The sequence below is a fragment of the Choloepus didactylus genome, chromosome 20 (assembly GCF_015220235.1).
Source record: "Choloepus didactylus isolate mChoDid1 chromosome 20, mChoDid1.pri, whole genome shotgun sequence".
Taxonomy (NCBI): Eukaryota; Metazoa; Chordata; class Mammalia; order Pilosa; family Megalonychidae; genus Choloepus; species Choloepus didactylus.
The window spans coordinates 37,158,413-37,230,501 of record NC_051326.1 but is presented as its reverse complement, the minus strand read 5'-3'; the positions used below and the strand labels follow the sequence as shown (position 1 = coordinate 37,230,501).

At 37.6% G+C, this 72,089-nt stretch overlaps 1 protein-coding gene and 2 pseudogenes across 1 annotated transcript; 1 reads left to right on the top strand and 2 right to left on the bottom strand.

Annotated features, from left to right (window-relative positions):
* Positions 1 to 1,663: 1,663 nt before the first annotated feature.
* LOC119516462 lies at positions 1,664 to 2,327 on the bottom strand (annotated as a pseudogene).
* A 30,736-nt stretch (positions 2,328 to 33,063) lies between these two features.
* On the bottom strand, positions 33,064 to 35,364 carry LOC119516881 (annotated as a pseudogene).
* Positions 35,365 to 42,839: 7,475 nt separating this feature from the next.
* DEFB134 (defensin beta 134) lies at positions 42,840 to 44,959 on the top strand. Its single transcript, XM_037812839.1, has 2 exons — positions 42,840 to 42,897; positions 44,817 to 44,959. Exons 1-2 carry the CDS (start codon positions 42,840 to 42,842, stop codon positions 44,957 to 44,959), a joined length of 201 nt encoding a protein of 66 aa, XP_037668767.1.
* The last annotated feature ends 27,130 nt before the right edge of the window (positions 44,960 to 72,089 follow it).

Genomic DNA, 72,089 nt, shown 5'->3' with positions numbered 1-72,089 from the left:
GGAAAATGACTCCTGGAGATGAGCCTGGACCCAGCACTGTGGGATTAAGAGGATCCTCTTGACCAAAAGGGGGAAGAGAGATGAAGCAAAGTAGGGTTGCAGTGGCTGAGAGATTTCAAATGGAGTCAACATGTCACTCTGGAGGGTATTTCTTTGCACTATATAGATATCACCTTTTAGTCTTTAGTATGTTAGAATGGCTACAGGGAAATACCTGAAGCTGTCAAACTGCAACCCAGTGACCTTGATTCTTGAAGATGATTGTATAACTATATAGATTGCATAGTGTGACTGTGTGACTGGGAAAACCTTGAGGCTTGCACTCCCTTTATCCACTATATGGACAGATGAGTGGAAAAATGGGGACAAAAATTAGACTAAGAATAGGATGGGATGGAGGGAATGGAAAGATTTAAGTGGGTTTTTTTTCTTTTATTTTTAATTTGGAGTAAGGAAAAGTTTCAAAAATTGATTCTGGTGAACGCCCAACTGTATGATGGTGCTGTGAATAATTGATTGCACACTGTGGATGACTGTAGGGTGTGTAAAAATCTCAATTAAACTGTATTAAAAAAAGTAAATGAACAATGGAAGGAGGAGGGGACTAGGATGTTTTGGGTATTCTTTTTTATTTTAATTTTCATTTTATTTTTTAGGGTAATGAAAATGTTCCAAGTTTGAGTGTGGTGATGAAAGTACAACTATATGACAATACTGTGAACAACTTATTGTACACTTTGAATGATTGTATGTTATGTGATCGTATCTCAATAAAATTGCATTAAAAAACCCAAACAACTAATGTGTAGGATTTCTGCCAGCAAAGTTTTGAGCCTGAATTAGAGAAAGCATGAGTATCGCCCAAAGATCCTGATCTGAGAAGACAGGTGGATAAAGAATAAAGGACATTTGCAGTTCTAGGAAGATTAATTAGATTTTTATTAGGAAGAGGCTCTTTTGGAATTATACATATGGGCAGCAAAGGAATAGGCTGTAGGGAATACATATTGCATTATATACCCAATATTCCTTTTTCTCAGGGGAGTGGGGTGGTGGTGGTGGTGGTGGTATGCGGTGGCTAGCTTCCAATGAATTATGCCTCCAGTATTCATGCTTTTGTGTTGTCTCCTCTCACACTGAATCTTGGCTCTATGTTACCAACAGTATGTAGTAAAAGTGATGCTTAATGTCTTCCGAGGCTAGGTCATGAGAAGCTTTGCAAGCTTTCACCTTGCTCTCTGGTAATGGTTGCTCTAGGGAAATCCAGTCAGGTAAGAAGTCTGAGTACCTAGTGATTACCATGTTGTGGGGGAGCCTAGCCTAGCCATGGGGAGAAACTTCATGGAGAAAGAGAGATGCCTAGCCACCCCCAGCTGTGTGCTATGTGAATAAAGAAATCATCATGGACCTTCAGTTCCAGCCAAAAGCCAGAACCAAAGCCTTAGACACATGGCCCCATTTGAACCATCCCAGCATCTCTAATGTTTGAGCCATCCTGCATGAGGCCCCCATCCTCTAGAAGAAGAGACAAGTCATCTCCACTGTGTTTATAACCTATGAAATCATAGCACAATTAAATAGTTGATTTTTTAAAAAAAAAGAATCAGCCAATTATTTGATCTAAAAACTCTAAAAAGTTAATGTCTAGTTATTATGAGAAACGTCATCTAGGAGTGGATACTAAGTCAGCATCTTGAATTTCTATAAAAGCAGAATCTTCTGTCTCAGAAGAAGGGATATCAATAAGAAGGCCAGAATCCTCTATTTCCAAGTAGAGTAGTTTCCCTGTTCATAACTCAGGTTTGAATTGTTTTTCATTTGAATCTCTTGCTCTTCCAACTCCAAAGGTTTATCTGGGGTCAGAGCTACAGCTTCTTCATCTTCATTTTCATGTAGAAAGCTACAAATCATGCTGGATCTACAGGAGAAATCACTATACTTCATTTGTAGCCACTCTGTGCCACCTATTTTTTCTTCATCCTTCTTTTCTGTCAGAGTTATCAGAGCTGTTTCATTGCATGAGACTTGTATTTTTGCATTGTTTTATTCAATGTCTTCTGCATCCACAGGTTCCACATTTTCTTCAAATATAACCCATGTTCCAAGAGTGCCTGCAAATATCCTTGATACTTCCCAGCAAAGACATGACTGTAAATTTGAAGAATGGGTCTCTCGGCGTCAATTCCCCAAATCTTGCATTTATTTACATATTTTGAGGAAATATTTCCTGAGTAAATAATTCCTGACTATTCCACCAATTGCTCCGCCGGCCCCCTCTCCTCCTCCTCCTCTCCACCCTCCTGAGGCTGCTCCTCAGCTGCCGCCATGATCTCGCACCTCTTGGCGGCTTCCCAGAGTCTCTCCACGCCAGGGGCCGCTATTTGGGTCCACACAGCCGAGCCCGGTAGCTCGCGCCTCCTCTCCTCGCGGTCAAATCTACCTTCCGGCGAACGGTTAACATTTTACACCGCCCAGTTTTGGTGTGGTTTGGTAAGTAGCAACAGATAATTAAAATATGGCTTTCCTTCATCTTTATCCATATAGTGGCAGTGGAAGAGTTGTGTTCATACAATGTAACCCTCATCCATTAGTTTACTTGATTACGTCAGGATGGGCACCTGAGCCAAATTTGGCACCTGAGCTCCTTTCCAAGGAACTTGCACAGTTGCTTGAAGGTAATTTACAGCTTTTGGATTGTGAAACCATTTGTAGTAAGAAAGAAGAATGAAGCAGGTATATAGGTGAAGCACAGGTGAGAGAGAAGGAGGGAGAGAGAGAAACTAGTACAGATGAGGAAGAGTTGAGAGGCAAGGGAGTGAGAGAGCAATTGGAATCGCAAGAGATCCTGAGAAGGAACAAACCTTTTCTCATTTCATCCTGCATTGCATCCCTCCTTCTCATCTACTCGTGAGGCCCTACTGTCTCACTGCCCTGGATAGCAGGAGATTCCCAGTATCATTCCAATAAATACCTGTCTTACTTAAGTAGCACAAGTTTTATTATTAGTTTTAACCAAAGAATTATAATTTGTACAGGCAGACACCCCAGTTTTCCCTCAGTACATATAATGGTGAAAAAATATATAGACTTGGTCTAGGTGAAGTGAGACTGTTTTCTAATATATCATTTCTTATTTGTACCTCTGGGAATAATAAAAAAAAAAAAAAAAGAAGGAAAAATTATGCAGGATAATGGGCATCCATAAGTTGAAATAAGAAAAGAGGAATAAAACAGGTTACTGGAAAAGCAGGGTGTAGAAAAAAGGTAAAATTGCAGCCCAAGTGAGAAGAAAATAGATACAGAGTAACATGGAGAAAACACACACACAGGAAGGGAAAGCATTTGGGTGGATTTTAAACAGGAGAAAGTTGGTTTCCAATTCTTACATCAGAGTGTTTCATGACTCTGAAAATTTCAAACTTTTCCTCCAGTCTGGATATTTTTAAGTCTCAGGACAAGTGATAGTTTACATTATTTTTAAAGGACCTGGGATAGCTAAAGAGGTAAAGTGACTTTTCCTTCTCTGATTGAGTAGGTATCCTTGTTTTGCCTTTCAATTGAGTCAGCATTAGAACAAAAGAAATGGTGATTATCATTTAGTTCAGAATTCACCACTCTGGCAATACAGAGAGATTTGACCAAATGACTTGACTCTTCCAAATTGTAGTGATTGAACATAGTGAATGAAACTTTCAACTCAGTGAAAACTCTTTAAAATATAATAATGCAGACACTTTAGTGGAGAATTCAAACAAAACTTTAAATTTAAAGGTGGAGATAAAAGTACAGTCAATTCAATTTCCTCCTATAAAACTCTCTTTTTAATTTGAATGGGCGATAAACTGAGAATACCTGAGTCTGGGCTAAGGAAATCTAAGTGTTCTCTGCCACACTGTATTCTCCTGGGTCATTTAATAAAGACACACGTTGGGTAACTGAAAAAAATAGTGGGAAAAATCAATCCCTCAGCTACAAAGGGCTGCTCTTGAAAACATGTGAATTGTTGTAGTCATTTTGCTCTTCTGGCCTCTACAGTCTCAGTCTTAACCTTGGTCTCGCTTGGAGAGAATTTTTAAACCACTCTCCCATTATCTATCATATGCCTCTTGAAAAAAAGAGAAACCCAGTTCTTTTCTTTTGCTTTCAACCTGCCATCTCATCCAAAAATCTCTTCAGGTTATTACAGCTTAAACTTGCTTAGCATAAGACCTAAAGAAAGTTCCTTATTATTTGAAAGATTGATATATGTGTCTCAGAGGAAAGAACAAAGTAAAGGAAAACCAGAAATGATTACCAGACGCCCCAGAAATGCTGCTTTCTGTAGCAAGGTGTCTAAAAGCCAACTTTTGCAAAAGTTAACCTGTCAGAGCCTAGGTTCTTGCTATATTTTATTTTGGAATTAATAAATAAATGATTATCAATGAATGATCTCTGGCTTTTCCAGTTTCCCAAAGTCCTCTTTATTTATATTTTATTATCTAACAAGAAAAATAGAATTTAAAATCACTGCTCTCTACCCCTATATTATTTAAAATCACTTATCATGGCCTCTTCCCTCTAACTGTCAATGAAATGTCTTTTGCCATTTAGAGTAAGGTGCGGAAATGCAAACTGGAGACCTTGTGAGATGTTTAAATCGTGTTGCAGTTGGACACAGTGGAAAGGTCTGGAAGGATCTGGAAATGAGGCTGGAGTCTGGCCAGAGGTGGGAGAGGAGAGAGAAGCTGAGAAAGAGAGATTGGCAGAGGGAGAAAGAGGCACTTTGTGGAGGGAAAAAGAATTAAACAAATAATTTAATAAGTTTTATTATGTGCTGTAAGATGTATGCCATTCCTGTCCCCATTTACTTCTCAATCTCTTCATTAAAACTTGCATTACTTATTAGTGCCACTGAAGTAAGATTTGCCATTTTGTTTGGATACTGAGAATGTACCCTTCGAAGCAAATTTACTTTTCAATTATCTTTGAATAATGTCACTAATAAGGAACACAAATAGTGAGGGCAGGGCAAGATGGCGGACTGGTGAGCTGTATGTTTTAGTTACTCCTCCAGGAAAGTAGGTAGAAAGCCAGGAACTGTGTGGACTGGACACCACAGAGCAATCTGACTTTGGGCATACTTCATACAACACTCATGAAAACGTGGAACTGCTGAGATCAGCGAAATCTGTAAGTTTTTGCGGCCAGGGGACCCGCGCCCCTCCCTGCCAGGCTCAGTCCCGTGGGAGGAGGGGCTGTCAGCTCCGGGAAGGAGAAGGGAGAACTGCAGTGGCAGCCCTTATCTGAAACTCATTCTACTGATCCAAACTCCAACCATAGATAGACTGAGACCACACACCAGAGAATCTGAGAGCAGCCAGCCCAGCAGAGAGGAGACAGGCATAGAAAAAAACCGCACGAAAAACTCCAAAATAAAAGCGGAGGATTTTTGGAGTTCTGGTGAACATAGAAAGGGGAAGGGCAGAGCTCAGGCCCTGAGGCGCATATGCAAATCCCGAAGAAAAGCTGATCTCTCTGCCCTGTGGACCTTTCCTTAATGGCCCTGGTTGCTTTGTCTCTTAGCATTTCAATAACCCATTAGATCTCTGAGGAGGGCCCTTTTATTTTATTTTACTTTTTTTTTTAATCCTTTTTTCTTTTTCTAAAACAATTACTCTAAGAAGCCCAATACAGAAAGCTTCAAAGACTTGCAATTTGGGCAGGTCAAGTCAAGAGCAGAACTAAGAGAGCTTTGAGACAAAAGGCAATAATCCAGTGGCTGAGAAAATTCACTAAACACCACAACTTCCCAAGAAAAGGGGGGTGTCCGCTCACAGCCATCATCCTGGTGGACAGGAAACACTACTGCCCATCGCCAGCCCCATAGCCCAGAGCTGCTCCAGACAACCCAGTGTGACGGAAGTGCTTCAAATAACAGGCACACACCATAAAACTGGCCATGAACATTAGCCTTCCCTGCAACCTCAGCTGATTGTCCCAGAGTTGGGAAGGTGGAGCAGTGTGAATTAACAAAGCCCCATTCAGCCATCATTTCAGCAGACTGGGCGCCTCCCCACACAGCCCAGCAGCCCAGAACTGACCTGGGGGGACGGCACTCACCTGTGACATAGCACAGTCATCCCCTAACAGAGGACCCGGGGTGCACAGCCTGGAAGAGGGGCCCACTTGCAAGTCTCAGGAGCCATACACCAATACCAAGAACTTGTGGGTCAGTGGCAGAGACAAACTGTGGCAGGACTGAACTGAAGGATTAGACTATTGCAGCAGCTTTAAAACTCTAGGATCACCAGGGAGATGTGATTGTTAGGGCCACCCCCCTCCCTGACTGCCCAGAAACACGCCCCATATACAGGGCAGGCAACACCAACTACACACGCAAGCTTGGTACATCAATTGGACCCCACAAGACTCACTCCCCCACTCACCAAAAAGGCTAAGCAGGGGAGAACTGGCTTGTGGAGAACAGGTGGCTCGTGGACGCCACCTGCTGGTTAGTTAGAGAAAGTGTACTCCACGAAGCTGTAGATCTGATAAATTAGAGATAAGGACTTCAATTGGTCGACAAATCCTAAAAGAACCCTATCAAGTTCAGCAAATGCCACGAGGCCAAAAACAACAGAAAATTATAAAGCATATGAAAAAACCAGACGATATGGATAACCCAAGCCCAAGCACCCAAATCAAAAGATCAGAAGAGACACAGCACCTAGAGCAGCTACTCAAAGAACTAAAGATGAACAATGAGACCATAGTACGGGAGACAAAGGAAATCAAGAAGACCCTAGAAGACCATAAAGAAGACATTGCAAGACTAAATAAAAAAATGGATGATCTTATGGAAATTAAAGAAACTGTTGACCAAATTAAAAGGATTCTGGACACTCATAGTACAAGACTAGAGGAAGGTGAACAACGAATCAGTCACCTGAAAGATGACAGAATGGAAAATGAAAGCATAAAAGAAAGAATGGGGAAAAAAATTGAAAAAATCGAAACGGACCTCAGGGATATGATAGATAATATGAAACGTCCGAATATAAGACTCATTGGTGTCCCAGAAGGGGAAGAAAAGGGTAAAGGTCTAGGAAGAGTATTCAAAGAAATTGTTGGGGAAAACTTCCCAAATCTTCTAAACAACATAAATACACAAATCATAAATGCTCAGCGAACTCCAAATAGAATAAATCCAAATAAACCCACTCCAAGACATATACTGATCACACTGTCAAACATAGAAGAGAAGGAGCAAGTTCTGAAAGCAGCAAGAGAAAAGCAATTCACCACATACAAAGGAAACAGCATAAGACTAAGTAGTGACTACTCAGCAGCCACTATGGAGGCAAGAAGGCAGTGGCACGATATATTTAAAATTCTGAGTGAGAGGAATTTCCAGCCAAGAATACTTTATCCAGCAAAGCTCTCCTTCAAATTTGAGGGAGAGCTTAAATTTTTCACAGACAAACAAATGCTGAAAGAATTTGCTAACAAGAGACCTGCCCTACTGGAGATACTAAAGGAAGCCCTACAGACAGAGAAACAAAGAAAGGACAGAGAGACTTGGAGAAAGGTTCAGTACTAAAGAGATTTGGTATGGGTACAATAAAGGATATTAATAGACAGAGGGGAAAAATATGACAAACATAAACCAAAGGATAAGATGGCTGATTCACGAAATGCCTTCACGGTTATAACGTTGAATGTAAATGGATTAAACTCCCCAATTAAAAGATATAGATTCGCAGAATGGATCAAAAAATGAACCATCAATATGTTGCATACAAGAGACTCATCTTAGACACAGGGACACAAAGAAACTGAAAGTGAAAGGATGGAAAAAAATATTTCATGCAAGCTACAGCCAAAAGAAAGCAGGTGTAGCAATATTAATCTCAGATAAAATAGACTTCAAATGCAGGGATGTTTTGAGAGACAAAGAAGGCCACTACATACTAATAAAAGGGGCAATTCAGCAAGAAGAAATAACAATCGTAAATGTCTATGCACCCAATCAAGGTGCCACAAAATACGTGAGAGAAACACTGGCAAAACTAAAGGAAGCAATTGATGTTTCCACAATAACTGTGGGAGACTTCAACACATCACTCTCTCCTATAGATAGATCAACCAGACAGAAGACCAAGAAGGAAATTGAAAACCTAAACAATCTGATAAATGAATTAGATTTAACAGATATATACAGGACATTACATCCCAAATCACCAGGATACGCATACTTTTCTAGTGCTCACGGAACTTTCTCCAGAATAGATCATATGCTGGGACATAAAACAAGCCTCAATAAATTTAAAAAGATTGAAATTATTCAAAGCACATTCTCTGACCACAATGGAATACAATTAGAAGTCAATAACCATCAGAGACTTAGAAAATTCACAAATACCTGGAGGTTAACCAACACACTCCTAAACAATCAGTGGGTTAAAGAAGAAATAGCAAGAGAAATTGCTAAATATATAAAGACGAATGAAAATGAGAACACAACATACCAAAACCTATGGGATGCAGCAAAAGCAGTGCTAAGGGGGAAATTTATAGCACTAAACGCATATATTAAAAAGGAAGAAAGAGCCAAAATCAAAGAACTAATGGATCAACTGAAGGAGCTAGAAAATGAACAGCAAACCAGTCCTAAACCAAGTACAAGAAAAGAAATAACAAGGATTAAAGCAGAAATAAATGACATAGAGAACAAAAAAACAATAGAGAGGATAAATATCACCAAAAGTTGGTTCTTTGAGAAGATCAACAAGATTGACAAGCCCCTAGCTAGACTGACAAAATCAAAAAGAGAGAAGACCCATATAAACAAAATAATGAATGAAAAAGGTGACATAACTGCAGATCCTGAAGAAATTAAAAAAATTATAAGAGGATATTATGAACAACTGTATGGCAACAAACTGGATAATGTAGAAGAAATGGACAATTTCCTGAAAACATATGAACAACCTAGACTGACCAGAGAAGAAATAGAAGACCTCAACCAACCCATCACAAGCAAAGAGATCCAATCAGTCATCAGAAATCTTCCCACAAACAAATGCCCAAGGCCAGATGGCTTCACAGGGGAATTCTACCAAACTTTCCAGAAAGAACTGACACCAATCTTACTCAAACTCTTTCAAAACATTGAAGAAAATGGAACACTACCTAACTCATTTTATGAAGCTAACATCAATCTAATACCAAAACCAGGCAAAGATGCTACAAAAAAGGAAAACTACCGGCCAATCCCCCTAATGAATATAGATGCAAAAATCCTCAGCAAAATACTTGCAAATCGAATCCAAAGACACATTAAAAAAATCATACACCATGACCAAGTGGGGTTCATTCCAGGCATGCAAGGATGGTTCAACATAAGAAAATCAATCAATGTATTACAACACATTAACAAGTCAAAAGGGAAAAATCAATTGATCATCTCAATAGATGCTGAAAAAGCATTTGACAAAATCCAACATCCCTTTTTGATAAAAACACTTCAAAAGGTAGGAATTGAAGGAAACTTCCTCAACATGATAAAGAGCATATATGAAAAACCCACAGCCAGCATAGTACTCAATGGTGAGAGACTAAAAGCCTTCCCTCTAAGATCAGGAACAAGACAAGGATGCCCGCTGTCACCACTGTTATTCAACATTGTGCTGGAAGTGCTAGCCAGGGTAATCCAGCAAGACAAAGAAATAAAAGGCATCCAAATTGGAAAAGAAGAAGCAAAACTGTCATTGTTCGCAGATGATATGATCTTATATCTAGAAAACCCTGAGAAATCGACGATACAGCTACTAGAGCTAATAAACAAATTTAGCAAAGTAGCGGGATACAAGGTTAATGCACATAAGTCAGTAATGTTTCTATATGCTAGAAATGAACAAACTGAAGAGACACTCAAGAAAAAGATACCATTTTCAATAGCAACTAAAAACATCAAGTACCTAGGAATAAACTTAACCAAAGATGTAAAAGACCTATACAAAGAAAACTACATAACTCTACTATAAGAAATAGAAGGGGACCTTAAAAGATGGAAAAATATTCCATGTTCATGGATAGGAAGGCTAAATGTCATTAAGATGTCAATTCTACCCAAACTCATCTACAGATTCAATGCAATGCCAATCAAAATTCCAACAACCTACTTTGCAGACTTGGAAAAGCTAGTTATCAAATTTATTTGGAAAGGGAAGAGGCCTCGAATTGCTAAAGACACTCTAAAAAAGAAAAACGAAGTGGGAGGACTTACACTCCCTGACTTTGAAGCTTATTATAAAGCCACAGTTGCCAAAACAGCATGGTACTGGCACAAAGATAGACATATAGATCAATGGAATTGAATTGAGAATTCAGAGATAGACCCTCAGATCTATGGCCAACTGATCTTTGATAAGGCCCCCAAAGTCACTGAACTGAGTCATAATGGTCTTTTCAACAAATGGGGCTGGGAGAGTTGGATATCCATATCCAAAAGAATGAAAGAGGACCCCTACCTCACCCCCTACACAAAAATTAACTCAAAATGGACCAAAGATCTCAATATAAAAGAAAGTACCATAAAACTTCTAGAAGATAATGTAGGAAAACATCTTCAAGACCTTGTATTAGGCGGCCACTTCCTAGACTTTACACCCAAAGCACAAGCAACAAAAGAGAAAATAGATAAATGGGAACTCCTCAAGCTTAGAAGTTTCTGCACCTCAAAGGAATTTCTCAAAAAGGTAAAGAGGCAGCCAACTCAATGGGAAAAAAATTTTGGAAACCATGTATCTGACAAAAGACTGATATCTTGCATATATAAAGAAATCCTACAACTCAATGACAATAGTACAGACAGCCCAATTATAAAATGGGCAAAAGACATGAAAAGACAGTTCTCTGAAGAGGAAATACAAATGGCCAAGAAACACATGAAAAAATGTTCAGCTTCACTAGCTATTAGAGAGATGCAAATTAAGACCACAATGAGATACCATCTAACACCGGTTAGAATGGCTGCCATTAAACAAACAGGAAACTACAAATGAGATACCATCTAACACCGGTTAGAATGGCTGCCATTAAACAAACAGGAAACTACAAATGCTGGAGGGGATGTGGAGAAATTGGAACTCTTATTCATTGTTGGTGGGACTGTATAATGGTTCAGCCACTCTGGAAGTCAGTCTGGCAGTTCCTTAGAAAACTAGATATAGAGTTACCATTCAGTCCAGCGATTGCACTTCTCGGTATATACCCGGAAGATCGGAAAGCAGTGACACGAACAGATATCTGCACGCCAATGTTCATAGCAGCATTATTCACAATTGCCAAGAGATGGAAACAACCCAAATGTCCTTCAACAGATGAGTGGATAAATAAAATGTGGTATATACACACGATGGAATACTACGCGGCAGTAAGAAGGAACGATCTCGTGAAACATATGACAACATGGATGAACCTTGAAGACATAATGCTGAGCGAAATAAGCCAGGCACAAAAAGAGAAATATTATATGCTACCACTAATGTGAACTTTGAAAAACGTAAAACAAATGGTTTATAATGCAGAATGTAGGGGAACTAGCAGTAGAGAGCAATTAAGGAAGAGGGAACAATAATCCAAGAACAGATAAGCTATTTAACGTTCTGGGGATGCCCAGGAATGCTATGGTCTGTTAATTTCTGATGGATATAGTAGGAACAAGTTCACAGAAATGTTGCTATATTATGTAACTTTCTTGGGGTAAAGTAGGAACATGTTGGAAGTTAAGCAGTTGTCTTAGGTTAGTTGTCTTTTTCTTACTCCCTTGTTATGGTCTCTTTGAAATGTTCTTTTATTGTATGTTTGTTTTCTTTTTAACTTTTTTTTCATACAGTTGATTTAAAAAAGAAGGGAAAGTTAAAAAAAAAAAAGAAAAACAAGGAAAAAAAAAGATGTAGTGCCCCCTTGAGGAGCCTGTGGAGAATGCAGGGGTATTCGCCTACCCCACCTCCATGGTTGCTAACATGACCACAGACATAGGGGACTGGTGGTTTGATGGGTTGAGCCCTCTACCATCGGTTTTACCCTTGGGAAGACGGTTGCTGCAAAGGAGAGGCTAGGCCTCCCTATGGTTGTGCCTAAGAGCCTCCTCCTGAATGCCTCTTTGTTGCTCAGATGTGGCCCTCTCTCTCTGGCTAAGCCAACTTGAAAGGTGAAATCACTGCCCTCCCCACTACGTGGGATCGGACACCCAGGGGAGTGAATCTCCCTGGCAACGTGAAATATGACTCCCGGGGAGGAATGTAGACCCGGCATCGTGGGATGGAGAACATCTTCTTGACCAAAAGGGGGATGTGAAAGGAAATGAAATAAGCTTCAGTGGCAGAGAGATTCCAAAAGGAGCCGAGAGGTCACTCTGGTGGGCACTCTTACGCACACTTTAGACAACCCTTTTTAGGTTCTAAAGAATTGGGGTAGCTGGTGGTGGATACCTGAAACTATCAAACTACAACCCAGAACCCATGAATCTTGAAGACAGTTGTATAAAAATGTAGCTTATGAGGGGTGACATTGGGATTGGGAAAGCCATAAGGACCACACTCCACTTTGTCTAGTTTATGGATGGATGAGTAGAAAAATAGGGGAAGGAAACAAACAGACAAAGGTACCCAGTGTTCTTTTTTACTTCAATTGCTCTTTTTCACTCTAATTATTATTCTTGTTATTTTTGTGTGTGTGCTAATGAAAGTGTCAGGGATTGATTTAGGTGATGAATGTACAACTATGTAATGGTACTGTAAACAATCGAAAGTACGATTTGTTTTGTATGACTGCGTGGTATGTGAATATATCTCAATAAAATGATGATTAAAAAAAAAACGGACAAATGGGGTGGGATGGGGGGGATGATTTGGGTGTTCTTTTTTCACTTTCATTTTTTTATTCTTGCTCTGGTTCTTTCTGATGTAAGGAAAATGTTCAGAGACAGATTGTGGTGATGAATGCATAACTATGTTATCATACTGTGGACAGTGGATTGTATACCATGGATGACTGTATGGTGTGTGAATGCATTTCAATAAAACTGAATTTAATTAAAAATAAAAATAAATAAATAAAAAATAAAAAAAAAAAAGAGTTTGGGGGGAAAGGATTTTTTCCTGATTACAAGAGCAAAACCACTTCACTGTATAGTATCACAATAATTGTAGCCATATATCATAACATGTCGTAAGTCCAGGACAAAGCTCAGCCGCCTTTGTAACAGCAGCCAAGAATGCGAGAAAAAGGGAATGAATGAGGTAATAGATTTCTTTTTCCTTATTCCACTAGAGAGCAGTGTTCTTTTGTACAAATCAGGTAGGTTTTTTTCTGTAAAAAAAATGGTGAGGAAAATCTTCTATGAAGAGAGGTTTTATTAGCAAGAGAAATGTTTCTCCGTTGCTGTAAAGAGATACATTCCAAATAAAAGGTGAAGACCGTATTTTCCAGCAAAAGTCGCTCTTACTGAAGTAGGTACACTTCTGATGCGATCATCTTTTCATATTTAAAAGCACTGGCTACTTAAAGATATAGCATGTTTTACCATAGCTAAACTTTTTCAGATGGCAACCTCCTGTCAAAACAGATCTGTCAGTAATCAACCATTAGTTACTTTTATAACTAAAGGAAGGATATTAGTGAAAAAAAACCTATCTAATACAATTCAGGAGACAATAAGCAATAGTGTGAGGTATAGGAGTAAAGACAGATAAACGAGTTTAGAGAAGGAAGATAAGTTTTATTTTCTGAAAAGGTTATCCAACTCCCTTCCTTTTTATTTTTAACTGATTATACTACCATACCTTTATTGCTATTGCTGAGACTACCAAGTTTGCATGATAGGTATTTGTCTGTTTCTCTAAGAGAAAATATTCTGCCATAGGCTGATTGGCTACAGCTCCTTGATAGATCAGTTGACATTCCAAGAAATCCTAAGCCAAGCTAACAACTGCTGAAGGTTACCTCCTCATTTCATATGTGTCAATATATTTTTAGCCCTACAGTTTCAAGCACATGGAAACAGGCATAGCAAACCCAGGGAATTCATGTGTACATATGCATGTAACTGACTGCTTTTCTTATTCAATAAGAATTAAATTACTGGGTAATTTTGATTTCTTCTAGAAGGAAATGAATATGCCCTTGAGTGTTTAAAATCACTAGAGAGCTTTTCAGGCAGTTCTGGACACAAATCCATGTCACCTGAAGTGTGGTTTCCTTATGAATTCAGCCCCATTTTTCTCCATTTGTTCTACTTATTTTTCTGATACATCACATCACTTTGCTATTTCCTTTTCCTAAACACACTGAACAATATAGTTGTAGACAAAAATATCTTGGGAGAAAATAAATGGGGAAAAATCGGACATCTGACAAATAACAATAGGAAAGGGTCTTCAGGGTATTTACCTTGTTAATTTAGAGACACTGAGCATACAGTGTCAAGTTTGACATAATAGATTCTTGGATTTATTTGGACCTGCTCATCTCTGCTGCACTCACACAGTAGATATAGGGAATTCACTATTTCTTGACCAAAATAAACCTGAGCTTCCTGAACTACAAATCCAGGATGTATTGAAGATGTTGAAGAACAGCATTTCCCATATGATCTGACACATAAGCAATGCTGAATAAAAAGGGGTGAATACATGAATGACTGAATGGAGGAAAGAAGGAGTAAATACCTGCATTCCAATTTGTTTTAATGCCAAATGCTTAGGATTCAATACAATAAGAAGTTTACTTATATCACAAAAATCCACGAACTGAATAAACAGACATCAAGAATAATTTAGAGCATTTCATGGACACTGTTCAAATAGACAGTCCTGGATTTGAATCTTAGTTCTACTATATATTTTATGGATCACATCAGGCAGGGCTTTCTGAACTTCAACTACAGCATTTAAACATACAGCAGGGTAATAATGCTCACTTTTCAAAATTGTGAGGACAATTGATAACTACCTGCTTTGCTCATAACAGACACTTGAAAATGGAAGAAAATACTTCTAAATTAATGAGGTCACCCATCCAGAAGCATAAGTTATCAGTTTTAAATGAAATCCTTTGATTAGGTCAACTTCTCTAAATAATCTAGGAACATACTACAATACGGTAATTTCTTGGCCACAAACACCTGTCTAAACATGTCAGATAAATAAATAATTAAGTCAACTAGCTGATTTGAAACCTCTTAAAGATCTCAGCTCTCCAGTAGAGGAGAACCAAGAGTTTCAGAAGTGTTTTGAACTTGAAATCAATGCTTTAAAAGATAATTTGGATGGCGGCACAGAGAGCAGTGGAAGCTAGTTAGTCCCTCTGGAACAACTAATAAAAAACCAGGAACAACTAGTAAATAATAATCTGGAATAATGTGGGGGGAAAAACGTGACTGTCCACTCATCATACATCAACCTGAATTGGGAGGAATGCCCGAGAGCACAGCATAAAATCTGTAAGTAAAAACTGCAGATCCAAGCCAGGAGACTCCTCCCCCCATAGCCCAAGCTTTAAAGCCTCGTGGTGCTAGAAAGAAGCTCTCTCCCAGAAAGTGAATATAGCTCAGCTGAGCTCCAAGTGGCATTTTAATTACTGAGTGTGAACTGCTCACTACAAGCTACAAATCCCCAACAAGCAGACAGAGGCTTTGGGTGACTACTGACCTTGGAGAGCCAGAGGGTGGCCGCAGACTAGCCCTGAAGGGGACCTTGTGTCCCTGTTTCAGCTCACTGGAGAAAGGCTCAGCCATTTTCAGTTCCCAGTGCTCTGACCCAGATAAGGGTGGAGATAGCACAGGCAGAGAGAGACCACTGAAATGCTAATGACCTCTCCCCAGGGGGTCTATCTTCTCTAAGAGGAAAGGGGTGGGGTCAAGCTCTACTACCAGCCTTCCATTTGGAACCAGACCCCAGAGCCTGGGGAAGATGGCCACAGGCCACACCTCCTTATACCAGTCTGGAATTACAGGCTGACAGGTGCCACCTGATGGGCAGAAAAGCACAGTGACCTGAGGTGTCACAGGTCACTAATTTTCTAAGACATACACACCCTCAGGGAAACAAGATACTGAATATTTCTTCCTTCTGGGACCTGAGCCCATTCTGATCTGGGAAAACCTGATTGGGGTAACCAAGGAAACTAAGCCTAGACAAGAAAACTACAACCTACACTAAGAAAACTGAAGTTATGGCCCAAAGGAACAAACTTACACTTCAACTGAGATACAGGAATTGAAACAACTAATAATAAGTCAATTCAAAAAATTTAGGGAAGATATGGCTAAAGAGCTGAACTGTATAATGAAAACACTGGGTGTACATAAGGTAGAAATTAAAAGTTCGAAAAACCAACTGGCAGAAAATATGGAAATGAATGGCACAACACAAGAGATGAAAGACACAATGGAAACATACAACAGCAGATTTCAAGAGGCAGAAGAAAACACTCAGGAACTGGAGAAGAAGGCATCTGAAAGCCTACACACAAAAGAACAGATAGAGAGAAGAATGGAAAAATAAGAGCAGGGTCTCTGGAAACTTAGGGACAAAAGGAAAAGCAAGAATGTACATGTCATTGGTGTCCCAGAAGGAGAAGAGGAGGAAAAAGGGGCAGAAGCAATAATAGAGGAAATAATCAATGAAAATTTCCCATCTCTTATGAAAGACATAAAATTACAGATCCAAGAAGTGCAGCATACCCCAAACAGAATAGATCTGAACAGATTTATGCCAAGACTCTTAATAATCAGATTATCAAACGTCAAAGATAAAAAGAGAATCCTGAAAGCAGCAAGAGAAAAGCGATCCGTCACACACAAAGGAAGCTTGATAAGAATATATGCGGATTTCTCAATAGAAACTATGGAGGTAAGAAGGAAGAGGTGTGATATATTTAAGATACTGAAAGAGAAAAACCACCAACCAAGAATCCTATGTCCGGCAAAAATATCCTTCAAATATGAGGGAGAGCTTAAAATATTCTCTGACAGACAATGAGCGAGTTTATGATCTAGATACCTGCTCTACAGGAAACACTAAAGGGTGCACTACAGACAGAAAGTAAAAAACAGCAGTGGAGGTTTGGAAAACAATTTTGGGAGATAGTAGCACAGCAATGTAAGTATACTGAACAAAGATGACTGTGAATATGGTTGAAAGAGGAAGGCTGGGACCATGTGGGACACCAGAACAAAAGACGAACGATAAAGACTGGGACTGTGTAACTCAGGGAAACCCAGGGTGCTCAATGATTGCAATAAAAGGTACAAATATGTTTTTACATGAGGTAGAACAAATGAATGTCAACATTGCAAGGTGTTAAAAATTGGGTAGGATTGGGTGGAAAATCCAATCAATGCAAACTAGAGGCTAGAATTAACAGAAACATTGTACCATGCTTCCTTTAATATAACAAAGGCAATACACCAAAGCTAAATGCATATGGGTGGTGGGGAATAGGGGAAGGGATGGGACTCCTGGCATTGGTGATGTTGTCTGACTCTTTATTCTACTTTAGGTTAATGCTATCTTTCCTTTTGTCGCTTTCTAGCTATCAAGTTTTGTTTCTCTTTGTTTTTTTTCCCTCTTTCTCTTTTCTTTTTCTTTTGCTCTGCCTTTGACTCTTCCTCTGTCTTTGTGGAAGAAATGGAGATGTCCTTATGTAGACATTGGCAATGGTGCTCAATACATAAATACGTGACTATACAGGGAACCAGCGACTGTGTACTTAGGACGGAATGTATGGTGTGTGAACAAAACCATCTCAAAAGAAATGGGTTGATGAAGAAATCTTGAGGGCACTATATTGAGTGAAATAAGACAGACACATAAAGCAAATATTGCAGGGTCTCAATGATATGAACTAATTATAATATGTAAACTCATAGACATGAAATATAAGTTACCAGGATATAGAATGAGGCTAAAGAATGGGGAGTGGCTGCTTATTATGAGCAGAATGTTCAACTAGTGTGAATTTAAATGTTTGGAAATGGACAGGTGTGATGGTAGCATGTTGTGAGAATAACTAACAGTGCTGAAAGGTGTGTGAAGGTGGTGGAAAGGGTAAGCTCAGAGTCATGCATGTCACCAGAAGGAAAGTTGGAGGTAAAAAGATGGGAATGTGTAGAACAGTGAACTTGTGGTGGACAATGTCCACAATTAACTATACAAATATTAGAAATCTCTCTCATGAACTAGAACAAATGTATGACGCTATAACTAGAAGTTAATAATAGAGAGGCATATAGGGAAAAAATATATACCTATTGCAAATATATACTACAGTTAGTAGTATTTTAACATTCTTTCATCAACAGTAACAAATGTACTATACCAAAACTATGAATCAATAATGGAGGGGAGTGTGGTTAAGGGTATGGGAGTATCTGAGTTTTCTTTTTTTTGTTTTTATTTATTTTCTGGAGTAATGAAAATGTTCTAAAAATTGAAAAAAAAATTGTTTTGATGGATGCACAGCTGTATGATGGTATCATGGGCAAATGATTGTACACTTTGGATCTCTGGATAGTTGTATGGTATGTAACAATCTCAATAAATAAATAAATAACAAATAAATAAATATATATAGATATATATATATATATATTTTTTTTTTTTTAAAAAGATAATTTAACAGACTGTAAATGTGTATACCCTGTTGGGAGGGCATGTTGGTAATACATCCAAAGCCTTAAAAGTATTCATAAACTTTGAGGTAGTATTTCTATTCCAAGAAATCCATTCCAGAGAAATAACAATCAGAGGTAGATAAAGATTATGTACAAGGGCATTCATAACATTTTTTATAATAATGAAAAAAATGGATACAACTTAAATATCTAACAATAGGAGATTAAACACATTATGGCATTTCTTTACAATAGTCTATTATGAAGCCATTAAAACTGTGCTTTCAAATAATGTTTAATGACATGGAAAATGCTCAAATATAAATTTTATTGTAAAAGGATATAAAACTGAATTTACATGATGCCAATTTTGTAAAGTATTTCATATAATTATTTTTATTCACTATGTTTCAAGTAGTCAATCAAAATATTGTCAAAGCATAAAAAGTTAAAACAAATGAAGTGCAAGTTTAAGAATAAAATATGCTTTCTTCTCTACTTATATCTTAAGCTCAAAATGAATAATTATGAGCATAGAATGATACAGTCTTTATTTTCATATATATATACAATCTGTATTTTCCCTTCTTCACACATTTTGGTGTTCTCCAAATGCTGACATGGGTGCCTATAACATTTATTGACAGAAAACGAAAACAATAAATGATTTAACTGCAGAAAGTACAGCTGAAGATATCACCTTTTATTTTGCACCACCACACTTCAGGAATTTGGGGAATGTTGGCAAACTTTAGGATGGGCCTCAATGAATTCAACTGGCACTGAGTCTGAGGTTTCCAAGAAGATAAAGCAAGTTGTGATTAAGTTTATATGGATATATCTAACTAGTAAAAGGACTCCATAGACGTTTACTTGCAAGGAGGATACTGATGGGCTATTGGAACACAGTAAAATTTAAGTGAAGGAGCAAGAGGCAGGTACATTTAAGCACCCTCAGAGAATAATAGTGCTTACATGTGACTTTGACTCAAATCTAGCCCTACCCAATGCTACGGAATCCTGTCTGGAGGAAAAGGAGAGAGAGAGGCACAACCAGACAGGCTACTTCATGGAAATCTGTAACACATTTGGAATTCCTTTAATAGGAAAACATAGGCATTCTTCTCCAATTCTCTGTAGATTGAAACCCTGAAGATTTATTAGCAGCTACTCATAAAGAAATTGTGGGCTTGGTTTATCAATGGAAGACACTATGCACTGGAACCAGCAGCCACAGGCAACAATATTGCTATTTCTAACAGAGCAACACTATGAAGCTCTATGCCTTCAACAGAGTGAACTTTTTCATGAAAACACATGAGGTACCCACCAGGTACTCCCAAATAAAATGTGGAGGGAAATGATTTGTATGCAGTTAGAGTTTCTGAATGATAAAGAGAGAGGGACAGAGCCAAGGTAATAAAATGTATTTTGGTCCTATTTCCCTGGAAGCTGTTTATTTTCAGATCAAAAGCTCAAGTTGTTTCCTGAATCAAGATTTTCGTACTCTCATACCTATGGGGGCAGTGAACTGGATCAAAGTCCTTAGGGCTGATCCAGAGCAAAACTGATGCTGAATTGGATTTATAAAGAAAGTTGCAATGAATAAAAGAACACCAGAGTGCCAGCCTCGATATTGTATGGAATATAGACTAAAGGACAGTTTATTTCAACATATTCACAAATATACATATTTAATACCCTCTCTGAAAAAGTTTTGTTGTATACGTATACCATCAGGGCCCAATTGAGTCAATTTTGGTTTTTTAGTTTCTTTCTTTGAACAGTTCTATGTGTAAGTACTGTCACTTTTATTCATTCTTAGGAGTCTTCAAAAAACAAAGAAAAAAATTCACATATTTTTTATTAAATTGTAATAAAGAGATCAAAATTATCATAAGGATCCACTAGACACTTTTATAGATATGATACATTATGGGATCTTAGTGATTTTATTTTTATCTGTACCTTGAAACATTTTGCATTTCCATCATCCTGGGAATTATTATATCATTACTTTTCTATTATTCCCAACTATTTTAAAAGAAAAACCAACTTAAATAATAAGAAAAAAGAAGAATGACAATATCATTTAAAATAAATACTCACTATTGCCCCATTCTTCAATATTCTTATTGCATTTCTCAAAGGATTGCATCATTTTTTTTTTGAGAAAGTATAAAAAGAGATGAGAATTCAGAATTTTTCATATTCTGCCCATAATGTCAAACAAAAAAAAACTGAGAAAGGAAGATAATTCACATTTTCATGATGAATCAGAAAGCAGATACAGATAGAAGCACTCTATACTCTAATGATGATAGTAAAATTCATTGCACATAAAATTTCATATTATGAGTATCCAGATGATACTATCTTAGTTGGATTTTCTTAAATTCAAAACTTAGCCAGTGAATAATACATTTCTAAGAATGAAAAGGAAATATGATTTTCTCATTCAGTTAGCCATTCAACATGAAAGCTATCATCACTCAATGTTTATGATAAGGAAACTACCATTCCATTTTGTTAAAAGAATGTGTGACCATATTGTTTCACCCATTATGTTTGTGCACCAAACTTTATTTTATACAGTTTGTAAGGGGTCAAATGCTGAAATTAAGTGTATACAAATAGTTACTAGAGGGAAATAGTGATATAGAAATGCAAAATAATCATTGATCATTCTAAATGGCATTTATAAATTTAAACCAAAATTGGTTTGGAATTACACAGAAAGGAAGATGGTCTTGTTTTCAACAAAATTATGAGCTATACAAATTTTTGAAAATATTTCCAAGTAGAGCATTTGATGTTGCAAATGCCATAAAAAGCAACATGTTAGAGAAGCACTTGGAATACGCAATCTATATTTACAATATGGATATGTTCCAGTTTCATACATGACTACTGATGAGCAATTAGTTGCATTCAGTGGACATTTGTCCATCGTGGGCATGTTTAATAACAATATCACAAAAATGTGGGATAAAAATTTGGGTTTACAATGTTTAAATTTTTATCAAGATTTCTAAATTGTTTTTCACTGTCCCTTTATTCTTAATTATTGTGAATTGTTTGTACAATAACTTAAACTATAAAAAATTAATAAAACTGGACCCAGGTGGTAAATGGTGATGTTTATTATTCCCTGGTAAATCAGAGTTTAAGCATGAGGACTAGAAGTAGATTCTTGAACTGGACCCAAGTGTGATGTTGAAATAGGAGTATTTCATGGCACCATTCTGAGAGTTAGTTTACAACAAGGCACATGTGGTACAAATAAGATTTGGAGCCAAAATTACAATCATATAAAAGGGGCTAATATCTTCAGATAAACATAGCAGTAAATTTCAATCTTCCCTTCTCCCTCTCCTCCCCGTTTTCTATTTCTATCTTCCAATTCATCTGCCTTCCTGCTTCTCACCCCCGTTTCTTTTGTGAGTCTGGATTAACTTAGGAATCACTGAAAGAATATCTAAATGGCTGTCCTCACATTATTCCAATTATGGATCAAGAGAAAAACTGTTGGCTATCTCTCAAGGAAAGCCAATCCACTGAATTCTTCCAGGTTTTTCCTTCAGATTCAAGGGATTTATGTGGTTTTAGAGGAAAGATTCTACATAAGGAATAATTACCTCAATCTTGACTAAAATGGTTTACAGTATGTCTTTTCCGTAATCTTGATTGCCACAAGTGAATGTTTTATTCTGTGTACATTTATTGAACAGCTACTAAATGTCAGACACTGGGAATGCAAAAATAAATACGACATGATATCTTTCCTCAAAGAAAAGTGGATTTAAATAGCAAACAATAATCTTATAGGCCAAGAAAGCAAAAGGTGCAAGGAAAGTGTGATGGCTTAGCACAGGTGTGAACTTGGCTAGGTTATGCGGTCCTGTTGTTTGGTCAAGCAAGAACTGACCTGACTGTTACTGTGAATATATTTTGTGGACTTAAATCATAAGCCAGTTAATTGCATCTATGGCTGATTACACCTATAATCAATAAAGGAAATTGCCTTTAGCATTGAGAGAAGTCTTATCCAATCAATTGAAGGCCTTAAAGGAAGAACTGATGATTTCAACAGTCAGAAGGAAGAAATTCTACCTTTACTTCAGTCAGCCAGCTTCTCTTGGGGAATTAATAAAAAAAAAAACCTTCAGCAGAGATCCCAAAATATATCCTACCCTATGGAATTTGGACTTGTCAATCCCCACAGTCATGTGAGCCAATTCCTATAATACATCTCATAATATTTACACACACAAATATATATATAAACAGAACTAGTTGGATCTGTTTACCTGGAAAACCCTGACTAATACAGATTTTGGTACAGAGAGTAGTTCTTGAGCAAAAGATCTAAAAGGTGGAATTTTTGAGTTGATTCTGGGGTTTGGGGAATTAGTTCTCTAATCTGAATAGATTAAAAGCTATTAATGACTCTATTTCCAATGACCAAGATGACACTGAATTCAAAGAATGAATTGGCAGGACAACATCAAATACCGCTACTCAAATGCTTGTAAGAGGAAAGGCTATGGGTCACAATGTATTTTATACCGTAACAGAGATTTTGGAATTAAAAAGTATAATGATGCTGGCTGGTTGTTCCTAAACACTCTGGATATAGATGTTAAAGATAGAAAGAAACTCAAGGCTTCCAATTCCAGCTCAAGTGCTGCATGAAGGATATGAAAGTTTCATGTGTGTCCTGTAAGAAACTCTTACATCTTATGGCCACAAATTTGAGATTTCTGAAAAGCAGACCCAGCATCTCATCATGAGAACAGCTGAATTACAGCATAAATTGAATTTTCAACCTTGCAGAATGTCAGCTGTTAAAGTGAGGGCATTAATTAGGAAGGAATGGGATCTTGAATATTGGAATGGGGGCAAATGTGCTGAAAATGATGACATTAGGGGACACTGAACCCCCAGATTCTGACTCTTCTTTGCAAGGTAAACTCTGTAAGAGACTACTGTGAAGAATCAGCCACTTCACTTCCAGTCCATCTTGAGAAACCAGGAATCCTGCTTGCACCTGATGAGATTAGCCCTGCTATGCCTGATAAACCTCTGTCTCCCCTGAGGAAACAGCCCTCACACCTACAACTGAAGAGATTAACCCTGTTTCTACTTTTTATCATAACTCATAGAGATAATTTATTTTTTAATCATGAATGAGTCTTGGAATTAATGGGATTGTTTCCCAGCCTTTATGGAAATTCTGGCTTCTTGTTTAAATGCTACCTCCTCATAAAGGAATCACATGACAACCTTTACCAGGAAGTTCCTCTCCTTTTCATTCTTGATCCAACTCCCGTGTTTTATTTTTATCAAGCAGGTATCCTTCTCCAAAGTTATCATGTGTATCATACCACCCTTCCTGTTAAGTGTTCCCCACCTTGAAAATGGAAATTCCATGAAGGAATTTCCTGAACTTATGACAGTGCTTGGCACATATTCAGCTTTAAAAATTACATGCTTTAGTGTATCAAATTAATTAAAATTGCTCTAGTCTTTCATTCCAGGGTAAATACTACTTGGTCAAGATCTAGTATGATTTTACTTTGAAGTTGAATTCAATTTTATAATAGTTTCTGTAGCATTTGTATCTATATTTATAAGTGACGTGGCGATTTTTATCTTTTGCTCTCTGTGGTAGGCGGCTTCTGAGATAGCCCCCAATTGCCCCTGCCTCGTGGCTCACACCCAGTCTCATCCTCGTGAGTATGGACTTGGATGTAATGAACAGAATACAGCACATGTGTTAGAATGCCAATTTTGAAAGGTTATAAAAACACCTCGGCTTTCACTTTGGCTTCTCTCTTCTACTTTCTCAGGTAGCCCAAAGGCAGCTTTGTGGAGAGGCCCATGTAGCAAGGCACCGAGGCCTGCCAACAACCAAATAAACGAGCTTGGAAAGATATCTTCCCCACCCTCTACTCCCCACCAGACTCCAGACAGAAGTCAGCCCCAGACAACAACTTGACTACAACCTTGTTAGAGACCCTGAGCTGAAAGAATCCAACTAAGCTGCACCCAGATTCCTAACTCACAGAAACTAAGATAATCAATGTTTGCTATTTTAAGTCACCATGTTTTAGAGTATTTTGTTATGCAACATTAGATAACTAACACACTGTCTTCATAGAGTTTCTATATTGTAGTCACTATGTCTCATAATGGTGTGTGTCTTGCCAGTTTATTCTGTCCTCTTAACTGTTTTATAAACCGGGAATTATCTCCCTTGAAGTTTGTGCAGAAAACAACTAGCTTTGTCTAGCACATTTTGGAATTGAGATAGTAGAACTTTGCCCACCTGCAATTTTATTTTATTGGCCCTCTTTATTGACTTATATTTCCCTAAAAGTATGCATTTCATTCAGATATTAGGTATAGTTTATAGTATTCTCTCATAAATTTAAAACTCTTCAGTATCTGTAATTTATATTCTTCTTCTTTTGTACTACTATTTTGTTCCTTCTTTTTTCCTTCATGTTTTGTTAAAAATTGTCTATTTTATTAATTTAGGAAAAAAAAGTGCTCTTATTGAACAACTCCATAGCTTTTCTTGTTTTGTTGTTTCTTGGTTCATTTATGTCTGATAATATCTTTGTTTCGTGCTTCCTTCTATTTTCTTTTAGTTCCCCACCCCTCATATCAGATGTCTAATAAGCAACTTATACTTAATATGCCCAAAATAGAATACTTGATTTATACAACCCACCCTATTAAAGTGTATACAAATTCATGGAGAGAGAGAGAAATAAAAGATTGTTGGAGATTCAGCAGAAGCCTATTCAGTAGACAATGAGGAAAGATTGGAGAAAACAGTAAATGGAAGATAAAGAATTGGAAATGGAGTCTACAGACCATTATTTTCCAAAGAGAAAATGAGGACATTTAAGATCTTACATTAAAAACAAGTAAATTAAAGATAAGGAAGGTAAATTGGCATTTTATTTTCAAAGTAGGCAGAACTTGAGAATGTTTATAGACTGAAGATAAGGAAGCAATGAATTTAGAATTGTTGCTGCAACAAGAGGAGAAAGAAATAATTGATTCAACAAGGACTCCAAAGCCTTCAATATTGCTGAGTACAAGGAAGGATGGTGAGTAATAATACTTGGTTATCAATTACTGAATATCTAGTACCTTTCTATTAGAATTATACTTGCAAAAAAAACTAAAAAATTCCTGGGTCTGATTTATTCTCTTGATGGCAAATTAACTTCCTTCTCCTGCTGTGACAATTTGTACTTTGACAGCTTAATAGTGATCTGATTTTCTTCTCTGTGTCCTTTTGAAGAAAAGCATTTATCAAAGCTCCTTCTCTTTACTAGGCCCTACACAATCAGGAGATAAGCAACCCCTACGCACTCACCTGGTGCCCACCAGCCCACTCCTAGAACGCAATGAGCCTTCCCCTGACCCTTCTTTTGATGTCCCTGATTGTCCGTGTATAACACAATGTTCTTGGGCTTCCTAGGCAGCCTTCCAATCCCACCTCCTGGCTCCAAATATATCTGGCTGGAAACAGATAATTACAGAAACTATCAAAGAACCACTGAAAATTCTGCCCTTAGTGTTCCATAAGGGAACTTAATGATATGTGCTCATAAATTGGATCATTTTGCAATTCAGACTGTACTTCCAGATCTTTTTCCTCATGAGCAAGAAGTCAAGAGCTGTCTGATACATAAGAAAAATCAGTAAATTCTAGTTTCATTATGAGAGATGCTGAAGATCTCAGGTCAGTCTGGTTTCAGAAGGCATCCTATTGTTGATGCCTTAACTTGGACACTTTTACGGCCTTAGGACTGTAACTTTGTAACCAAATAAACCCCCTTTATCAAATCCAATCCATTTCCGGTATTTTGCATAATGGCAGCATTAGCAAACCAGGACATTAAGTATCTCCAATTTAGAATTCTGATAGTTCCTGCTAAATTGATATACTTAACTTAATACTGCTTTATACCCTTAAAGCCCATTTCTGTTCTTTATTAACATAGAATGCCAGGTTCCTTTTATTTTGACCTCTCTAAATCATTTGCTTTAAGTAATTCTCTTCTAAGCAAAATACAGTTGAATTTTTCAACCAATCCGACAATCTTTTTTTTAACTAGAAAATCTGGTCCATTTGCATTTAATGTAATTAATGATTACAACTTTGGTTCAAATCTAGCATCTTTCTGTGTGATTTTCTTTATCCTTTTTCTTTTCTTCTTCTCTATACTTTTTTCTATACTTTTTCTTCTTCTCTATTTTCTTGCCATATTGTGAATAGGCAAAGTCTAATTTTCAGTCAGAAGAGGAGATGTCCGTTACCCAGAGGAGGGGGTCTCATCACAGGGAGGGTAGCTAAGGTCATGACAACACCTGCCACTAAGAACAGCAGTCCAACCCACTCAGTGATTTGCAGGTGTCAGGGTCACAAACAAAAGCACAACTCACACAGGCACTGGACGGAACAGGTTTACTCACATAGAGAAGAGACAGAGCAAGGGCAGCTTCAATAGTGGGTATCAGTCCCCCATGGCCAGCAGGTCTCAAATTGCAGCTATTCAGGGAACTGGTATACACAGATCCCTCCTGTGTTTAGTAGAAGAATGACACTCCTTCCCCACCAGGAACAAATAGAGCAGCAGGAGCCGGTAGGAGCCATAAAACTTACATACTTTAGCCATGATGTCTCCAGGGAATGTTTACATATGCCCAAGGTAAAGGGAGAAAACATGTGCCAGGAGGTCACTATCTGCTAGGGGATGTGTTTTACCTCAAGGCATTCCTGAAAAGGGAGACAGTCCATATTCATCATCCCATCCTAGGAGCCAGGATACCACACCTGGTCCCAAGCACAGGGTTTACTTGCGGGTCACAGGAAAAGGTGGCAGACTGTGCTTGGACCATCTCCTATCACACTAATTTTCCCTGAGACGTTTACTCTCCTTTCAGATAATGCATAAAACTAAGAATTGCTTAACTTCTTTATCTTCTTCTGAAATTTTATGCATTGATTGCTACATCTTTTAATTATATATATTTATCTAGAACCTCAAAAACGCTGTTTTATACAATCATATTCATTTATATTTACCTACATATTCACAATTTTTAATACGTTTATTCCTTATTGAATCCTTCTGGGATTTTATTTCTTCTGCCTAAAGAGCACATTTTAATATTTTCTTTAGTGCAAGTCTTCTGATGAAGAATTCCCTCAGTTTTCAATTTAGAATTCTAGGTCTCCAGTTACTTTCTTTAAGAACTTTGAAGACATCTGTAGTCTATCTTCTTGCTTCCATGGTTTTTAATGAGAAATAGACTGTCTCAGTGTTGCTCCTTTGAAGGCAGAATCCTTTTTCTGACACTGTTTTTTTTTTAAGGCTTATCTTCATTTTAATTTTTAGCACTTTTACTATAATATTCCTGGGTGTATATTTATTTTTATTTGTCCTGCATGGAATTTGTAGGTCTTCTATAATCTGTGGATTGATGTATTTTCTTAGTTTTGGAAAATTCTGAGCCTTTTTTTCCCAAAATACTGATTCTGCCCCATTCTTTCTCTTTCTCACCATTTTATTTTTATATTTTTTTTATTTTATTTTACTTTACACTTTACTTTACACTTTACTTTACTTTTTACTTTACTTTACTTCATTTTTTCCTTCTCTAGTGATACCCTCTTCTCCCTGCTCTTCTTCCAACCCTTCCAATTCCTGTGTTTAAACTCCCTTTGCTAAAATATTTAGGGTATCATCTGTATACGAGATTGCATTTTATTGGATATGTCTGGTGACAAAATTATATAACTATTATGGTAATAAAATATTGAAAAGAATGGAACACCTCCTAACTCATTCTATGTGGCCAGCATTACCCTAATACTGAAGCCAGATAAAGACAGTACAAGAAAAAAGTTACCTATCAATACCCCATATGAATATAGATGCAAAAATTCTCAAGAAAATACTGGCAAATTGAATCCAGCAGCACACTAAAAGGATTATATACCATGACCAAGTAGGATTTATCCCAGGAATGCAAGGGTGGTTCAACATAAGAAAATCAATCAATATATTGCATTGTATTAAAAGAATGAAGGAAAAGAGCCACTGATCATCTCAATTGACACAGAAAAGGTGCTTGACAAAATCCATACCATTTCATGGTAAAACCTTCAGTAAACTAGGAATAGAAGGGAACTTTCTCAACAAGATAAAGGAAATATATGAAAAACTCACAGTTAACATCATACTCAATGGTAAAATGTTGAATGCTTTTGCCCTAATATCGAAACAAGACAAGGATGCTCACTTTCACCACTGCTATTCAACATTGTACTGCAAGTTCTTACCAGAGAAGTTAGGTAAGAAAAAGAAAAAAGATACACAAAAATTGGAAAGGAAGAGGTAAAACTCTCTATTCTCAGATTACATGATAATACATATAGAAAATCCAACAGATTCTACAAGAAAGCTACTAGGGTGATGAACAAATTCAGCAAGTGTGAGGCACAAGATCAATGTGCAATAGCCAGTTGTATTTCTAAACAACAGTAAAGAACAATTCAAAAAGGAAATCAAGAAAACAATTCAATTTATAATAACATGTAAAGAATAAAATATCTAGGAATAAATTTACCTAAAGAAGTGAAAGACTTGCACACTGAAAACTACAAAACATTGCTGAAAGAAATTAAAAAATATCTAAATAAATGGGAAGACACCCCATTTTCATGAATTGGAAGACTTAATATTGTTAAGATATCAGTACTACCCAAAGTGATCTACAGATTCAATTAAATCCCTATCAAAATTCCAGCAGCCTTTTGGCAGAAATGGAAAATCCAATCCTCAGGTTCATATGGAACTACAAGGTACCCCAAATAGCCTAAACAATTTTGGAAAAGAAGAACAAAGCTGGAAGACTCACACTTCCAGATTTCAAAACTTACTATAAAGCTACAATAATTGAAATAGTGTGATATTGGTATAGAATGGACATCTAGACCAATGGAATAGAATTGAAAATCCAGAAATAAACCTTCATGTTTATGGCCAATTGATCTTTGACAAAGATGCCAAGTCCTTTCAATGGGGAAAGAATGGTCTCTTCAACAAACCATGCTCGGAAAACTGGATTTCCACTTGGAAAACAATGATTTTGGACCTCTACCTCACAGTGTATGCAAAAACTAACTCAAAACAGATCTATGACCTAATTATAAGAATTCAAACAGTAAAACTTAGAAGGAAACACAGGGTAAAATCTCCACAACCTTGGATCTGGCAATGAGTTCTTAGATATGACAACAAAAGCAAGAGCAACAAAAGAAAAAAGAGATAACTGAACTTTATCAAAATTGAAAACTTTTGTGCATAAAAGGACATTATCAAGAAAGTGAAAGCCTACCTACAGAATGGGAGAAAAAAGGTTCAAAACAAATATCTGATAAGGGTTTAACATCCAGAATATATAAAGGAACCCTTCAACTCAACAATAAAAATATAAACAACCTAATTTATAAATAGACAAATGACTTACATAGACATTTCTCTAAAGTAGATTCACAAATAGCCAGCATGTACATGAAAAGATGCTCAAAATCATTACCTATTAGGGAAATGCAAGTCAAAACTACAATGAGATATCACTTCACCCAAATAGACAGGATATCTATTATCAAGAAAAATGGAAACTATTAAGTGTGGTAGGTTATAGAGACATTGGAACTCAATGCATTAATGATAGTAATGTAACATGGTACAACTGCTATAGGAAAACAGGTTGGCAGTTCCTCAAAAGTTAAACATAGAGTTATCATGTGACCCGGTAAATCCATTCCTGGATACATGCCCAAAATATTGAAGACAGTGACCTAGATACTCATACACCAATGTTCACAGGAGAATTATTCACAATAGTGAAAAAGTGGAAACAACCAAAGAGTCCATCACCATATAAATGGATAAGTAAAATGTGGTATATAAACACAATGTAAATTTTAACCACTTACCATTTTTCAGCCATAAAAAGGGATGAATTTGTGATGCATACTACAACATCGATGAATTTTGGGAAATATTATGCTAAGTAAGGTAAGTCAGACACAAAAGGGCAAATATTGTATGATTCCACTTAGATAAAATATCTAGAATAAACAAATAGAAGAAAGGAGATTCAAGGTCACCAGGGGCTAGTAGGGATGGGGGAAACGGAGTGCTCTGGTTTGTTAATGCTGCCTTTATGCAAAATAACAAAAATGGATTGGCTTTTATAAAGGGGGTTTATTATGTTAAAATTTACAGTTCTGTGGCCATAAAAGTGTCCAAATTAAGACATCAACAAAAGGATACCTTCACTGAAGAAAGGCCGATGGCATCCAGAAAACCTCTGTCAGCTGGGAAAGTACATGACTGACATCTGCTGGTCCCCGGTTGTGTTTCAGCTTCCCTCTCAGCTCCTGTGCATCCTTCGCTTAGCATCTCCAAACGTCCTCTGTCTGCAACTCCAAGCATCTCTGAGCATCTCTGTCAGCTCCCAAGCATATGTCCAAAAGGTTCTCTCAGCTCCTCTGAGCTCATTCTTGCTATGAGCACTCTTATAGGACTCCAGTGATTAAGACCTACCCTGAGTGGGCAGGGTCCACATCTTCATGGAAATAATTTAATCAAAGCTCTCAAACACAGTTGATTGAGTCTCATCTCCATGGAAACACTCAATCAAAAGATTAACATCTGCCCTCACAAGACTGCATTAAAGAACATAGCTTTTGGGGGGCATAATATTCAAAACTGGCACAGGGAGTTATTGCTTAATAGATACAGAGTTTCTGTTGGGGTGATGAAAAAGTTATGGTAATTGATGGTCATGATGGTAGCATAACATTGTAAATATAATTAATGGCACTGATTTATACACTTAAAAATGGTTAAAATGGCAAATTTTACATTCTGTATATTTATTACCCCCCAAAAAATTACATATATTCAAAGAACTCTTAAAACTCAATATGACAAACAACCGAATTTTTTTTATATTTTGAACACTTTATTAGGTGTATTTAATCCAACTAGTCATTAAACTAAAACAAGCTCAGTAAACCATAAAACCATGGATTCAATTACATTGCACTTATTACAATGGTGTATGTTTCACTGTAACAGTTTTAAGCTTATATTCTCTTTGTTTTGGCAACAACATTATAACTGGGTTCTTACCAGGTAATGGAAAGTAAAACTTGAAGTCAGTGTGCAAAAGGAACAATAGTGTTTAATAGATTAGCAGAAAATTGTACACATGGTACATTTAAATTCAAATGTTGCTCTTTTGGAGCCAGAGTATGCTGAATGCTTCAGAGAATTTAAGCTGTGATCTGTGAAACTGAATCTCGGTATATATATTTTTAAAAGAATGATGTTGACAGATAATCTACTTGAATTATGTATTTATTAAGCAAAGTAAATTATTTTTTATTTATTGTTTTAAGGATTACATTGTGTCTGATTACTTGATATAAAACATCACATTTTCTATTAAAACTGAACAATCTATTAAAATTGCTATTATATAATATCATACCTATGCTTTCCAGTAATATTTTAAACAAATATGTATTGTAGATCAAGTACCAGAAACAGTAAAAATAGAAATATTTCATATTTAACCATATGTACAATAAAGTAAGAGAAAATGCCCTTAGTCCCTTTTGTTTATTCTTAATTTCCCAAAGGAGTTATATTACTGAGTGAAGGAATTTTCTGGCTGCATTTTTTGAGGATTTAAAGGTATTACCACAAATTTGGTCTTAAATGATTGCCCTTGAGAGCACAGCTTTTGAAGATAATCATGTGCAAATAAATTACATTCAAATGGAACTCTAGGATGTTTTTGTTATTTTTAACACCAAACAATTCCATAACTGATGCATTTCTGGTGGACAGAAACCAACAGATAAGGAGAAAGAAAATTTAGTGCACACACGTGTTCTCTCTCTAAAGTAATAGCATCGTTCTGAATTTTATTGATGCATTTATTTTCATGAAGTGCAGTAAACAAAATAAATAAGAAGAAAATAAATAAATTCTTATTTATTACTTATAAGATTAAAATAAGTTACTGATTATATTCTTCACAGCCTGTTAAGTCTGTGGTAGCTGTTACATACATTAAGAGCCCACTGACTCAGGTAAAGTAATGATTCAAAGCTCCCCTCCCCCAACCAGGTCAATTTAGCATTAAGGAATGTGTAATTATGCAAGATCATTCTATAACATAAGGCTAGACTACAAGAACAGTGTATGTGCTCAATCTAGCATTAAGGAACATGTAAGTATACAAGCTCATTCATACCATAAGACTACACTAGAAGAACAGTGCATATGCTACAGACTAAATCCAGGTACAGTCAAGTGCTGGGCAGGATTCCTGGCATCAAAATAGGAATGTGTCTGTTTCATCATCTGGTTGGGGTATAAACAGAATCGTTAGGTGCTGCATATTCTCCCAGTCTACATCGCCGAAGAGGTGATGATGTTTCAGATGTTTTGTTCCAGCTGTTTGTATCATTAATGGTTAAATGTGTATCAACTGCACTTTGAGCATTGTCAGATAACTTTTCTTCACCTTCTGGCCAAGGGATATCTCTTTTCAGAATATTCTGGAATATGTGATGTGGTGTTTCATCATTGAAAGGGGGAATTCCAGTTAGAAACTCAAATAAGCAAACCCCAATTGCCCACCAGTCTACCAAAGGACGATGGGCCCTGCGTAATAACTGTTCAGGTGCAAGGTGGTCTGGGGTTACTAGAACCTGTCCATTGTTCACTGGGGCTGCCCCTCTTCTCACACTTTTTGGAGTTTGGTATGGAGTTCCTGACTTGGTGTGATTTGGGGTCTACTGATAAGGCATATTAGGCTCTTCCTTTTTGGGTAAGGGTTACAGCCATGGGGTATGAGCCGCTATAAACACATGAAATTTCCATTGCATCTAAAGAAGTAATGCTCATTTTGAATGGTTCTGAGTTACTGGATGCATTAATATGACTGTTAAAAACTTTGAAAAGCTCCAGTGTTTCTTGTAGAGAGAATTAATGTTTTCAACAACTCTGAAGAAGGAGCTAACATTTTTTGGTTACTGTCTTAGACATCAGGATTCTCATCACCTTTTGGCAAAGTATTTTCTTGGCAGCTTGATGACAGAGTCAGTAGGTCTTCAATATTTAATTCTTCAAAAGAGGATTCTTTGATGCTTTTATCTGGATCTAAAGACTGTCTTTCCACTGGACTTTCCATTATAGAAATTCCAGGAAAAGATGAATCAGAGTCCATACATATACTTCTAGGAGCTCTAGCATCATCAGAACATAGAAAACTAGAACTTAAGTAGTCCTTCTTACTGTCCTTTTTATCCAGTTTTCATATAAGGTTTTTGCTATCACAGGGACAGGTGATTTTTCTGGTGTTTACTGTTTATCAATAAAACAATTGACAATGTTCTTATTATCACAGTCATTTTGCTGACTTCTGTATATTGCTAGCTTAAGGTCTTGGACTTCAGTTGTTAATCCTGTACTTTGATTTACAAAACAATCCATCATTTCATTTCTTTGATTAATCTCTATACAATTTTTTTTAATCTGTATTATTTTCTGACAAGGACTAGAATCAAATAACTCAAAATTTCTTTTTAAAGCTTTCTTTCCAAGGTGCTCTTCAGTCATATTGCCAGAATCCACAGCCAACTGACTCCCCTGAGGAAATCCAGACTGTTTTGTGTCAGTGACCATATTAGGGTTATTTACATCCTGTTCTCTTCCTTCCCAAGAAGGTTTCCCAAAGAAGCATTTTTTAGCAACTTTTACCAAAAAAAAAAAAAAAAAAAAAAAAAAGCCTCCAGTGGCAAGAATGCTACTGCTGGTATGAACGGCAGAGAGGGATAACTCAAGATCCTTTTTTTTCAACTTTTGGTAAATTTTGTACATAAAGACTTGTCAGTTGCATTCAAATTCATCATTGTTGAGACCAATGTCTCATCACTTTCCTAATAATCCTCTTCCCACCGGGACTGCTATGGCATTCTAATTCCATACTAATAAAAGTATGAGACAGGCTGCTGGCACTTGAAGTAGCCAGTCTTTTCCAAGACTGGAGTAGATTACAAGTCAGACACTTCACCAGCATACCTGGACTGGAGGCAATGGTTTCAAGACAAGAGTTTAGTAGTTTGCTAGAATATGGAGTAATGTCATTTTCATATATAGACATAGGACAAAGTAATCCTTGAGAAAGCTGTGATATTTCAGATACATGGGTTGAAAGAATATCCACAGAGTCTTGAATGTTTTCTCCAACTAGTGTGAAGATCCCAAAGAGCTGATAAGAGATAATACTTGTCCTAGAGTACTTGAATAGTCTTGGGTAGGTTTAGCCATTAAAGGTGTAGCAAAGATACCCATCATATTGATATCTCTATTCAAAGTAACTTTGGAAAGGCCAAAATCTGTCAGTTTAATATGACCCTCATTAGGAATAAGCATATTATCTGGTTTCAATTCCCTATGGATTATTTCATGTCTTTAAAGGTAATCCAGAGCCAATGCTACTTCAGAAATATATTTCACAGCCATTTCTTCATCAAAATAACCACATACATGTAGGAGAGCCTTCACATCTCCACCAATAAGATACTCCGTCACCTTCGTCCTGAAGACTGGCTGCTGATGATCCTGGACTCGTGTGTTAGACGGCAAGGTCCATGGCAGCATCTGCTGGTCTTCCCCTTGTCTTCTAGGTTTTGTTGCTTCCAGCTTCTGGCTTCAGTGACTTCCTCTTTGTTTCTATGGCTTCCTCTCTCAGCTTCTGTGTCTTTCTCTTTGTCTTCTGTGCCTTTTTCTTTTAAAACAACCCAATTTTAAAATGGGCAAAATACCTGAACAGATACCTCACCAAAGAATATAAACAGATGACAAATAAGCATATGAAAAGATGCTCATCATCATTTTTCCATAAGGAATTTCAAATTAAAACCACAATGCGATACTACTACACACATATTATAATGGCTTAAAAAAAAAAAAAAATGCCAGTGTGGATGTGCAGCAATAGGAACTCTCACTGCTGGTGGGAATGTACAATGGTACAACCACTTTGGAATACAGTGAGGCAGTTTCTTATAAAGCTAAACATAATCTTACCAAATGACCCAGCAATTGTGCTCTAAGGTATTTAACCAGAAGAGTTAAAAACTTATGTCCAAGCAAAAAACTGCACATGAATGTCTTTAGCACCTTTATTCATAATTGCCAAAAACTGGAAGCAACAAGATGTCCTTCACAGGTAAATAGATAAATAAACTGTGGTACATCCTTACAATGGAATATTACCAATGACAGAAGGAACTGAACTATTAAGCCATGAAAAGACATGGAAGAACCTTAAATGCAAATTTCTAAGTGAAAGAAGCCAGTCTGAAAAGGCTACACTCTGTATGATTCCCACTCTATGGCATTCTGGAAAAGGTAAATCTATAGAGACTGTAAAATCATGGTTACCAGGGATTTGGGGAAAGGGAGGAAGAATGAGTAGGTGTACATCAAAAGTATGATCCTTAAAAGAAGAAACTCTTAAGTTGGACTTCAAAGTTAAAGACTTCTGCTCTGTGAAAGACCTTTTAAAATGAGGGAAAGACAGACTGCGGACCAGAAGGAAATGTTTGAAAGTCACATGTCCAACAAAGGTCTTTTATCTAGAATATACAAAAAAAAAAAAAAAAAACACTCAAAAGATTATTAGAGTCATATCAAAATAATAATTGTAATAATTACAATCAACTGAAACTCACTAAGTATGTTTAAATACATGATGTTCATAATGATAAATGGAAAAACTAACTGGTCTATTTCAGAGGATAATAGGAAAATGATTCATCATCTTGTAATTAATGGAAGATTCAACATCCATCTTGCCTTTCCTATGTGAACTATACCACGTACTTATATTGAAATATTCCAACTTAATCCATTCCTATGGGTGTGAACCCTTGTAAATAGGACCTTTTGATGAGGCTTCTTTAGTTAAGGTGTGGCCCACCTGAATCAGGATGGGCCTGAATCCTATTACCAGAGGCCTTATAGAGAAGGCCTCAGGGAGAAAGCCACAAGGAGAAAGCCGCAGGGAGCAGCCAGAAGCTAGAAGTTAATGGCACCTGGAATAGAAAAGGAGAAGCCAGGAGAGGCTGCAGTGTGCATTGCCATTCTCCACTCTCATGGCAAGCCCCCATGCAGTCCAGCCCCTGCCAGCTCACTGGTGAGAGAAAGGGACATGAAAATCCTCTTCCCCAAGATCAGTAGTGATCACAGCTTTTGATTAGTGACTTTGGTTGGCTGGGGACCTAGCTCTGATAGTGGCCCTTATACTAACCAACCTGGACAAAGGTGGTTGAGAAGAGTTAAAGATACTATGCTTCCTCATGGCTGCTGGGGACAGTTGAACATGCTGCAATGGCCAGGCAGTTCAAGCAAGTGTAGCTTTGGGGAGCTGTGGAAGAAGCTCCTGAACCCCTTCCTGGTTCCCTGCCCAGGGATTTTGGAAGCAGTCTGCACCCCCTTCATGGGTCCCTACCCCTGCTTTGTCTGGGAAAGACTGACTTGGGAAACTCCTCTCTGGGGTGCCCTGCTCCCAGAATTTGCCATCCATGTGAAAGCAGCTTGAGACAATAAAAGGAGTGTAAGAAACCTATTGAAGTGGACAACCTGGGGCAAAGGCTTAACTGCTTTAAATGCCCATGAGAGGGAAGTCTTCCTCCTGGGAAATAGAGGGAGCATCCAAATTCCTGTAAACAGAGGAGTTCCAAAGCTCAACTAACAAGCACAAACTCAGGACAAGACACAGGCCCAGAAAAGACAGGGAAGATCCTGTACTTTGCGTTCATCTTGGGCAGACCTTGCTGATAGGAGGGCTGACACTCAAGAAAATACATCATATCACCAGCTGGTTACAAATCAAGAAACAGACATCTCAGGGAATAAATTTCAGAGTTAACATTTTTAAATATTAAAATGTACAGTGCAAAAAAAGAGAACAAGATTAAGAAACAGGAAATAATGGCCCATCCAAAGGAAGAGGATAAAAATCCAGAAAACAACCAAGAAGAAGACACGAATGTGGGCATACCAAAGAAAGCCTTTAAGAAAATGATCTTTAAAATGCTCAAGAAGATGAAGAAAATACAGAGAAAGAACTAAAGGGTAACAGGAAAACAATGAATGAGCAATATGAGAATCTTAGTAAAGAGACAGAAATTTTAAAAAGGAACCGAACAGAACTACTGCATCTGAAGTCCACAATAATTGAAATGAAAAATGCCCAGGAGGGTTTCAAGCTGGTAGAAGAGAGAATCAGCAAAACTCAACTGAAATGAGTCAGGCTGAGGAGCAGAAAGGAAAAATAATTTTAAAAAAGTGAAAATAGTCTTAGAGACTGCTGGGACACCATCAAGCATGCCAATATACACATCATAGGAGTTCTAGAAGAAAAGAGAGAAAGGGGCAGAAGGAATATTCAAAGAAAAATTTACAGAGGACTCTCCAAATTTAACAAAAGACATGAATATGCACATCCAAGAAACCCAGAAAATACCAAACAGGATAAACATTAAGAAAAATACACCCATCATATATTGATCACACTGTCAGATGCAAAAAACAAGGAAAGAGCCTGAAAGCTGCAAGAGAAAAGCAATGTGTTATGTACAAGGGAAATCTCAGTTAAATTCTGTGCTGATTTCTCATCAGAAACCATGTAGGAAAGAAGGGAGTGGGTTGAAATTCTTAAAGTACCAAAAGAAAACAACTGCCAACCAAAAATTTTATATCAGACACGACTTTCTTTCAAACATGAGGGAAAGATTAATAAGATTTCCCAGGTAAACAAAACTGAAGGAATTCATCACAACTAGACCTGCCCAATAAGCAATGCTAAAGGGAGTTCTTCAGACTGAAAGGAAATTATGTTAGACAGAGGTTTAAAGCAGCAATAAAAAATAAAGACCTGCAGTATAGGTAACCACTTGGATAATTGTAAAGGCTATTACATTGTATTTTTTGGTATGTAATGCCACTTATTACTTCCTACAGGTGCTAAAATGCAAATGCATAAATTGTAATGATAAATCTATGGTTTGGGCCATTCAATTTACAAAGTTATAATTGGTAACATCTACAAAAAAAGGTGGGGGGATGAAGGGGTATAGGAAAAATGTATGTGTATGCTACTGAAGTCAATTTGGTATCAAAACAAATATGAATGTTATATATTTAGGATGCTGTCAGATTCCAAAGGTGAAGCATTAGGAGTTGTCAAGGTGCATAGCATGGCAGACATAAAGTGGAGGTGAGCATCAATGGAGATGCGGGAGTCAATAAATACAGAGGATACAGTGCTAGATGATTTGCTTTGTGGCTGCTGAAGTCACTGAGATTTGTGGAAGATATGAGATGGATGGCAAGACTTTGATCCAAGCACTAAAGTCTGTAATTAATGAGGAACAATATCTGAAAGGTCCATTATTATAGCAACTGGGAGTGGAGTTGGGGAGGGGAGTGGTTTAACCAAGTGGTGTAAATCCCCAAGGAATGGAATTTTAAAGTCCAGAGGTTGAATATCAGGGGACTTCGTTAATCATGAAATGAGATTTCTGAAAAATTGTAGGAGTGAAATTGAGCTATGACAGAGGAATGCATACATTAATACCGAGATGAAAAAACTGACTTTTCAGGAAGTCAGACCTCTTATGGACTGGGAAACTTGGGTCTCTCTTGAAGGAGTCAGCTACAGGCTGAATTTGTTAAAGAAAGCATAATGGAGAAGCTCAAATTCAAGGATGCTCACATTCACCTCCAAAACAGGGTTATAGGCCTCTTCTCAGATATGAAGTTAGCATGGATGTGCTCTGTGAGTGAAAAATCTGAACTCTGAGCAGCCTGGCAGTGCACTACCCAGGAATATGCAATAAAGTCAAGAGCTGGGTTGATAAATAAATTTATGAATCAATCAATCAAATGGGTGGATGAATGGATTCCCTGCTCTGGGAGCTGATCATGAAAAGGATTAGCAGCTTTAACTCTGTCCCAGGAAGTTTGCAGTCACCTAACTGATGGCAGTGTACTAGATGGCCAACTTTGCTTTATAATTACTTGTTAATGTGAGAAAACAGGTTGAAACTTACTCCTGGTTATGTACCACTAAGTGACTTTTTAGCGTTCACATTCAAATTCAAATATCCCAGTATTACTGGCAGTGATTCCTTGTGCACCATTAAAACCTTGTTTAGTCAAGAAATTCCTGTGGTTTAAGCCAACCCATAATACGCTATTTGTTTTAGCAGCCAGTAAACTAAAACAGTTTTTGGGTATCAGAAAGTGGGGTGCTGCTATGATAAATACCTCAAAATGTGGAAATGGCTTTGGAACTGGTGATAGGTAGAGGCTGGAAGAATTGTGAGGTGCTGGATAGAAAAAGCCTAGATTGTTTTGAAGAGACTGTCAGTAGAAATATGGACATTAAAGGTATTCTAAGAAGCCTTAGACAGAAATGATGAATGTGCTATGGGGAATTGGAGGAAAGGTGATCCTTTTATAAAGTGGCAGAGAATTTGGTGAAATTGTATTCTGATATTGAGCGGAAGGCAGAACTTGAAAGCAATGAACTTGGAGTTTTAGCTGAGGAGATTTCCAAGCTAAGTGTAGATGATTTCTCATTGCAGCTTATAGTAAAAGTTAAGAGGAAAGGGATAAGCTGAGAATTAAACTCTTACTCACAAAGGAACCAGAAATTGATGATTTTTAAATTCTCAGCATGTCCAGATAGCATGCTCTGAGACTAGGGCCCAAAGCAGCTCTATCAGGGACCTCCTTGAGCTCTGGGGAAGTGAGTCGCCAGAGGACAAGTTTCCACACAAGAGTTTAACTGAACAACCCTATGTTAAAGAGGGTGTGGCTGAACACGGATCCAGTTAGCCATTTCAGTGGAAGTCAGGGTTGTAAATGCAGTTATCCAAGCCTTCCTCTGGGAACTTCTGTGGGAAGTTCTATTGTTTGATGGTTTGTGTGCTGGTTTGGATGTATTATGTCTCCCAAAGCACCTTGTTCTTTAATGCAGTCTTGTGGGGGCAGATGTATTAGTGTTGATTAGGTTGGAATCTTTGGATTAAGTTGTTTCTATGGAGATGTGATCCACCCAACTGTGGGTAATACTGAGATTAGATTATTTCCATGGAGGTGTGGCCCGTTCATTCAGCATGGGTCTTGATTACTTTACTGGAGTACTTTAAAAAGAGCAACAAAGGCCCAGACGCTTGCTACAGCCAAAAGAGACATTTTGGAGACAGCTGTTGAAAGCTGAAGCTGACATTTTGGAGAATGCCATTTTGAAACACAACGTGGGAGCAAGCAGATGCCAGCCACATGCCTTCCCAGCTAACAGAGGTTTTCTGGATGCCAATGGCCTTTCTCCACTGAAGGTATACTCATGTTGATTCCTTAATTTGGACATTTTTATGGCCTTAGGACTGTAACTTTGTAACGAAATAAACCTCCTTTATAAAAGCCAATCCTTTTCTGGTATTTTGCATAACGGCAGCATTAACAAACTGGAACAGTTTGGACCTGCTTGAACTGCACAAGGATCTGACAAAGTTTTTGCAGAATTTGTATGAGCTGAACCACTGCAAATCTGGACTGAAAGGGACAGAGAAAGGATGAATTAAAGGAAGACTGACTTCAGTGGCAGAACCATGGAAGCTGAGGTCTGAACCAAAAAGATCTCCTCAGTTAAGAGAAGGGGCCGACCTGAGTGGAAAGGGCAGGTCCACCCTCATGCTTGGAGGGGGCAGGCCATCTCTCCTGGTCTTTGGAGGAAGCCAGCATTGTGTACCACTGTTCAGGGAGAGTGCTGCCACCCCCATACTTGGAAATGGTGGGGCCTGTGCCCCAGCTTTGGCTGAGAGCCTGGCCACCATTCTGATGCTCAGAGAGGGCATGGCTACACCCGTGTTCAGGGAGAGCATTGAGACCTTGAGATCAAATGGAGCTTACCCTGCACGGTTGTGGACTTATTTGGGAACCATGATCCCTATCTTCCTTTGGATTTCTCCTTTATGTAATAGGAATATCTATCCTATGCCTGTGCCACCACTGTACATTGGAAGCAGATAACTTGTTTCCTAGGTTTTACAGGTCCATTAGAGAGGAATTTTGCCCCTGGGTGGATCACACCCCTAACTGATTTTGACAAGACTTTGAACTTAGCATTGTTCTAAAATGGTTTATGGCTTTGGGGATGTTGTGATGGAATGAATGTATTTTGCATGTGGGAAGAGCATGTTTTTTGGGGGTCCAGAAGCAGACTGCTGAGGATTGAATCATGTCTCCCACAGACAGCATGATCATGCCCCAACCCCTGGTCCTGTGGTTGTGAACCCATTTGTAAATAGGACCTTTGGAGATGTTATTAGCTAAGAAGACGGTAAGCCTCAATCCAATATAGCTGAGGTACTTATAAGCAAAAGAAATTGGACACAGAAGAAAAAGCCATGGAAAGAAACTAAAAGTCGGAAGTCAGTGGAATCCAGAAGAGCAAGGAGAGGATATTGCCATGTATGGGAAGCCAAGAAACCCCAAAGATTGCTGGCCAGCTGGAAGATACTGACTCCAAGAAGAAACAAGCCTCTAGCCTCTTAAACCATGATCCAGTAAGTTCCCACTGTTTGAGTCAACCTATTGTACAGTATTTGTTTTAGCAGCCAGAAGACTAAAATACATGACATAAAAACAGAAAAAAAAATTAATTTTATTTATTAAAAAGAAAAGAAACATGTAGTTCTTCAGCTTCCATTAATGCCTTTGGGTGAACAGTGCCTTTGACAATGGGAAAAGTCGTCGAACAAGAAAGGGCTGTTGGTTCTGTCCTCAGACTTAACGTTGCTAAGTCAGCTGCATACAGGTGTTCAGTGTAGCATATCTTCCTGGAGCTGGGCATATCCCAGATCCAAGATGCCTGTATGGGAGGGAGTGCTGGGAGTGCTCCACCTCACCATTTTCTCTGTTCTCTGAGAGCCAGTGTCAGACCCTGCCACCAGCCTCCTCAACAGAAACTCCCAGCCATGAAGACTCTCCTCACTGTGTTCGTCTTTCTTTACTTTTATGACCCACTGCTGGCAGGTAAAACGGCAATCTTCCTGGGGGGTGCTTCATCTAGAAGAGCAATTTCACTAAGCGACTTCTTGGATGTGCTCCCATTAGGGACCATTTAATTTTCAAGTGAAAAAGCCTCAACCAGTCTTGAAATCAGCAAAACCTGGGCTTGAATCTTGACTCCTGAACTTGTTAGCTACCTACCTTTAGGCAATGTTCTGAGGTACTCTGAGTCTTGGTTTCTTCATTTGCAAAATGGAAATAATAATACCTCAGAATTTTACACGGATTAAAAGAGAGAGGGTATATAATCTATAAATTGCCTGGCACATGAGCAGTCTCTTTACATTTTCATCAGTAATGTCCCATCTGGTTTTGCTGCTGTTGTTCTGTTTTTAATTCAAGGACATATATCTAGAGATAATAGACAAATAGCCGTAACATTATATTAAGCTTGCTGATACACTGTAATTGTTTATATCTAATTTACCATTCTTGGATTCCTTAGGTACACAGGGAATCAAATATGGAACTGCTTGTTTCAAGAGAATTAATGGTCTTTCTGCAATACAAGGAAATGGCTAATCAGATGAGATAGCTGCTAGAGAGACCGGAGGGAGACCACATACTAGCCTCAAACCCTGACTTGGCCATAACCATTTCTGACTTTAGAAATTTCATCTTGAATATTCTCTTCACTTGGTGTTGCTGAATCAGTCCAAATCCATTTGTTACTAGCTCCCAATTAATTCCTCAACCTCCCTGAAGTATTCTCCAAGCAGATGAACCAGGTTTTCAGGTCATAAGACTCAACATGCTGGATTTAAGAACCCACAGAATCCAGGCTCCTTGAAGTTGTTGATGGGACCAATTCCACTCTGGTTTATGGCAACGAACTCTTGGCCTCCAGATAGTCCACAGCTCCATCCAGTCTACAATATTCCCTATAGTGCCCTATACATTCCCAGAGAGTATCATTTCCATTGGGATTTCTTATCTCTTTACAAAAACCATTACAATTCATCTTCTCAAAATTGTTACAGCTTTATCCTCTTAGGCTTCCCTCTTGACAATTAAGTAAAGTTGAAAGCCGTTTTTTTCACTTAAAGGAATCATTCACCAGAGCTTGATGACTTGAATAGGGTATGTGTTGGCTGGAAATTTCTACAAATAGCCAAATACTGTTACTCTTTTCCTCTTAACACTATCTTACATGAGAAAATAGAGAAACATTCATATTTGTTGATTCTAGTATGTCTAGGAAATAGCAAGCCCAGCTCAGATGGGCTCTTAACTCTATCTTACATAAGAAAATAGAGAAACATTCATATTTGTTGATTCTGGTATGTCTAGGAAATTGCAAGCCCAGCTCAGATGCCTTGATCTCTAGTAAGACTTCCCAAATCTTCCTAGTACAATTGATTTCACTCTCCTCTGAACTCACAATACCATTTCACGTGGCAAATATCTCACTGCACTTACCACATTTCTCCTCTCTCAAAAATATTTTGTTTCTTCTCTTTTTGTCTTGACTGAAAATGCTTTGAGGGTAAATCATACTCAAATTTGTATCCCCAAGAATCTTGTTGACATGATTTATAAACATTGGTTTTGGAATAAATAAATAAGTAGAAAGATAGTTATAGATAAAGATATAGATGATATAGATATGGGTGATATAAATATAGATGATGATATAAAGCTATAGATGATAGAAAGACATAGATAAGTGAACAACTACATGCACAGCTAAGCCAACTGGATTATTAATTGACCAACTTGTGCAAACTTCCAATTTCGATTTAATTATGTTTTCAATTACAGAACCAATTATTCTAAGCAAGTCCCCTTGGAATCCAGTTTGATGAAAATGGAGGGAATAATCATTCTATGGTCCAAAAAAAAAGGCCTGTGCTGAATTATCTTTCCATTCATTTTCTTTTCAGGCATGAGTCCACTGTCATCAGAAATGCACAAGAAATGCAATGGAAGTGGTATCTGTAGATTTGAGTGCTATGAAACAGAAATGTTAGTTGCCTACTGTATGTTTCAACTGGAGTGCTGCATCAAGGGAAACCCTGGGCCCTGAAATGAGAAGCCACTGAATGCCAATTAACTTAAAAGCCCTAGACCCGCCCATCTTTCACACAGCTAGGGAATTTAGATGAAACTATAATGGTCCCCAAGGCTGTTGGTTTTTAGCATTATTTTTAAACCATCAACATCTTATTACCTTGGATTTTAGAGCTGAGCTGCAGCCTTCTTAAAGAGAGCTAAGCTTCTCATAGAAACATGAGAATGTATTTTCTCACTTGGAATATATTTTCTCACTTCAAAGTGATATCCACACTCTCCTCAGTGCCTATTTCTCTCTCTAGTCATAAAAAGGAGGTCTTGATTAGAGAGGCTTCAAATTATGCAAACAGCTTCTTACTCCAAGCCCTACTCTACAGACCCTTTGGCTCCCCATTCACCATTTTTATGAACTGCCCAACTACAGAAGAATAGATCTGCCCTGACACCCTGATAACCTTACACGTCTCTCATGTAGATCACATCTGCAAGGATCAACCTTCTGACCTGACTCTTGACTGGGTCTGACCCTGCTTTTCTTCCTGAAACAAGGAGAGAGGCCATTTTATGAGATGCTGCCGCAAGGCAGTTTCTCATCCACCACCCCCTTTCAGTTGAACATGGGACTTTCCACCTCACCCTCCCTCAGGGGTCAGCTCCAGGCTATAAAACCACTTGGCTGTGTCCACCACCCACATTGCTCCCCACCTGGTCCCTCTGGTATGGTGTCGTTCTTGGACTAGGGGCACAGAGAGATAATGCCATGCCAACCTTACGTTTGTATTTGTGTAAGTACCCATTTTCTTTACTGGCTGACTACAGAAAGGTGCAGCAAGCACACCTAGTAGCTTCTGAATTGGGGCTGGTGGCCCTGCTTGCTGGCACACTGCTGCTTTGGGACCTAAACTGAGGCCTGGCTCTTGGCACCATCCACCCATGGACAGAGGCAGGAGCGTGAGAGCTCTGCACGTGCAGCTCAGGAGGAGGGCTGGGGTGCATTCTGGTTGTGAAACCATTTCCTTCAGCCTCGGTGCTGACCACAGCTTAGACTCTAAGGATCCTGAGAGGGTTCGGATCCAGCTGCAGATAGCCAAGTGCTGATCTGGTACAGGGCTGAAGAATAATCTGGTACACAGCTCCTGGGCTGAGCTGACAATACTGTCTGCCCAACCAGACCTCACTGCCATTGGGAAGAGATGAAAAGAGAACAGTGGGCAAGAAAGAGGATGAGGGATTGTGAGGCATACTGAACCCCTAGATACTGTCAAACCTTTGAGCAAATCCAGTCTGGTTGTCTTTGGGGAGGAAGATACTAAAAGTCTGGTCGAGTGTGTCCTTTCTCAAAGTCCCAAACTCTTTTGTGGAGAGTAGAAGGGGGGTGGGTTAAAATGGAAGGGGATCAGAGCTAGCCTGGAATGGTAACCAAATCTAAGTATGCAGAGCGAGGAATTCATCCTGACCGCCCAGGACAATTACAGAATCTGAGGGAGTCAGAGGGATCCTTATCTGAAGAGCACTGAATATTCTGGTACTTTGGCCCTCTTAAAATACCAGAAAGCCTTAGGCTTGCTTCTCATTTTGCTCTTCCACTTCAGATGTAAGTTTGCCACATTTACAGATAAACAAAAATCTGAAAACAACTGACCCTGCTGAATACCTGAAGTGCTTCTTCCCAACTAGATGAGCAGACTTTGTTAGAGACCAGTTGGACAGTTGAGCACCGAAGCCAGGTAAAGACTCTAATGAGTTCCCTCTGCTGGAATAATCAGAAACTCTCTGGAATCTAGTTAAGCTCTGCACGGACAGAACTTTCACTGCTACAACAAGCCAATATAGAGTGTATAAGCCACCCCTGCCCTGTCACTACCTTACTTTTCTACCAACCCAATACTCTGCATTCATATACCGTCAAGAAATGAACTCATTTACCAGGATTGTTATATCAAAGGTCGCTGTAACTTGCTTTAATTTTTTTGACATAAAGCATGTATGTTACATGATTACCCTTAACCCTGCTAGGCTTCTTTAATTATATAAACTGACTAAAACTTGGTTAATGGGGGTCAGTCTCAGTACATTGATATAGCAAACTCAAATCCAAGATCCAAAGCCTTCTAAAAATTAAAGCATATGCTAAATCTCTCAGTAAGGCAACAAAATGGAGAAGAATTTTTGTCATAATGATAGAGAGAAATCTCCTTAAAATTCTTTCTGGACATCTCTCCTTGGCATCCCACTCATCCTGCACCTACTTCCCTAACCGTTACGCAGCAAATGTGTCAATACAGCGACGAAATGGCATTGTCTAAAAGTGATTCTGGGAAAGTCAAGAATTTGTAGTGGATAGTCTAAGAAACCTCAAGGGCAAGAAAAACTCTGTCTTTAAGTAAACTCATTTTTACTGAGAGTTAATTTAAATTAGAGGTGGTGTTGATTTCCCTAGATTAACCAAGCTGCTGACCAACTATAATTCTTTCAAGTGTCAGAGATCACAGTAAAAACCACAGAACTAGATTTTAACCTTGCTTTCTCCTTTTACTCAACTTACCTGGAGTCAGACTAGAGTAGTGGGAAAAAAAATCCACTGCTTCTCTCAGTACTCTGAGGGACTCTCTTCTACCCATTTGCTCCTTTGCCCATAAGCCTATAAGGCAGAGACATCCCTCACTTCTCTCCATTTTTCGTACCTGACAGGATGGTGGGATGCCCCTATGGTTTGCACTTATCCTGTAATAAGCTATAATATAAGGCTGATCTTGGGTGGTCTGCACGTGGTGACTCTGGGCCCAGGGCCCCTCCTAAATGGGAATGAAACCGCAAGCACGTAACAGTCTGCTTGACCAGGACAAAGTCAAGAAAGAAAACAACCTCCCCAGAGGGAAAAGAATGTAATCACGGATGAAAAGGAACAGAAGTGGGACAGCACTGATTGCATCTTAGTCTTTGTCTTAAACATTAATCTTAGTAGAACATCAAGTCTTAAAACCCTTAAGTGATTATAGTAGAGGCCTGATGTCCTCATACTGTATGGAATGTCTTTGTTCTAACATCATGTACATGGTGCCCCTTGCACTCCTGCCCCTGCACGGAGCACTATCCTTCTGGACCACAGCCACCGGAGCCTCACTCCTGTTCCACGTCTACATCAGTGCCTGGCCTGTTTTTCAATTTTGCGGAAGCACCGGTTCGTGCTCTTCTTGAACTTGGTCTGGACTGGAACACTGCTTAATCAGATTGGAATCCCAATAAAAGGCAGGATTTTTGTTTTCTTACACTTGGTGTTCTGGAGCTCTTCTATTTTTCAGGATTTGCATTGCATTACGTTAGCTTGTTTTGAATTTTGGAACCCTTATTCATTTGTGTATTTGTTTGAATCCTGAACTTATGTTCTTCCTGAATCAATAATTATGAGCTATTTGCTTTACTCCAAAGAGGAGTTCATACTCTTTTCCAAAGTAATTGCACTTCTAAACTTCCTTCAGGTTTGGAATACAGGTGTAACTGCACAAGCAACTACTTTCTGTACAGAAACTACAACAAACGGGACCGTGAGCCCAACTCCATTTGGGAAGCATATCTTCTGTAAGTATGCTTTGTATGCAAGTAAACCAAAAATGGGTGAGCAGATAAATATGATGGTGTGATGAATGGTATTTCAGAGAACCTTGACCTTGCTAAAGTGAGGTGGGTGAGACAGGGAGATTTCAGAGAAAAACACTGTGTTCAATAATCTATTTAAGAGCTTAAGATAAATGTGAACTTCCTTGTAGCCCAAGCTGAAGGCACAGCAGATCACATTTATTTTAATTGTCCCATACTTTCAGGTCTGAAACTTGGAGGGTTCACTGATCACCTACTCACTGTTGAGTGTATTCCTTTGCAAAATATATCTCAATATTTTTTTATTCCCAGGAGGCTCCTTGGCTTTTTGGCAAATTTTCCAAATTCCTCCCAGTATAATCCAGCTCAGCTGACCAAGAGACTGGCACCAACAGGAGACTTTGGACAAGTTAAAAGACCCTTCCTTTGGATCAATAATTGCCTATTTTCCTTACCTGAACACAAGAGGTCACTCACCAGTTAAGTACATCACTGTTTTTCTAACTCATCCCTTTCCCAAGTCCTAATCACACTTCCCTCAGTATGTAGCACCAAAACTGAGAGCATCTTGTTTCCCACTCCATACCAACAACATGATGTTCGATCTGTTGTACCCATTTCCACAATCCTTAATCCATTGCACAAGTAAGTTTCTGTATGCAATTTTGTGCACACACACATATTTAAACTGAGAAAAGAAATAAAACAAAATGGAGTTACTATGGCTAAGAGATTTAAAATAGAGTTGGTAGGTGTGCCAGTTTGGATATATTATGTCCCCCAAAATGCCATGTTCTTTAATGAAATCTTGTGGGGGCAGATGTGTTAGTGTTGATTAGGTTGGAATCTTTGGATTAGGCTGTTTCCATGGAGATGTGGCCCACGCAACTGTGGAAAATATCTTTCATTAGATTATTTCCATGGAGGTGTGGCCCCAGACATTCAGCATGGGTCTTGATTAGTTAACTGCAGCCCTATAAAAGCTGAGACAGAAGGAGAGCAGCTGCAGCTGAGACAGACATTCTGAAGACGGCCATTGAAAGCTGACACTGTCACGTAACCTGGGAGCCAGCAGACACCAGCCACATGCCTTCCCAGCTAACAGAGGTTTTTGGATGCCAGTGGCCTTTCTCCAGTGAAGATACTCTATTGTTGATGCCTTACCTTGGACACTTAATGGCCTCAAGACTGTAACTTTGTAACCAAATAAACCCCCTTTATAAAAGCCAATCCAGTTCTGGTGTTTTGCAAAACAGTAGCATTAGCAAACCCGAACAGTAGGCCATTCAGGAAGTTTTACTTTTATGCATGTCTCATCAGATGTCACAAACTGCCAGGTTTCCAAAACCAAAAGCAATGATGTTTCTAAGGACATCTGGATGCCATGAACCAACCCAAGAAATCAGTAAAGTGTCTAACTTGAAAAACATTAGGAACTCCCTGCACATCCACCAATCGTAATTCTTTACAAAAAAACTTATGTAATCTTCTTTTTCTTTAAAAACCCTTACTTGGAAGTTCCCAGATGACATGATTGACAACATAGAACATCTCAAAGAGTCCACAAAAATATATTACTAGAACTAAAAAGTGAGTTAAAGTCGAAATATAAAATAGTCCAAAGAAACATAAAATACCTAGATGTAAATGTAAAAGCAAAATTTGTAAGATCTATATGCTGACAACTACAAAACTACAAAACACTAATGAAAATATTTAAAGAAGTCCAAAATAAATGAAGAGATATTCAATGTTTGTTAATTGAAAACCTAAATTTATTAAAAACATCAATTCTCCCTAAAATGATCTGTAAATTCTACATAGTTCCAATCAAAATCCCAACAGATTGACAAAGTGATTCAAAAATTTATGAGGAAAACCAAAGGAAATAGAATAGCCAAAAGAATGTTGAAGGAAAACACACTTAGTAGCCTTATATGACCTGATTTTAAAGCTACTACAAAGCTACAGTAATGAACACAATGTGGGGTAACAAAAAGTTAAACAAATATATCAAAGGAACAAATGGAGAGTATAGAAACAGATGCAGACATATATCTTCAATTAATATTCAACAGAAATGCAAAGGCAGTCAACGGAGAAAGAACAGTCTTTTCAACAAATGATGCTTGAACATTTAAATAAAATTATCTATAAATGACCACATTTAAATAAAATTAACTTTATCCATAACTCACATCATAAAATACTATCTCAAAATGTATCACAGACATAAATTTAAAAACTACAAAATATTTAGAAGAAAAAACAGGGAGAAATCTCTAAGACCACTGATTAGGCAAAGATTTCATAGATCCATTAAAGAAGAAAACCAATAAATTAGACTTTACTAAAATTTAAAATATATGCTCTTTGAAAGACCCTGTTAAAAGAATAAAAAGAAAAGCCACAGATTGGAGGAAAATATTTGCAGATCATCTCTCAGATAAAACGCTTCAATCCATTATACATAAGAATACTCAAAACTTGGTAAGAATACAAGCAACACAATAAAAATGGGCAAAAGATTTAAACAGACACTTCACCAAAAACAAGAACATTTGCCCAATAAGCACATGGAAATATACTCAATATAATTAGTCATTAAGAAAATGCACATAAAAACTACAGTCCCACTCCTAGAAATTTATCCAGGTAAAATAAAAATTTATGTCCACACAAAAACCCATACACAGATGTTTGTAGAAACTTTATTTATAATCACCAGAAAATGGAAACAACACAAATGTCTTTCATCTGATGAATAAAGACGCTGTGATGCACTGGTATAAAGGAATACTGTTTATTCCTTTATTGAAAAGGAATGAATGATGGCACATGCTACAATATGAATGAATTGAAAATGAATTACAGTAAGTGAAAGAAACCAGACTTAAAAATCTCCATGCACTCCCAGGGATGTTAAATGTCCCTGGCAACGTGGGACATGACTCCTGGGTATGAGCCTGTACTTGGCATCATGGGATTGAGAAAGTGTTTTTGACCAAAAAGGGGAAAAGAAATGAAACAAAAAGCTTCAGTGGCCAGGAGGTTTCAAATAGAGTTGAGAGGTCACGCTGGAGATTATTCTTCTGTATTATACAGATATTCCTTTTAGTTTCTAGTATGTTAGAATAGCTAGAAGTAAATACCTGAAACTGTTGAACTGTAATCCAGCAGACTTGATTTTTGATGATGACTGTATAACTATATAGCTTTTGTCATGTGACCATGTGATCGTGAAAACGTTGTGACTGACAACTCCTTTTATCCAGCGTATGGGCAGATGAGTAATAAAGTAAAGAAAATAAATAAATAAAAATGAGGGATAAGGGAAATGGGATATTTTGGGAGTTCTTTTTTTTTTTTTTTTTTTGAGTAATGAAAATGTTCTAAAATTGACTGGTGATGAATGCACAACTATATGATACTGTGAGCCACAGATTGTATAATTTGAATGGATAATATGGTGTGTGAATATATCTGAATAAAATTGCATTTAAAAAAAAAAGTCTTCAAGCTGTACGATTCCATTTATATGACATTTTGAAAATGCCAAAACTACAGGAACAGAAAACAGATCAGTAATGCCAGGAGCTGGGGGTGATGGGAAAGGTAGACTACAAAGAGTTGCAAATTTTTTTGGATGATGGAACATTTCTATATCTTGATTACAGTTATAGTTACATGATTATATTTCTTTGTCAGAGCTTGAAGATGTTTTTACACTAAAAGAGAATGTTTTTACTCTATGATTATTACACCTTAATGAAAATGAGGAGGAGCATAAAATTTGGAAAAAGAAATAAAATTATCTTTATTTGCAGATGGCATGATTGCTTACATAGAAAATCTTACAAAATATAATTCACAATAATTAGAGTCAATAAATGAGTTAAGTAAAATCACAGGATACAAGGTCAATATAAAAAATCTATTTTATTTTTATATACTAGCAGTGAAAAAAATCAAAAATGAAATTAAAAAGACAATTCTATTTACAATAGCATGCAAAACATAAAATGCACTTAACAAAACTCTCCCAGTGGTACACTTAAGTTTTAGGCACTTCTATGGTATGTAAAATTTTATTTCAAAACGAAAAATAATTGTTAACAAATATTAAGCGCTAGTTAGTGATATCATTCAGAAGTATTTGCGGCAAGTGTGTGTACTAACATCAGTAATTTACTTTGAAATGCATCAAAACTTCAGATGGAGTAATAGGTATAGAGATTGATGGACATTTGTTTAAGCAAATACCATAAAATGTTAATGGTAGAAAAGAATTTGTCATTATTCATTTAATATTGTTCAGTCAAGTTGAACATTCCATACTCAACGACTCAGTAATAGCACTCCTAGGAATATACCACCAAAATATTCTTTCACATATGTATTAGGAGATGCATGTGTATGTTTGTACTAAAAAGATACTAAAATATTTTAAAATTAAAAAATACTAAACAATATTAATAATAAAATACAAAATATATATAAATTTATAGAATAATTGTTAGGAATGATTTTTTATTAAAGCAGGAGACAATCCAACACAAATATCAATCAAGAGTAGAATGGATAAACAAATTCAGGTCCAAATCAATACAATGGAATGCCATAAATCAAAGAAACAAAACAAAGAGAACAAAACAAACAAACACAACCACACACATAAATACAGATGAATCTCAAATACATAAAGCTGAGCAAAAGAAGCAACGCACAGAATATACACAGTATGATGCCATTTATATAAAGTTTAAAACAAACCAAACTATATACTATTAGAGATCCATAAATAGATGACAAAATATAAGGAAAAGCATGTGAATAATTAATATAAAATTCAATAAAGTGGTTTTCTTTAGAGGAGAGGGGAAGGAAGATGAAGGCCAAAGTCTAGAAGAACTATATGAGAGTTTCTGAGATAAATTCTGTTTTTTAAGCTGCACAGTTCTAGGAGTTTGTTTTATTATTATTCTTTAAACTGAATATATGCATTTTAGTGTTTTTTTTAATTCTCATACTAAAAACAGTCAACTGAAGATGAGAGGCTCAACACAGCAAATACCGATAACATTTGGGAAGGGTTTTATGTTGGGAAATGGAGTAGGAGTTGGAGGGAAGTATAAGGACATGAGAAGGGTGTCTTAAGATGGGATGAATACAGGATGTATTATGCTGATGGAATCATCAAGGAGAGAGAGAAGACGTGATGATCAGAGACAGAGGTTTAATTGCAAGTATATAGATTTTCAGTAGCTAAGAAAGGATATCGTCCATTGCACTAGCGGAGGGACTGGCCATTTACAGGAGCAGACAGTTCATACAATGTATCAGGAGGGAATATGAGTGTTCTTCAACTGTGTTCATATATAAGCTGGTGGGTAAAGTCAAGTCTTATAATTCAGGGTAAGCAACAGAAGTTCACTCTACTAAATCAGAAAAGGAATTTTCTAAAAGGATATTAGATAGATCACAGGACCACTGGAGGTCTGACAGACAAACTTCAGATTTCCAGTAACAATCAAAGGCACATGGCAGCACAGGTCTGATGAAGATGCAGCTACCATGCTCCCTTGAGCACTAGATCCTTCAGTTTGTAGCACAATCATTTATGTGCCAGGAATTCTATCTGGCAGTCACCACAACCGGTAGATGGAGAAAGAGATCCCCTCTCCTTCCCTCTTCTGCCAAAGTTCCTAAGTCAAAACTGAGCACAGATTCAAACGCTGTGCACAGATTCACACACAGGAGTGTTGCTGGCATTTTTCAACCCCTTCACAGAAGGGGGCAGCATTTGTCCTATCATGACTCATAGAAAGGGATTCTAATGCTGAGCAGCCAAAACAAGTGACAAGAAGGTAAGGATCAAGAAAAGAAGCAAAGATATGATCAAGTCTAAAAAGTTTACTAGGGAAATATGGCTGGATTTCATTTGTAGTGCTCTGTGGCCACTTGAGATTGTGGCCATAAATTTGAAGTGATCCAGAAGCTTACTGTCTTCTTCCAACCATGTTTTGATGTTCAGGTATATGTAGGCATGTAAAAGGCACAGTCTACACCAGGGATGGGGTCTTTCCAAGTAAGTACAAAAAGGGATAGAGAGATAAGGAAGTTGAGTAAAATCAGGGGAGTGATTACAGAGATTGACCATGGACTCTACAGTGGGTAAAACGGCTGAAAGAGAGAAGTCAAAGCACTGAAAGACCAAGGTTATAGAGAGGTTTGGAGGGATCATAGATGAGGATAATGAAGTTGCCAAAAATTATGAAGGGAACAGAAATCTTACATGAATAAGACTTGCCTAATTAGATTAGAACCCTATAAAATCAGAATACTGGCCTGTAGAATTTTATGATTTCTGATTGGCATTTCAAGCTGTGCTGATTTGCTTAATAGTGAAAATGTGTACTGTGGCATTATGTGAGGTGGGAGAAATTTCAGCATGAGCCTACATTTTTTATATCCATTGAAATACTTTCTCTGAGGTTGGAAGGCTGACAGTGGCCTTAAATTTGTCATAAGATCAGCTGTATGTGCAAACAGGGAACAGAAGAAAAATTTCTGAAAGATTTCTGGAGGGAGAGGAGTGGGTAGTCAATGGAATGGTCTATTTTCCCCTTCCAGACTGCATGAACTTGTGCCTGAGACCTGTGCAGAACAGGATTGAAGAAAGAAGCAGTAAATGCTGCTTTCAAAAGGGACCCATTGATGGAAAATCTATATTTTCTTTAGCACTCTATTTAATTTAACTTGTATGGTCAGTTTATTCAAACACCATAATTACATGGAACCTTGAATGGGGAGTGAGATCTGGTTCATTTGTGAAGCCCCAATATATCCCAGAGTAATCTGGGAAAGGATAAAAAGGTATTTGAAAAGCCCCCTTGAGAGACTGGGGAATAATGTGGAAATATTAAATTTACCCATGTACTGGTTTGGATGTATTATGTCCCCCAAAATGCCATTATCTTTGATGCAATCTCATGTGGGCAGACCTATTAATGTTGATTAGATTGTAATTCTATTGATTAAGTGTTTCCATGGAGGTGTGACTCAATCAATTGTAGGCAAGACCTTGACTGGATAATTTCCATGGAGGTGTGACCCCACCCATTCAGAGTGCGTCTGAATTAGTTCACTGGGGCATTATATAAGCTCAGACAGAAGGAACAGGCTTGCTACAGCCAAGAGGGACACTCTGAAGAATGCACAGGAGCTGAGAGAGGAACTGCAGTTTACAGAGACATTTTGGAGACGGCTTTTGAAAGCAGACTTTTGCTCCGGAGAATCTAAGAGAGGAAAAACGCCCCAAGAGCAACTGAGGGTGACATTTTGGAGAGAAGCTGCAACCTAGAAAGGAACATCCTGGGGAAAGCCATTTTGAAACCAGAACTCTGGAGCAGACACCAGCCACGTGCCTTCCCAGCTAACAGAGGTTTTCCGGACACCACTGGCCATCCTCCACTGAAGGTGCCCGATTGTCGATGCATTACCTTGGACAATTTATGGCCTTAGGACTGTAACTGCGTAACCAAATAAACCTCCTTTTATAAAAGCCAATCCACTTCTGGTGTTTTGCATTCCAGCAGCATTAGCAAACTAGAACAACCCACCTGGGGAATTCCTTATATTCTTGCAAGCATTGAGGACCAATTTAGTAGGCCAAGCCCTCAATCTTGGGGCTTGCCCTTATGAAGCTTGTTACTGCAAAGGAGAGGCTACACCTACTTATAATTGTGTCTAATAGTCTCCCCCAGAGAATCTCTTTGTTGCTCAGATGTGGCCTCTCTCTTAAAGCCAACTCTGCAGGTAAACTCACTGCCCTCCCCCATGTGAGACATAACTCCTAGGGGTGTAAACCTCTCTGGCAACGTGGCACATGACTCCAGGAGATGAACCTGGACCTGGCATTGTGGGATCGAGAATGCCTTCTTGACCAAAAGGGGGAAAAGAAATGAAACAAAATAAAGTTTCAGTGGCTGAGATATTTTAAATAGACTTGAGAGGTCATTCTGGAAATTATTCTTATGCATGTATAGATATCCCTTTTTAGTTTTTAGTGTTTTAGAACAGATAGAAGGAAATACCTGAAACTGTTGAACTTCAATCCAGTAGCCTTGATTCTTGAAGATGATCATATAACTATATAGCTTATATGGTGTGACCATGTGATCGTGAAAACCTTGTAGCTCACACTCCCTTTATCCAGTGTATGGACAGATGAGTAGAAAAATGGAAGACAAAAAGTAAATGAATAATAGGGGGGATGGGGGATGGGGTATAGTATGTTTGAGGTGTTCTTTTTTACTTTTATTTTTATTTGCATTCCTCTTTTTATTTTCATTACTTTTTTGGAGTAATGAAAAGGTTCAAAAACTGATTGGGGTGATGAATGCACAACTATATGATGATACTGTGAATGACTGTACACTTTGGATGATTGCATGGTATATGACTATACCTCAATAAAATTGCAGGGAAAACAAACAAGCAAACAAAAACAAACAAACAAACAAAAAAAAAAGGGGGACCCTTTCATAGAGCATCCTGGAGAGGAAGAGACCTGTTTTGTACTAAGTAGAGGGACTGAATTCCTGTAAATGGGGGAATTCCTAAGGCCACAAGTGAGCACAAACCTGGATAAAGACGCTGTCACAGAAAAGACAAAGAGGACCCTGCACTTCACTTTGCCCCAGACTGATTTTGATAGGTGGGCTAATCTCTGAAGGAATACACCAGCCACCACAAAGTCAATTCACAAAGACTATGAAAGTTGTTTAGTTGTTGTCGTTTGGTTTGATTTGGGTTTTTGTTTTTTGTTTTTGTTTTTGTTTTGGCTTTGCCTTTGGATTATTTATTTTTATTAGCTCTTGGTACTCAAGGAAATGTCTATCATATCATAGCTGCATACAAATTTAAGGAAAGACAGAACAGGGATTAAATCTCAGAGTTAACACTTTAAAGTATTAAAATGTACAATGTTCAATAAAATATTTTAAAACAAAGAAACAAGAATGGTCTATCCAAGGGAACAAGATAAAAATATAAACACCATCAATGAAGACCAGACTTTGTATATACCAGATGAAGACATTTAAAAAATGATTTAAATATACACAAGAAGATAAAGGAAAACACAGAGAAAGAACTAAAGGATATCAAGAAAACACAATGAATATGAGACTCTGAATAAAGAGACATAAATTTTTAAGTAGCCAAATAGAAATACTAGAGTTGAACACAATATTTGAAACGAAAAATTTCCGAGAAGGTTTCAACAGCAATTGGACTTGGTAGAAGAAAGAATCAAATGAACTCAAAGACAAGACAACTAAAATTATTCAAGCAGAGGATCAGAAAGCAAAAATAATTTTCTAAAAAGTGAATAGAGCCAAAGAGACCTGTGGGACACCATCAAGCGTACCAATATACACATTACAGGATTTCCAGAGGGAGAAGACAGAGATAAAGAAGAAGGAATATCCAAATAAATATGGCAGAATACTTCCCAAATTTAACTAAAAACATGAACATGCACCTTCAAGAATCCCAACAAGCAAAACAGGATAAATTTAAAGAGAACCACACTAACACACATAGCAGTCAAACTGTCAAATGACAAGGGCAGGGAGACAGCTCTGAAAGCTGCAAAGGAAAAGAAGCATATTATGTATAAGGGAGTCCCAAAATGATCAAGTGCCAATTTCTCATCAGAAACCACAGAGGCAAGAAGGCAGTGGGGCAAAATATTTAAAAGGATGAAAGAAATCAATTGCCAACAAAGAATTTTATATCCAGCAAGACTGTCCTTCAAAAATGAGGGAGAAATGAAGATGTTCCTGGATAAACAAAAGCATTTTTTGTAATAAATAATAATTGAGAACAAATGAAATGTCCAATAATAGTCTAAAATAGATTAGGAAATATCCAATTGATAAAATACACAGCCAATAAAAATTATTAGAACGATTATACAACATGGGAGAACACGTGACAACATTAAACCAAATACAAAAAGTATCCTTGCTACATTTAAATAATCTCCAGGTCTATTTTCAAACTCTACATAGGAACATGATTTCATGTGCTATTTCACTGTATTATGGGTTTATTTTTTTCCCTTTATTGAAAAAACAAAACAATATTAAGTTTTTATTTAGGCTGTACATTTAAAAAAAAAAAAGGAAAATAATTTTTGTTCCTGAGGAAGGTACACAACTGGCCTTGTCCCAAACCTTTTAGAAAGATGGGCTTTTGAATACAAGTAGACCATTAGATCATGATTTCTACTGAGCTAACAAATATATGCAGAGATGACTGATTTATATAAAGCTTTTTGATTCCTACTTATCTTTAAAAGTCTAAAAGTATTCAATGTTGAAATTTCTATGGGGCTCTATTTTTACTTTGACTTTATGTTGAGGATAGAGGAAAGAATGGGGGAAAGCACACTTCAGTAAGATTTTTGTTTTTCCTCCATGTCAAATAGATTTTAAGAGACTAAGATAATTTAAAGACCAAAGACTTTAATCATCCAGCGGAAAATGAGACTTTAAAATTCTGTTTAGACACAGGGGACTGGTGGTTTGATGGGTTGAGCCCTCTACCATAAGTTTTACCCTTGGAAAGATGGTTGCTGCAAAGGAGAGGCTAGGCCTCCCTGTATTTGTGCCTAAGAGTCTCCTCCTGAATGCCTCTTTGTTGCTCAGATGTGGCCCTCTCTCTCTGGCTAAGCCAACTTGAAAGGTGAAATCACTGCCCTCCCCCCTACGTGGGATCAGACACCCAGGGAAGTGAATCTCCCTGGCAACGTGGAATATGACTCCCAGGGAGGAATGTAGACCTGGCACCGTGGGACGGAGAACATCTTCTTGACCAAAAGGGGGATGTGAAAGGAAATGAAATAAGCTTCAGTGGCAGAGAGATTCCAAAAGGAGCCGAGAGGTCACTCTGGTGGGCACTCTTATGCACACTTTAGACAACCCTTTTTAGGTTCTAAAGAATTGGGGTAGCTGGTGGTGGATGCCTGGAACTGTCAGGCTACAGCCCAGAACCCATGAATCTCGAAGACAGTTGTATAAAAATGTAGCTTATGAGGGGTGACAATGGGATTGGGAAAGCCATAAGGACCAAACACCACTTTGTCTAGTTTATGGATGGATGTGTAGAAAAGTAGGGGAGGGAAACAGACAGACAAAGGTACCCAGTGTTCTTTTTTACTTCAATTGCTCTTTTTCACTCTAATTATTATTCTTGTTATTTTTGTGTGTGTGCTAGTGAAGGTGTCAGGGATTGATTTAGGTGATGAATGTACAACTATGTAATGGTACTGTAAACAATCGAAAGTACAATTTGTTTTGTATGACTGCGTGGTATGTGAATATATCTCAATAAAATGATGATTTAAAAAAAAAAAAAAAAAAATTCTGTTTAGCCTGGTTTTCATAATAGAAAAGAAACAGAAGAAAATAAAATTGCAGTTTCTTCAATAAGGGAAAAGTGCCCCACCCCCCGCCCCTGCTCTACTCCTGAACCTGCTTACAAAGTCTTAGAATGATCAGTAGTGCTGGAAAGAAACAAGGAAGCAAAACTAATACTGTCTTTGAAACAGTATCTGTTGCTTGACTGTTGTCTGATAAACATTGATGTTGAGAGATTACAACTTTACTGCACACACACTCAAATTCATGATCTTAAAATGAGCTTTGAATTTGTTAAGCAACTTTTCAAAAGTAACATCAAAATTATAAAACTTCAAGTGAGATGGATGTGTATTGTGACATAAACTGGGTATAAATATAAGTTTTATTTTGTTTTTTAATTACAGGGGGATTACTGTTTGAGAAAGCACTTCAGAGAACGTTTCATAAAATACTGTTTCTCATTATCATCATGCCCTAATGAACCTGGCAAGCTAATGTCCTGTCTCTAAGATATGCATCAAACCTAGAACACACTAAAAATCCTATAAGGCCCTGGATAGTTTTTGTGTAATTATTCATTAGAGAAATGATTATTTTCCTATGATAATGATGTCAAGTTTTAAGTGTTGAAAAAAGAATCTATTAATCATTTAAAAAAGGTAAGTCTATGGTTTGGACATTGAATGTATAAAAATATAATTTGTAACAAGAATAACAAAAAAGTGGAGGAGGACAGAGGCATACAGGAAAAATGTATGTGTATACTATTAAAGTTGGTATTAAATCATGTTAAGTCAGTGTGATTGATACAGATTTAGAATAATAAATTTAAGCCCCATAGTAACCACAAAGAATATATATGAAAAATATATACAGAAAGAAAGAAGAAGGGATTCAAAATGGTACATAAAAATAAATCAAATAAATATGCAAGTACACATTAATAGAAGAATTGAGGAGGAAAAAGGTATAAGGTTTACAAAGACCAAATTTCATACTGGCAGAAGAAAGTTCTGAATTGTCAGTAATTACTTTAAAGGTTAAGTGGATTAAACTCTGATCAAAAACCAGAGATTGCTAAAATGGATTAAAATATGACACAACTATATAACATTTACAAGTGACTCACCTTAAATTTAAAGACATGGGTAGGTTGAAAGCGATAGGATGGAAAATATATACTATGCAAAAAGTATTCTCAAGACAGCTAGGGAAGCTTACTGATATCAGATAAAACAGATTTTAAGACAAAAGCTGTTACAAGGGACAAAGGAGGCCGCTATATACTAATAAAAGGGTCAATCCAACAAGAAGACATAGCAATTATAACTGTACATGCACCTAAAGCAGAGTCCCAAAATATATGAATCAAATTTGACAGATTTGAAGGGAGACATAGACAGTCCTACACTAATGATATGAAAATTTAATACATCACTTTCAGTAGTAGACAGAAAATCTACACAGAAGATCAGTAAGGAAATAGAAGACTTGACAATACTATAAACCAGCTAGACTAATACACACACACACACACACATACACACACACATACAAATGTGTATATATATATATATATATATATATATATATATCAACCCAAAAGCAGCAAAATACACATTTTTTCTACAGTGAACATGGGTCATACTCCAGGATAGACCATATGTTATGATCACAAGACAAGTATCAACAAATTTTTAAATACTGAAATCATACAATATATCTTCTCCAACCATAATGGAGATACTAGAAATCAATAACAGAGGGAGAACTGGAAAACTCACAAATATGTGGAAATTAAACAACAAATTTTTAAACAATTAATGAGTTAAAGAAGAAATCAAAAAGGAAAATAGGAAATATCTTGAAGTGAATGAAAATGAAAACACAACTTGCCAAAAGTTATGGGATGCAAAAAGAGGCAGTGCTGAAAGGGAAATGTATAATTCTAAACATGCTTGCCCCGGGGAGGAATGTAGACTTGGCATCGTGGGATGGAGAACATCTTCTTGACCAAAAGCGGGAAATGAAAGGAAATGAAATAAGCTTCAGTGGCAGAGAGATTCCAAAAGGAGCCGAGAGGTCACTCTGGTGGGCACTCTTAGGCACAATAAAGACAACCCTTTTTAGGTTCTAATGAATTGGGGTAGCTGGTGGTAGATACCTGAAACTATCAAACTACAACCCAGAACCCATGAATCTTGAAGACGATTGTATAAAAATGTAGCTTATGAGGGGTGACAATGGGATCAGGAAAGCCATAAGGACCACACTCCCCTTTGTCTAGTTTATGGATGGATGAGTAGAAAAATGGGGGAAGGAAACAAACACACAAACCGACAAAGGCACCCAGTGTTCTTTTTTACTTTAATTGCTCTTTTTCACTTTAATTACTATTCTCGTTATTTTTGTGTGTGTGGTAATGAAGGTGTCAGGGATTGATTTTGGTGATGAATGTACAACTATGTAATGGTACTGTGAACAATCGAATGTACGATTTGTATGACTGTGTGGTATGTGAATATATCTCAATAAAACGAATATAAAAAAATAAATATGCTTGCATTAAAACAAAAAAATATCTCAAATCAAAGACCTAACCTCATAACTGGAGGATGTAGTAAACACAAAGTAAACTAAACCCAATACAAGAAGAAGGAAGTAAATACAAAGATTAGAGTAGTGACAAATGAAACCAAAAATTAGTACTGTAAAAATATCAATAAGTTGAACAACCTTCATCTAGACTGACAAAGAAAAAAAAGAGAGAGGACACACATAACTAAAAACAGAGATAAAAGGAGGACTATTACTCCAACCTTACAGAAATCCAAAGGATTATAAGAGGATACTGTTACCAACTGTATGCCAACAAATTAGATAGCCCAGATGAAATGGACAAATTCCTAGAAATACACAAACAACCTACTATGGCTAAGAAGAAACAAAAGATCACAACAAACCAATAGTAAGTACAGAGATTGGACCAGAAATCAAAAACACCCCCCACCCACCAAAATCCCATATGTCTTCACTAGTGAATTTTACCAAACATTCCAAGAAGAGTTAACATCAATCCTGCTCAAACTCTTCCAAAAAATTGTAGAGCTGGGAACACTCCCTAATCATTCTGTGATGCCAAGGTCATCCTAATACCAAAGCCAGATAATATCACAATAAAAAAAAAGGAAATCACAGACCAATATCTCTTACGAATATAGATGTAAAAATCCTCAACAGGATGCCAGCAAACTGAATCCAACAGCACATTAAAAGAATTATACACCATGATCAAGTGGGATTTATGCCAAGTATGCAAGGGTGATTCAGCATAAAATTAATTAACATAATACACCACATTTATAGAATAAAGGAAAAAAACACATGATCATCTCATTTGATGCAGATAAGGCATTTGCCAAAATCCAGTAACCCTTCTTTATGAAAACACTTAGAGAACTAGGAATATAAGGAAACTCCTTCAATATGATTAAAGGCACATAAGAAAAACCCACAGCTATCATCATATCCAATAATAAAAGACCAAATGTTTTCCCCTAAGATCAGGAATAAGGACACCCACTGTTATCAACGTTTTCAACATTGTCCTGGAATTTCTAATCAGAGCAATTAGACAAGAAAAAGAATAAAAAGCACGCACATGGGAAAGGAAGATGTAAGACTTTCACTATTTGCAGATTACATGATCCTATATATAGTAAATCCTGGAAAATCCACAAGAAAGCTACTAGATTCAGCAACTTCAACACACAGAAATCATAGTGTTTTTTTACACTAGAAATGAACAATCTGAAGAGAAAATCAAGAAAAGGATTCCAATTACAATAGCAACTAAAACAATCAAATATCTAGGAATAAATTTAACCAAGAACGTAAATGACTTATACATGTAAAACTATAAAACACTTCTAAAAGAAGTCAAAGAAGACCTAAATAAATGGAAGGATATTCCATGTTCATGGATTGCAAGACTGAATGTTTTTTAAGATGGCAATTACACCCAAAGTAATTTATAGATTCTATGCAAATCCAATCAAAATTGCAATATCTTTATTTGCAGAAATGGAAAAGCCAATCAACAATTTTACATGGAAGGGTAAGGGGTCCCAAATAGCCAAAACTATCTTGGAAAAGTAAAACAAAGTTGGAGGACACTCACTTCCTAATTTTAAATTTATTACAAAGCTACAGGAATCAAAACAGCATGGTACTGGCAGTAGGGCCGACATATACACCAATGGAACTGAATTAAAAGCTCATAAATTAAACATCATATCTATGCCAACTGATCTTTGACAAAGGTTCCAAAGCCATGCAAGTGGTAAAGAATAGTCCCCTCAACAAATGGTGCTGGGAAAAATGGATTATTTATATGCAAAAGAATAATAGTGGACCCATACCTCACACCATTGACAAAAATTTACTCCAAATGGATCAAATACCTAAAATATAAGAACCAAAATTATAAAACCCCTAGAAGAAAATAAAGGGAAGCATCTTCAGGACCTTGTGTTAAGCAATGGTTTCTTGGACTTTACAACAAAAGCACAAGCGACAAAAGAAAAAAATAGATAAACGGGTCTTATCAAATTTTAAAACTTTTGTGCATCAAAAAGACTTCATCATTAAAGTAAAAAGGCAACCTACAGATTGGGAGAAAATATTTGGAAGTCACATATATGATAAGGGTTTTTAATATCCAGAATATATAAAGTAATCCTACAATTCAAAAACAAAAAGACAAACAACCCATTTTAAAAACTGGCAAAAGATTTGAATAGGTATTTCTCCAAAGACACTGTACTGAGGGCCAAAAAACATATGAAAAGATTATCAACAACATTAGCCATCAGGGAAATGCAAGTCAAAACCACAATGAGATACTACTTCACACCCACTAGAATGGTACTATTTTAAAAACAGAAAATTACAAGAGTTATAGAGGATGTAGGGAAATACTAACACTCATTCACTGTTGGTGGGAATGTAAAGTGGTACAGCCACTGTGAAAAACATTTGTTAGTTCCTCAGAAAGTCAAGTATAGAATTACCATATGACCCGGCAATCCCACTTCTAGGTATATACCCAAAAGAATTGAAAGCAGGACTCAGATAGCTGCACACTAATGTTCATAGTGACATTATTCACAATTGCCAAAAAATGGAAACAACCAAGTGCCTACCAATTGCTGAACAGATAAACAAAATGTGGGGTATACATACAACAGAATATTATTCAGCCATAAATAAGAATGAAGTTCTGATACATGCAACAATATGGTTGAATCTTGAAGATGTCATGTTGAGTAAAATAAGCCAGACACAAGAGGACAAACAACCTATGATCTCAATGATATGAAATAATTAAAATAAGTAAATTCATAGAATCAAAAACTAGAATACAGCTTACCAGGGGTCAGTATGGCAGTAGGGAATGTTCTGGTAATGAATGGTGGTGTTGGTAGCACAACATTGTGAATGTAACTAACACCCACTGAATTATATATTTGAATGTGGTTAAAGGGGGAAATTTTAGGTTATACATGTGTTACTAGAATTAAAATTTAAGAAAAAAAAACCTACAGACTGTACAACACAATGAACCCTAATATAAACTGTGGCTACAGTTAATATTAATAGTATAATTATAACAATACTTTTTAAATTGTAACAAAAATACCACACTAGTGTAAAGTATTAATAATAAGGGAAACTGGGTGTATGAGAGGGATGTATGCAAATTCTGTATTTTCTACATGATTTTTGTATACCTACAACTTCTAAAGTGAATGAATGAATGAATAAGTGAGTAAATCAATCAATCAATAAATAAATAAATAAGTAAATAAATAAGGGACTCTGTGAGGCCTGTGACCATCAATAGCTTTGAATCAATGCTCCAGGGAAGAAAAAATATAGACCAAGGGCCTTTAGCACACCTCAGTTTGGATGACAGCAAAGTGCTGGCTCAATAAAGATGGAAGGAGATGTGGCATCCTCCTAGCCCCAGAAGAACACTGAAAGACATCAATGTGAACAGGCTGCACCAACACCAGAAGCAGCTACAGAGGGAAGATACCACATTCCAATCAAATTTCCATTACCAGACAACACCACAGAGATCCAAACAAGAAAATCATGAAAGAACTTTTAGTAAGGTCATATAAGATACACCCAAGGTCTCTCCAGAATAACTGAGTGCTTTGAGGTGGACAGGATGAGGGAGTATAAGCTATTACAACTGTAATTCCATTCTCTTCAGAGTCTTCAACAAATTTACATATCACAGATGGCTACTAAACTACAATAATTAAAGATGGCTTAACTTAATCCACTCTATTTTATCCACGTAAGTGTGGACCAAATGAGTCCACAAGAGTAGACCCTTATAAAAAGAAGACAAGGAAGAGCCTTGTTAATTGACTGTAGTAGATAAGAAGGAATTACCTATCCTACTTATTCTCCCATCCTGAGTAGGACATGCTCAGGACAGATGTGGCTGATGACAGGAGTGGAGTTAACTGCTTCTCCTGAAACATGACTTGGCTGTGTACATTATCACTTTTGCCCCTGTGTTGGAAGAGCCCAAAGAGTAGAGTTCACTCTCAGGATATACTCTGCAAAGGATGGATATTTCATCCATCACAACAGCAAGTGTTTGCCTAAAGCTCTAAACCTTGAGAGAGACCCTCCAACCCCTCCCAGGCATTTGCCTATCCAATGCAAATCTATTCTTTCACTCCTTCCTCTCCTTGCTGTATTGGAAGCAGTGCTTCTCTCTCTATGGCTTATTTCCTCCTAAGACCTATTCAAAGAAGAGGGCTTACTCATTAGGAACTTGACTGTTTTTACCTTGCTCAAGAGGAGAAAATTTGATAATACTTAAAAGGTGAAATATTTTTATGATCTGGTCATACCCAACAGTACAAAATATCTCTAGCTGTGTATTCTAAACTCCAACATACTCAATATTTAAACCTTAATGTTTTCAACGTGGCTTTTACTTTATTATTTCCAATATCAAGTAATGACAGTGTTCCTTAGTAGGCTCCTAAGCAAAAAGCTTAATCCAATAGAAAAATTGGTGAGGGTCTTGCAAAGGCACATCACAAATAAAGATGTCTAAATGGCCAATAAACATGTGAGGAAGTGCTCAGCTTCACTGGTCATTAGTAAAATGCAAATTAAAACACAAAATGTTATCACAATTACCTTAGTTTTCTAGGGCTGCAGAAACAACCGAAATTTATTTTTTCACAGTTCTGAAGGCTAGAAGTCCAAAATCCAAAGTCTGTAGGGGAAGAATCTGTTCCACATGTTCTCCTAGCTTCTGGTGGTTTGCTGGCAATCCATGGCATTCTCCCTAGTCTGTGTCTCCTCTCCCCTTCTTATGACACTAGTCATACTGGATAAAGGCCCACCCTACCCACTATGGCCTCATTTTAACTTGCCTAATTCCATCTCTAATTACTTTCTTTCCAATTAAGTTCACATTCTGATGTAACAAGGATTAGGATGTCAACATATATTTTGGGGGACACAAGTCAATCCACAACAATGTAATCCCCAGAGATGAAAAATGAAAAGGACAGAAAACTCCAACGGTGAACAAAGATGTAAAGCAACCAGAACTCTCAGACATTGTGAGTGGGAGTATAAAGTGGTACAACCAATTTGGAAGATAGTTTGGCAAAATCTACTAAAATTTAACATATGCATGGCCTATAACCTAACAATTCCACTCCTATGTATATATTCACATAGTGCCTATGGATACGCATCAGACAAACATGTACAAGAGGGTGGGGCAAGATGGCAGAATGGTGAGGTGTGGAATTTAGTTATTCCTCTAGCACAGCTGGTGAATAGCCAGGAACTGTATGGAACAGCTGTTTTGGGGACTTCTGTGACCGGACATGCATCATACACCAAACTGGAATGGGTGGAATGGCTGAGATGGCAGTAAAGAATTTTAAGTTTTCCCACCAGGGGGCTGGTGCTCCTCCCCCACAGGCATGGCAGACTGTCAGAGCTGGTTCCCCAAGAGAAAAAGAAACAATCTGTGGGAGCAAGGACAGGGCCTCAACCAGGCCCCAATTGCAAAATTAATTAACAAATTCAGACTGCTGAATAAAAGCTCCAAGCACAGATAAACCAAGAGCAGGCACAAACGGAATCAGGAAGATATGGTCCCCAGAGACAAAGAGGTGCTAACAAAAACAACAACAAAAAGAGACTTTTTGAGCTGGAGGTGTTCAGAATACAGGAAAAGGACTGGGCTCCAAGAAAAAGGGGCACATAGAAACGGGTACCAACTCTGCCTCCTGTTTGCAAACCTGGGGAGCTGGGATCTGGCTCTGAAAAGGGTTTTTTTCTATTCTTTTTTTTTCTTTCTGTCTCTTAATTTCTTTTACTTTTCATACCCCATCAGAGCTGCCAGAACTCTCAGGCTTCAGCACTGCCTCAGGCAAGGACAGAATTAAAGTTGTCTGAGAGTTAGGTGAAAGAGATAATTCCCTGAAGGGCATATCTTTAAATAGACTACACTGGGACTGACAAAACTTGGAGTCTGGTGAAAGGCCATGAAAAGGGATTTTTTTCCTTTCTTTCTGCCTTTTTGTTAAAAAAAACTATTTTAAGTAGCATATTACATTAAGCCTCAGATATTTGCAATTGGCAGCTGGACCCAAGCAAGGGCAGAGCTAAGATAGGTCTGAGAGACAAAGTAAAAAGTCTAGTGGGGGAGATAATTCCCTAAAGGACACAACTTCCCTAAGACAAGGTGGGGCAGGGCTCAGCTCAAGTGCTAGCCATTCTTCAGAGAAGTCAGACCCCAGAGGGCTGGATAAAAGAAGCAGCTTGAGTCAACCATGCCCCTGGCAGGAACAGAGGTTGCTGAGAATTAAAGGCACCACACCTTTTTCACTGGTGGGGAGATGTGGGCTGACAAGCACCAACTGCTAAACAGGACAGGAAAAGCACAGAGTCTAGAGGCTTCACAGGAAAGTCTGACAAACTGTAGGGTTTCATTCACAGGGAAACTTCATACAGATTACACCCTCCTCCTGAGCTCTGGGCCTGTCTGGATTGGGAAAATCTGATTGGGGTCAATCATATCTGAGGAGACCGCTCAGAAAAAGGTTACACAGAGGCAGGGCAAGAACCAGAGGAACAAGAGTTGAAAATTTCTGATCAGCTAAACAGAAGTTATATTAGAGGTCTAGAATAAGTTGAACTGAACACCAAAGAGCAGACAGAAAACAAAGCCCACCAAAAAGAAAACCCTAGATAAAAGACTGAAAACAAGCTCCAGAATGAACTAATCAAGAAAATCAGATGCCTAGACAGCTAAAAATAATGAGCCATACCAGGAAACATGAAAATATTAACCAGCCAAAGGAACAAACTAACACCTCAACTGAGATACAGGAATTGAAACAACTAATTAGAGACATTCAAACAAATCATCTAAATCAAATGAATAAGCTGAATAAAAATGTAGCAAAAGAGATGAAGGATATAAAGAAGACACTGGATGACCATAATGAAAAAGTCACAGGCTTGAAAAATAAAACAGCAGAACTTATGGGAATGAAAGGCATAAGAGAAGAGATGAAAAACACAATAGAGACATACAACAGCAGATCTGAAGATGCAGACAAAAGGATCAGTGAACTAGAAGAAAAGATACCTGAAATCATACACACAAAAGAACAGATAGGGAAAACAATGGAAAAAATACAAGCAGGGCCTTAGGGATCTGAATGACAACATGAAGTGCAAAAATATACATGTTATGTGTGTCCCAGAAGGAGGAGAGAAGAGAAAAGGGGCAGAAAGAATAGAGGAAATAATCACTGAAAATTTCCCAACTCTTATGAAAGACACAAAATTAAAAATTCAAGAAGTACAGTGTACCCCAAACAGAATACATCCCAATAGAACTTCTCCAAGACACTTACTGATAACATTGTCCAATGTCAAAGATAAAGAGAGCATTCTGAAAGCAGAAGAGAAAAGCAATCCATCAAATACAAAGGACAGTTAATAAGACTATGTATGGACTTCTCCACAGAAACCCTGGAAGCAAAAAGGCAGTGGTATGATATTGTTCTAGTTTGCTAATGCTGCAGAATGCAAAACACCAGAGATGGATTGGCTTTTATAAAAAGGGGGTTTATTTGGCTACACAGTTACAGTCTTAAGGCCATAAAGTGTCCAAGTTAACACATCAGTAATCGGGTACCTTCACTGGAGGATGGCCAATGGCGTCCGGAAGACCTCTGTTAGCTGGGAAGGCACGTGGCTGGTGTCTGCTCCAAAGTTCTGGTTTCAGAATGGCTTTCTCCCAGGACGTTCCTCTCTAGCAACCTTACTCCTCTTCAAAACGTCACTCACAGCTGCACTGAGTTCCTTCTCTTTGAGTCAGCTCATTTATATGGCTCCACTGATCAAGGCCCACCCTGAATGGGTGGGGCCATGCCTCCATGGAAATATCCCATCAGTTATCATCTACAGTTGGGTGGGGCGCATCTCCATGCAAACAACCTAATCCAAACGTTCCAAATTAATCCCCACTATTATGTCTGCCCCACAAGATTGCATCAAAGAATATGGCTTTTTCTGGGGGACATAATACATTCAAACTGGCACAGATATATTTAAGATACTGAAAGAGAAAAACTGCCAACTAAGAATACTATATGCAGCAAAACTGTCCTTCAAAAACTAAGGAGAGTTTAAATCAGACAGACAGACACTGAGAGTTTGTGAATAAAAGACCTGTGCTACAAAAAATACTAAAGGGAGTGCTATAGGCTGATAGGAAAAGACAGGAGAGAGAGTTTTAGAGAAGAGTGTAGAAATGAAGATTATCTGGAAGGGTAAAAGGAGAGAGAGGAAAAAAATAAGATATGACATATAAAATCTAAAAGACAAAATGGTAGAAGAAAGTACTGCCCTTACAATAACAACACTAAATGTTAATGCATTAAACTCCCCAATAAAAAGACATAGACTGGAAGAATGGATTAAAAAACAGGATCCATTTATATGCTGTCTAAAAGAAACTCAATTTAGACACAAAGGCAAAAATAGTTGAAAGTGAAAGTTGGAAAATGATATTTCATGCAAACAACAACCAGAGAAGAGCAGAGATAGCTATATAAATATCAGATAAATTAGACTGCAAATGTAAAACAATTAAAAGAGACAAAGAAGGGCAGTATATATTAACAAAAGGGACAATTCATCAAGAAGACATAATAATCATAAATATTAATTCATTGAGCCAGAATGCTCCAAAATATGTGAGGCAAACACTGACAACATGGAAAGGAGAGCTACAATAATAGTTGAAGACTTCAATACACTGCTCTCATCAATAGATAGAACATCTAGACAGAGGATAAATAAGGAAACAGAGATGTTGAATTGTATGATAAATGAACTAGACTTGACAGACATTTATAGAACACTACAACCCACGACATCAGGATACACATTTTTCTCAAGTGCTCATGAATTGTTCACTGGGATAGGCCACATGTTGGATCACTGTGCCAGTTTGGATGTATTATGTTCCCCAAAATGTCACATTCTTTAATGCAATCTTGTGGGGGCAGATGTATTAGTGTTAATTAGGTTGGCATCCTTTGAGTGTTTCCATGGAGATGTGACTCAATCAAATGTGGGTGAAAAGGTCGAATTATTTTCATGGGGATATGGAGCCTGCCCATTCAAGATGGGTCTTGATTTAATAACTGGGGTCCTATAAAAGAACTCACAAACAGAAGGACCTCAGAGCAGCTGAGAGTGACATTTTGGAGAGCAGCTGAGAGAGTCTTTCTGGAGATGACTGCTGAAAGCACACTTTTGCTGGCACTTTGGAGATGCTAGCCCAGTGCTTGCTCCAGAGAAGCTAAGAGAGGACAAAATGCTCCTTTGAATAAAGCAAAGGAGCTGAGAAAGGAGCTGAAACACAACCTGGGATCAGCAGATGCTGGCCATGTGCCTTGCAAGCTAACAGAGGTTTTCCGACGCCACTGGCCTTCCTTCAGTGAAGGTATACTCATGTTGATGCCTTAAATTGGA

Excerpts from the sequence above, each read along its gene's own strand:
- DEFB134 (XM_037812839.1), top strand. The coding sequence starts at position 42,840 with ATGAAGACTCTCCTCACTGTGTTCGTCTTTCTTTACTTTTATGACCCA. Across the intron at positions 42,898-44,816 it reads TTATGACCCACTGCTGGCAG|GCATGAGTCCACTGTCATCA; the intron begins GTAAAACGGCAA and ends TTTTCTTTTCAG.